Here is a 72089-nt window from a genome sequence, read left to right on the forward strand (position 1 = left end):
TTCAGTGAAAGGCATTACGGACAAGCGACAGTGGGGTTTGATGGCTACGAAGACGATGATCATAGCAAAGACAAAACGCACCGAAAACGTGAATCATATTGTGAGTTTATCAAAGAAACAGAATGCTCATGTAAAAAAGAAGACTTTTTGTCTCGTGACAGAAACAAAGCCGGCATGATTGCGCTGATCAGCACAACTCTGACTAAAATGGAATGCTTTGTTGCTCTGTCTTCAGGGGATGCAGACGTTCAAATTGTTAAATACAGTATAACGATCCCGTCGTTGCACCACAACGTTGGTGGGCGAGGATACAAATTTTCTCATCTTGATCCTGCATTACTCTGAAAGGGACAATAAGACTATCTACTTCCGCTTTTATGTAAATACATAGTCAAGGGAACGCAAAGTGTATAATATTAACCTTTTGAAAGAGCTCGTGCTTATTCAGGGCTGTAATTAATCTTCAATGATTTTCAGCAACGGTAAAAAATCAAGTCTACAAAAGTTAGTAAAACCTGATCCTATCATGAAGTCATGTGCTGATTCATTCTCTCTTCCAAATGTCGTAAATTGGATTTTATGAGGATTCAACTCCTTAGTGATAACCTCAATTCGATTAAAGTGTTGCCTGTCTCCTAAACTATGGCATTTTACATAACAATTATAACGTTTGAGTAACAAGTTATGGACTTGTGGTCCTACGTATTGTGTTGATTGACATTTTGGACGCAGTGTTGGATTTCTGTGTAACATAATAAGCTTACATTTCGTCTGATGATATAAATGTGATATTAATGTGTTGTTTGCTCTCTGAAACCTGGGTATATACACCAAATTCATCAGATACTGATACCTGCGGATGTCAATGGACGTGAAGTGTTTGAGTGAAGTGTTCCAACGGTCGATGGAACAGAACTTTGGTAACATTGACGGGGTAGAAATAATTGTTGACGACATTTTGATTCATGATAGAACACTCGAAGAACATAACAGGCGTTTGGAAACGGTGCTTCAAAAGGCACGTTCAATTAACCTGAAGATGAATAAGAAAAAGTGTAAGTTTGCCAAGCCGGAAATGGACAATGTAGGTCACAAACTGACTGGAGACGGAATTAAACCAACATATCCAAGAGTGAAGGCAATAGCAGACATGAGAGAGCCAGAAAGCTTCAGTGAGCTGGAAACTGTGTTAGGCATGTTATCGTACGTGTCTAAGTTCATCCCGAATCTCAGTGAGTTGAATGCACCACTGCGCGATATAAAAGGCTAGAAACGTGTAGCTGGGGTGACGAAGCGAAGCGCGCGTTCAATAAAATACAAGAGGGCAATAGTCCCTAAGGCGCTAACCTGAGACCCGAAGTAACTAAACTATTCTGGGAAGGTTGAGTTAAAAATAATGAAAGTACTTCATGAAACATGAAATATTACCATATTATTCACAAGAAGAAGTTCGCTCGCCCCTGGAAACCATGCTTTTAAGAGCACCGTAGCAATTTCGAAAGTAAATCAATATATTATAGTAACATATGTTCACAGCATGTTACATTAAGATTGAACTTAAATGTGACCTATAGAAAGTTCAAAATGTTTCACTATAGCAATAAAAAGAAATCTTCTACCCACTTCAGGGCCTTGCTTTTAAAAAAACTGGAACTATTTTCAGACTCACCTTGCAATGATATTTCCAATTAAAACAACAATAAACCCTATGTAAAACACAAATCTTAGATAATCATACCAGTACTACGGAACTCATCCCTAAACTGTGTGCCATAACAAGTTGTGTTCCACTCTTATCAGTCGGAAGTTCTTTGAAGTGTGTTCCAAGCTGGGGCCTATTTGTAGAGACTAACGGCATTTAAGCTTCACGCCTGTTACATCACATCAATTAGTACTACTGTACCAGAACAATTCATACACAGTCGATAGAGAAATAATTAATTGCTGATAAGCAGGTGGATGAATGGGATCATTGGAGAAATAAGAGTGCATTTCTGACAAGCCATGCATTCATGATTGGAGGTCAAACACAATTCAAGTTATATACAGCTGTTTCTCCCCTTAGTTTTTATCTGTGAAATCAATATTACTACTTAAAATTTTGAGAAAATTTAATAAAGGGTTTTCAGATGGCATATATGTGAATATGTTTGTTGCACTTCATCCCCAACCAATCAGCATCATCACAAAAATCCTCTTCAGAAAGAAACAAAACTAAATTAAAAAAAAATGCAATTTAAATGTATATCTTATCGGCAGAATTAATATTCAGATAACGGCATGGAGATCATAAATATCATAATATGCATAAATTTCATTCAACGTGTACATTGGTAATTTCTTAGTAGAGTGTAAACAAGGTTACATTATGAAGCAATTTAAAGCCATGTTTTTCAACAGACCGCAACCATAAAGGAACTCGACCAAGAAATCCATCAAACCAATGTTTTGACAAAGTTTCATGATGAAGGACAAAAAATGGGACTTCTAGCGTGTTCACAAACATTTTTTACTAAAGAAATGTAAGGAAAAAGATCCCCCCCCCCCCTGGCGGACATGTTTTTACCGATTCGAACCATTTTCGAACTCAACCGTAATATCCAGGAAACAAATGTTCTGACCAAATTTCATGAAGATTGGGCTAAAAAAGTGTCGTCTAGAATATTCACATGTTTACACATATGATACATATAGACAAAAACCGCCCCGCTCCCTGGCGGCCATGTTTTTTTTACCGATCATAACCATTTTAGAACTCGTCTGATCTATAAAATCGATGTTTAGACAAAATGTCATGATGATTGGACAAAATTTGTGACTTCGAGAGTGTTCACAAGGATTCTCTATAGCCATATAAGAAATACTGCCCCGCCCCCTGGTGGCCATTTTTTCAATGGACCGAAACCATTTTTGACCTAAACTAACATATCATTAAAATAAACATGTTGACAAAGTTACATGAAGATTTGGCTTCAAATGTGACTTCACCAGTGTTCACAAGGTATTTCTTGTTTTGACCTAGGTCCAGGTATTTTTGGGACAAATATTCTGACTAAGTTAAATGAAGATGGGACAATAAAAAAATATGGCCTCTAGAGTGTTCACAAGGCAAATGTTGACGACGGACGCACAACGCATGACGCACGACGGACAAAAGGCGATCACAAAAGCTCACCATGAGCACGTTGTGGTCAGGTGAGCTTAAAAGAGACTCTTGTGTCAACAAAAGTACTCCAGGACTACGACTTAAAAAAACCTGTCATACTCGCAGTTGACGCATCAATTAGAGGCATCGGAGCCGCGATAATCCAACAGGACCGTGTTGTGGCATATGCGTCGCGTGCGTTTACACCGACAGAGCAACGGCACACGAAGATTCGGCCTTAAATGTGACTTCTACAGTGTTCACAAGGTATTTCTTGTTTTGACCTAGTTCCAGATATTTTGGGACAAATATTCTGACTAAGTTTCATGAAGATGGGACAATAAATATGGCCTCTAGAGTGTTCACAAGGCAAATGTTGACGACGGACGCACAACACATGACGCACGACACACGACGGACAAAAGGCGATCACAAAAGCTCACCATGAGCACGTTGTGCTCGGGTGAGCTAAAAAGAGACTCTTGTGTCAACAAAAGTACTCCAGTACTACGACTTTAAAAAAAACTGTCATACTCACAGTAGACGCATCAATTAGAGACCTCGAAGCCGCGATAATCAAACAGGACCGGGTTGTGGCATATGCGTCGCGTGCGTTTACACCGACAGAGCAACGGTACGCTCAGATCGAAAAATAAATGCTAGCCGTTGTATATGGCTGTGAAAATTCCACAACCTGCTATATGGCCAAGATACTTCCCTAGTGGAATCTGATCACAAACCGTTGGAGTCGATTCTAAAGAAAGAAATACATAAAGCTCCGCTAAGGATTCAACGAATGATTCTGAAGCTTCAATCGTATGACTTCAACCTCGTGCACAAAAGCGGAAAGGACATGGGTCTAGCAGACTTCCTCAGCAGATTACCGTTAGAAAATCAAGATGAGAAAACTATCGATGAAGAGTTGATGGTTTTTAAGCTCGACACGCTGTCGTGTTCAAACCATGACAAAATTGAGAGCGCAACACAAGCTGATGAACAATTCCAAGTACTGGCCAAGGTAATTATTCGAGGATGGCCAGAAATTAAGTGCGAAGTTCCCGTGGATACCATTCCATTTCGGAAAAACTTCAATAAATATCAATCTACAATGGAGTTCTGTACCGAGGCGAACGCGTGTATCCCGGAAGAAATGAGAGCAGAATTGTTGAAAGCGATACATAAGTCGCATTAAGGGGTAGTTAACTGTAAAAAGAGGGCGAAATAGTTAGTATTTTGGACCGGCATGAATAAACAAATTGAAGATCTTGTGGGCAAGTGTAGTGCGTGTTTTATTCATCGCTACACGAGCCAAAAGGAGCTAATGATCATCCAACCAGTGCCTGAGCTACCCTGGAGCAAAGTTGAAATGGACTTATGTGAACTAGAGGGTAACCATTAACTTATCATTGTAGACTACTTCTCCAACTTCATTAAAGTAGCACCATTGCAAAGAAACACTCGAACGAGCACCATCTTAAAACACATCAAGCAAAACGCGGCTCGTTATAGAATCATGGACACAATCATCTCGGACAATGGACCACAGTTCACCAGTGCTGAATTCCGAGAATTCGTTGTAAAATATGGCATCACCCATATTATTTTGTCGCCTTTGCACCAACAGACAAACGGCCTTTCCTAGAAGGCTGTACAAACCGTTAAAATATAATTAAAAAGTGCAGCGAAACAGGGTACGACATCTACTTAGCCCTGTTAGAACTAAGAAACACACCGCGCGATTACATCGGATCACCGATGAAACGTTGGATGGGTCGACGCGCAAAAACACTTATAGCTATAAACAAACATTGCGACAACCCGAAACAACCAGTGAAAATTTCGCACCGAAGTTGTAAAAAACTTAGTGAAAAGCAAAGATTCTACTACGACCAACACGCGGAAAGCAAGGAAAATCTTCAGCCAGGGGACGCGGCAAGAATTAAAACCCAATCTGGCTGGAAACCGGCAGAGTATGTGAAACCGTCCGAGTACCCGCGATCACATATCGTTAAAGCAGGCGAATCGGGGCGCGAATATCGCCGAAACACGGACATCCTAATGAAAACCAAGGAAGAACCACACATAATCACAACAAACAATGACGTGTACATACACACAGCGCCAAAGGAGACGGTAGCAGAACAACCATCAACCACGCCAAATCACGAAAACAGTGCTCGTGTGAGATCAAGCAAAATCAGAGACAAACCGGGGAGAGAGAGTGTACAAGACACTATTAGAAAGAAAACGAGGTCAGGAAGAGAAGTTCGCAAACCGACACGGTTAAATGACTATGTGTTAGATGTGAAGTGCAAAACATGTGTCATAGGACTGCCTTATTGTAGTGCAAAATAAACTTGAATGGGTTGTGTTCATTTCAAACTTGCGATATTAAAAGCTATAACATAAGTTTGAAAACTGAGTTGCTTCTAAGATTATGCAATAGCGACCAACTTCAGTGCCTTCAGCGTTTTGATTTTTCTCCTAACAACAAAATTTTCATGAAATTCCCTTCTCACGAAAATCTAATACTTAATTTTTTTTTAGGTGTATCTACTCTCTAGCTTGTTTACGATTAACACACAGTTTGTTAACATTTCCTAGCTGAAACCCGATATTTAATGTATCTGGCATTTGTCATTTTGTCCTGAACAAGCCTGAATCTTAGATAACAGCGACAGTTTGTGGAAACTTACAAAATATGTATTTATGTGAATAATTTTATCTTACATGTTGTTTTATTGTTAATTTGATTTTATGAATTTCAATTCAATATTAAAGTTAAAAGAAGTTCTTCATTTATTAAAGAGAATTTATGGAATGTTCTATTTTAAAAAAACACTTTAAAAGGTTTAAAAGAAATTCCCACTATGATTTATAAAAAGAGAAGTTGATAATATGTTACGACAGGTTATGTTATTTGCTTTTCTTTCATAAACATATTCGCATATGTAACGATAGAGTAGTTGATGTATCATGTGTTTATTATTTAAAAAAAGAAGGAAAGGGCAATGTCATGTATTGTAATGTTAGGGACACAACTCGTATGGTCTTGTTAAAGCATGCAGTCATGACTTACTTGTATTAAGGCTTATATCTAAGTGAATCTATGAATAAAGTCAGTTGTGAGTTACCCACCGACGAATTCAGAGTTATTAAATCAATAACAGAAATGTCCGTTTAGCGCAGTGGTTGGTGAACGCGCTTCTCACATAGGCGAACCGGGTTTTATCCTTTTCCCGGCACATGTTAGTTTTGTAGGAGGTCACCCTACCGGACAGGTGGGTTTTCCTCCGGGTTCTCCGGTTGTCCCCCCCCCCATTGCACAAGACCACACCAACATTGACTTATTTTTAGTAAAACTACAAAACTGTTGTTTACAGCTATACTTTTCAAAATGCTTCCACTGTAGAGTATAGAAAGTTAATATTAAATTGAAATGATATATGTTTCATAATAATCTTACAACAATTCATCAATAACTAGACACACTTTTTTCGTTTTTATACTGCGTCGCACTGATGTTAGCAAGAAAATATAAATAAAAGTTCACCGTAAAAGTAAATTACCCTCACTCTGAGAAAAGGGAACTTCATGTAAGTGCGTTAAGTTTCGACACGTTCCGCTTTTATAGTATTTTTCATTCAAATGATATATCTAACAAAAATCCAGTTAAGGCGGAACTGGTCGTCTCCAATTAGCCTGTGCTGACTAAATAGGCTCGTCTGGGACGACAATAAACGCACATGTATAAAGACTTGTTTTCACCGAGCACAGCTTACATGGAATCGGTGTATACATATGTTTGCAGCAATGTATATGCATCTTAGTAAATTAAATACTATGACACAATTATATCCAGAAGCTATTTATTGGTATTGTGCAATTGAAATTGAAGTCAACCTTGGGAAAATTGTGTTACCCGTGGGAATGAGAAAAAATAATGTTGAAAACGACACAATTAAGCGATTAAAATGCATATACATAGGTAAAACTCCAGCTGCTGGAGAAGTATTGCATTCTTATGATATACAATTTGTTGGTCCTTTATTTAAGGCAAGTGGCCAATTGCCAGAGCAGTACGAAACAGCACAATACGAAACAGAATACACACATAGAATAATAAAGCTGGTGTCACAGCCTTCGAACAGTCAATGCAAAGCATTTGGGTTTAAGCCGGTTTTAGAGCGCTAAACCTTACACTTGGCCCAGCAATATTAATAATTCATATACGTGTCAATAATACATTGGAATAAAACGCATTCTATGTAATATCCATTTAATTACTCAATGGTAAGAAGGAGACGAGAGCAACAGAGTTTCACAATTTTGAGAAACGATAAAACGAATTTACGAACAAGTGTCAACTTAATCCCTTCCTTTTACAAAAAGACTTTATGATATATAGCGTCATATAGTTTCAGATCATCATCGTGCAAGTACTTGTAGAAGCAGCAATATCGGGTGTAAAAGATCCATATTACATAGCTTGGTTGTTTTTGTGACTGCTAAAAAAATTAAACAAGAAACGCCAGTCAGAGAGAAAATATTAATTAAGTTTAACGAAATAAACCCTACGACCTTTGCATGTAGCCAAATCAGTGAACGTGGATCGGATGATGTAACCAGTAACAAAATCCAATATACTACTGTAAAATAAACAAAAATTAAAGGGGCAACACTGTAAAATCTAATTACCAATAAAACATGCTGTGTTTATTGGATATTTTAGAATCAAACATACAAAATGGTCATTCCATTAATATTTCCAAATTGTAAAAGAAGAAAGATATGGTGAATCGAAAACCAACAAGCATGACTGTGTTTTTAAGTACTACAGCACAATATCCTTTTGATAAAAATGACTTAATTTAATTGAAAAGTTTAAAGGGACTGTCAACCACGACGACGAAGAAAAGAAAAGTTGTAAAATACCGTATTTTTTTTTACAATTATTAGTTTATATTGATTAATATATCACGACTGGTATATTACATTACTTGAAAAAAGATGTTAAGTTTTCATATTTTTAGTATATTTAGTAAGAAATTTTACTGGGTATGTCTACCAGGTAACTACCAGTTAACTATAAATAACGCCAAAAGATGTATCATTATCGTCACGAGATAAACCCAGGAACGCAAATTGTGCATGCGTAGTGAATTGAAAAATATGTTATATATAAAATGATCAATCTTCTTGCGTTATTTATAGTGTGTATATCGTTATGTCACCTTTTTTCGCGATGTACTTTCGATTTCACATCGCGAAATTTAAGTACCGAATATACTGAAAATATGAACTTTTTTTCAAGTAATGTAATATACCAGTTGTGACATTTTAATCAATATAAACTAACAATTGTAAAAAAATTACGGTACTTAAGAACTTTTTTTGTCATTCGTGGTTGACAATCCATTTAATATAAACATTTGATTTAAGATGTTGTCTTTCTCTTGTTTTAAAATGGCAGAAGATATCGAGCCTTACTGAATTTAAATATAAAAATATAATATATTATATGATAAAGTATGTAATTGTAATAACAATATGTGAAATATAAATATTATTTTACTTTTTTAAAGTACATGGTTGGTCTGAACACTCATATCAGCAATGCCCCACATGCTATCATACCGTTTTTAGAATTTCTAACCAGTTTTTTGGAAAGTATTCGTCGTCCATATGAATAATCGACACTCATATTTGTTTATTTTTTGTTTGATTATTGTTCATAAACCTGTTAATTTAGTTGGGTTCACTCCCTTGTGTGATGTTTAAATGACATTTACTTTCTTTCTAATATATATACGACATTTTTTTTAAAGTAAAGGCTTCATGTGTTTATATATAAGTATGATTTGCTTACAGTTTATGATAAAACTAGTATTACCATTTTTGTTTCTTTGACATATTTTGTTATTTTATTATGCATAAATACATATAACATAAACGGTATAAACCTTACATTTACATAGCTTACACCACTAGTCGCCACTTCGTCTTTTTTTTTCCATATTGTATTGATAATTTACTGACACTTGCAAAAGTGGTGTCAATATCTTTATAACCAAATACCTCTTCACATAGCATACAATATGAAATGGAATCGATAATTTCCAAACGGTTCTTCTTCGTTACATATGTCAATAAACAAAGTAGTTAACAAAGTAGACGTAAAACAGCGGGAATGTTTATGTTTTATACGTCGATGTAAAAACAAGGCATTTGACCGGTCTATGCAGATACATATTTTTGAAGAGTTACCTAATTTAGAAATTAAATAAAAGTCATTCGATGTTTAAGAGTCCATACACTCAATTTGACGAGGCTATTTTTAATATAAAAACTCATAATAACCCGCAAACTATTAATCGTATACTATTATGCCAGACAAAGGGACGTTACCAGTACGACTATCTTTAACTCGCATCTAAACGAGTTACTTTTTAGATTATAATGGTGGCCACTAACACTCGAAGGAAAAGTTGATCTTTAATAGGCAGCCGGTTAAGGTTACATAAATATACACATGTATTGGTCTTATAATTTCATCCGAATTATCGTGGTCGAAAGCAAAATTTAAATTAGCAATACGATTCATATTTTGGCTATAGAGTCTTTAGAATTCCTTGGTAATTTTAGTGATTCTGAATGTATTGTAATATTCGACAGTTTGAAAAACTAATACTTATATAGTGATCAGAGATGTGAGTCATAAATCCATTTCCGGAACTTACACAACAAGTTCGATTTCAGTACTGTAAAGAATTTTATCCCGTTAATTATAAAATTATGTTAATGAAAGCTTTACTTTTAGCGAATGTTTGAGCTTGCTTGTTGAATGTGTTCACTTGCATTTATCATGTGTTAAATAGTGTTGTTCGTTATTACATGTGGGTGTTTAAACTTACCCCAAGACAGATTATTTTAATGTTGTAAGGGAATGTGGGCGTTGGTTTCATTCTATATCAGGCAATACATGTACTGAGTACAAGCTTCTGATATGTATATCATTTATATTGTATGTATCATTGTTATATCGATGTAAAATTATGAACTAATTAACAAGTTTCTTCATAAATGCGTAAACCTAGAATCACATTTGTCAAAGTGGTTTTGAATTAATTTCAGATGACCTACTGCACTTTAATAATGTGTGTAATGAATCATGTGAATTCTTTATCTGTGGTGATTTTAATGCTAGAGTTGGTGAGAAACCAGATTTTGTTTTAAATGATTATGTTCATGTTTGCCTAGAAAATTTGTTGCCAGATGATTATAATCAAGATGTTTATTTGCCAAGATGTAATTTAAATAATTTGGTTTTATGTCAAAATCATTGCATTTTAACAATAATTTATTAATTGCCTTAAGGGCCTTTCCAACCAAATGTTCCTGGATTAATTAAAAATTTCCCGTATAATACAAAACCGTTCCGAAATAGTTAAGGTTATCAACCACTTCAATATCATTACCATTGTATGTCCATTTTTCGTTTTGTTTTAATCCCCTCTCTTCCGAAATACCATAATCTTCGTTTTCGCAGTTTTAACGTTTAGCCCCCAAGAATTGCAATATAAATATAAATTGTCTAAGTGTGTTTGAACTTCGGCAGGTGACTTGCCTAAAATAGCCATGTCATCAGCAAATAATAATAACATTACCATGATATCATCTATATTCAAACCAGAGTTAATGTTGTCTTGAAGGTAAAGTTCAAGGTCCTCAACAAATAAAGAAAACAAAATCGAGGACATTACCTCCCCTTGCCTCAGTCCAACAGCATAACTAAAATAATCTAAATAAGATGAACATGATTTAACACGTGACTTAACATTTGTATACATATCCTTCACTATTCTAAGCAATTTAACTTTAATACCAGACATAAACATTTTCAAATATAATATCTACGTATATAACATACAAACGTTTATTTGCATTTGAATAGTTTTTTACAATCGACATCAAAATATAGATAGCATCAACAGTTGAATAGCCTCTCCTAAATCCGAACTGCGCATCCGAAATACCAGTGTTTTCATTGCAAAACGTTTCAATGCGCTTGTTTAATATCGTGGTCAATAATTTTGAAAAACAACTTACTAAAATAATCCCTCTATAATTATTCACATCACTAACAGCACCCTTTTATGCAAAGGGATTATTACCCCTTCTGTCCACTTATCGGGGGAAAATCCCGATACAAAATTACAGTTAAACACATCACACAAATGAGTTGATAAAATATCACTGCATTCAATAAAATATTCGTTCAAAATACAATCACTTCCCGATGATTTATTTCGTCTTAAATGGTGTATTGCACAGTTAACTTCCTCAACAGATATAGGTAGATAAAGTTCTGGAAATACAAAATCATTATTTGAACAGAAATCTACTGCTTCAGTATTGCAACAATCGGACATATTGTTACTTAGGTTTTTCCAAAACTTTGTGAATTCTTCTGAAGATATTTTATTTTTAATTACATTATTTTTTTTATTTGAAAAATCGCCAGAAGACCTTTGGTTTCTGTTTTCTTAAATTTTCAATCTCCAACATTTTTTTCCAATAACAACAGGCTTTCTTTTTACGAATTAAATCCTTATAATGTCTTTTACTTGTACATAAACGTTCTCTTTTTAGATCTGTTTTACAAGAGTTAAAAGTACGTAGAGCTTCGTGATATTAATTTCGTGCAGTATTGCACTCGTCAAACCATTCTGCATTCTTTACACAACTATCTACATTGAAACTAGGGTTTGTTTTATAAACACATGTTTTAGAAAATAACGGATCAGCAATACTGCGAATGGTTTCAGTAAATCTATTCAACATGTTAATTAATTGACGTTCTACATGCATAATCTACATTTTGTACAATGGTGTTAAATACAGGTAACATCGAAATGATTTGTGAGCAAAATTGCCCACGTAGTGCATCGTCCCATTTATACTTTACATCGGTGAATGACTGGTAATCGGACGGGACATTATTACATAATAGTGAAAAATGTAGCGGGTGTAATCGCTAAATTCGTTGAAATAATGCACGATAAAATCAGATATACTTGAAAAGCTGTATTTTTTGCTAGCAAATAATCAATTAAAGACGAACCGTTATTAGAATACAAAGTATGTTCACATCTATTTCTAATTCTACCATTAATAATGCGTAAACATGTGGATTTGCATAGGTCTAATAATTTTACACCGTGGCTATTAAATGAACATTCTACTGAGGCCCTCACAGGGGTGTTATCTGGACAGTAATCAGCGTCATCATGTTCAGTATTAATTCTATCTTGTATAATATAATCACTCTTATAGCCAACTCTGCTATTTAAGTCGCCAGTAACAAATATTTTACCAAATTCAGAATAATAAGTTATATCGTTTTCTAAAATTTCAAAGAGATCTACATTAAATGTATTATAAACTGATGAATCATGTCTCCATATATAAGTGGCACAGATATTAAAATCATATGGTATATTAAAAAATGTGCAGTCAAATTTTAACCAAATTATTGTATCATAATGATTTTTTACAATTGTAATGCCATCAGCTAATTCTTCTTTAATATAGACAACAATACCCCCACTATTTCTTCGGGCTTTTCGATGTTGACATTTTCTAAAATAGTTAAAAGACAAATATCCACTCAAATCGATATTACTAGAACAACTCGCCCAGTATTCAAACAAAAAACATACATCATAAGAACTCAAAATATTTACAAAATTGGAAGATAATTTTGTTCTATCCGTAAGACCGTGAGAGACAGGCTAGTTTATTCCACAGTGTGTTATACCGTCAATGTCGGTATAAAAATGGGATAAAAATAAATGTTATTTTATTTATATAAATATATATAGGTTTTTAAACATATCATCTGCGTAAATGTTTGTTAACATGCATTTTCAACGTTACATATAATGTTGATGTATTTTTACTGACACTGTTAAATTTCCTAACAATGTACGGTTAAAAATATCAAGGAAAGAGTTCATGCGTCGATTAAAACTGCATTAAACATATTTATACCGAGCAATACGTTTCCTCAATGAAGTAATTAAATAAAAGTCATGTAAGGCTTTAATGAGTTCATATACACAACTTAAGGATGATATGTACGGTTATTTGTCATATATGTGTATACCAGACAAGGGGTGTAAGCAGTTCGACTATCTATACTTCGTATACAGACGAGATACTTTAATGTCTTAGTTTTAATTGTTGCCAATTAGGCTAGAAGGAAAAAATGATCTTTCATACCCTCAACGGTTAACGTAACATCAATAACAAATATATGAGTCTCCTTTTTTATCAAAAATATCTTGGTTTAACCCATTTATGCCTAGCGTTTAGAAAAAAGGCCTTGACAAACAGCGTAGACCCAGATGAGACGCCGCATGATGCGGCGTCTCATCAGGGTCTCCGCTGTTTGCTTCAGGGAATGTATGTAAGAACTATTCTAAATATAGAAATAAACATACTAGACATCCCTTATTTTGGAAATAAATTGATCCAATTTAGAAGGATTTAGAAGAATCCCTTAAGCATAAATGAGTTAAAGAAAAGCCTAAAACAGAAGTACAATCGATGAAGGCTCTATAGGGTCTTTTAAAAACCTTGGTTCGAAGTGATTTTGACTATTGTTAATTCTTCGACAGTATGAAAACCTGATAATTAAAAACGGGGCAGATCCATAGCAGGACGTTATGCAAAAGTTCAAAGTCAGTACTGTAAAGAAATAAAACGTGTTTATAAGTATGTAAATAATTGTATTGCTTACGTAGAATGTTGGCACGTGCCTACATGTGTTGATTAGCAAATTTATGCGTTAAATATTGAGGTCAGTTGTAATATATGGACGATTAACGTTTCCCCCAAAAAACGATGCTGAGAAGACATTGCGATACTTGTGGTATTTTATTTTTGGAAATACATGTACTTTGACAAAGTGGATGAGTGGGTAGGCGGGCAGTCGGGCAGTCGGGCAGTCGGGCAGTCGGGCAGGCGGGCAGGCGGGCGGGTAGGTAGGCAGGCAGGCAAGCAGGTATGCAGGTAGGCAGGTAGTCAGGAAGACAGGTAGGCAGGAAGGTAGGAATACAGGAAGGCAGGAAGGCAGGTAGGCAGGTAGGCAGGCAGTCAGGCATGCAGGTAGACAGGTAGGCAGGTAGACAGGTAGGCAGGTAGGCAGGAAGGCAGGTAGGCAGGTAAGCAGGTAAGCAGGCAGGCAGGCAGGCAAGCAGGTAGGCAGGTAGGCAGGTAGGTAGGTAGGTAGGTATGTAGGTAGGTAGGTAGGTAGGTAGGTAGGCAGGCAGGCAGGCAGGCAGGCAGGCAGGCAGGCAGGCAGGCAGGCAGGCAGGCAGGCAGGCAGGCAGGCAGGCAGGCAGGCAGGCAGGCAGGCAGGAAGGCAGGCAGGTAGGCAGGCAGGCAGGCAGGCAGGCAGGCAGGCAGGCAGGTAGGCAGGTAGGTAGGCAGGCAGGCAGGCAGGCAGGCAAGCAGGCAGGCAGGCAGGCAGGCAGGCAGGTAGGCAGGCAGACAGGTATGCAGGTATGCAGGTAGGCAGGTAGGCAGGCAGGCAGGCAGGCAGGCAGGCAGGCAGGTAGGCAGGCAGGAAGGCAGGCAGGCATGCAGGTAGGCAGGTAGACAAGAAGGCTGGCAGGTATGCAGATAGGTAGGCAGGTAGGAAGGTAGGTAAGCAGGTAGGCAGGCAGACAGGCAGGCAGGTAGGCAGGTCAGCTGACAGGCGGGAAGGCGAGCGGGTAGGCAGGTAGGTTGTTGGGAAGAAAGGCAGGAAAGCAGGTAGGCAGGCAGGCAGGCAGGAAGGCAGGCAGGTAGGCAGGTAGACAGGTAGGCAGGTAGGCATGTAGGCAGGTAGGCAGGTAGACAGGTAGGCAGGTTGGAAGGTAGGCAGGTAGGCAGGTAGGCAGGTAGGCAGGTAGACAGGTAGGCAGGTAGGCAGGTAGGCAGGCAGGCAGGCAGGTAGGCAGGTAGGCAGGCAGGCAGGTAGGCAGGGTGGATGGGTGTGTGGGTGTATGAGTGGGTGGGTTGGTGGATTTGGGTGGGTGGGTGGATGGTTGGGTGGGTAGGTTGTAAGGTGGGGAGATGGGTAGGTGGGTTGTTGTGTAGGTAGATGGTGTCAAAAATAATAATTATTGAAAACGATTCTATGCTGTTTATTAAATGTTATATCTTGAAATGGTTGCATTGAATTATGTTGACCTGCCTACGGGAATAGTGGTCTTAATGCATTTGATTAAAGTATCTCCAAGATTAGCCAGCCAAGTCTGCACACAATAATCAGTGACTTTTTTTCCTATTTTGGAATCGTTCATTTAAATGAGTCGCTTGTAACAAGAAGTACCCCAGAGTGAGGTTCGTGTTTAAAACGTGGCGAGGCGAGTCTTCTCTCTAGCTGATGAGTTATAATACATGTCAATATGTTATTAACAAACTGGTCTGCATGCATGAAGTCTAACGATGCCTCCTAGTTGGCGCTAATGTTGGACATTTAACAGCATTAAAGAATGGGAGTTTGTTTTGCTATACTATCAGATTAGCAAACATACTGTTGAAAGCCACACAATATCGCAAATATGTCCGATTAGTGTCGGACGAAACTATGGTAGCCTCCCATTTTCATATAATAAGGGATACACAACATGCATTTTGATTGGATGGTTATGTCGTATCAATGAGTAATATACATATATATTCCCCACGTGTTACTAATTCAATCTTACGAGTTAGCTTTGACGTCTCATGCTAGTTCTTTCTTTATCATTTTCTAATCGGACTGCCTTCATCGGCAATATTCTTGATCGAGATGTTTCGCGCTGCGCTCTGGGGAAAACGGACTAAATACATATGCGTAAATGTCATCAACGATTGGCCTGTGCAATCCGTGCGTTTTCTTTTTTACACGGCATTATCTCGATTGTGCTTTGTGCTTCCGCCTTCGCCGTCGCACGGGCCTTTTCCATGATCATATTCAAAGTATATCCACTATTGTGCCAAACAAAATGGGCTTTTGAATCTGCTCACTAAACCGAACATCGTTTTGTTACGGTACTGTGAAGAAATGTTAATCCGTCCAAGAGAGTAATTTGCGTACATTTAGAACAATAACCTTCAATTAGTCTGCTATTGTATGGAGGCGAAAGTAATGATTTTGAGTAAAACACTCGTATTTTTGATGCAGTTCATACATATATTATGCATTGTACACGCTTTGATACTCAGTCATCTGTCACATAAAAATCAAAACACCAAAATTTAAAAAAAATCTTTAAAATAAAAACAAACTCTGAAACCTCTGTGTTCCACACTATATCGGAATGTTTCATTACATTCCTTTGTCAGATCCCGGGCTCAATGTCATTGTTCGTTACTCCTAATTGTATTGCACATTGTTTTTTATATCTAAACGTTGTCCCTTCTATATTACAACTTTCCTTCTTTTGTTTAAAACGCCTTATAGTAAGTGTACTCATAAATGACTGCGATCAAATGAATTGTAAAGTCTTTCTTATCCATTTTAGGAACATATAAATCAGTTTAAACAATGTATGAATACTTTGTACATAATATGCTAGTTCTTGAAATAAAATATGTTAAATCTTAATTAAATTGTCTGCTACTTTGTATGATCAGGGTAACGTTGTTGCTTAACACTTCTTAAAATACACGTAACGACAGAAATCTTTTGTTATTGTCTTGCACATGTTTATTAATTGTTCTTCTGCTTTATGCAACAATGTATGGAAGGAAATATCCGCCAGTCCATCCAGGTTGCAAAATGACAATTATATATTGCTAAATGACAATTGCATACTGCTAAATGACAATTGCATTGTGCTTTATTTTATTTGTTCCAAAATAAATGCGTCTTCCTTGCGTGTTTATGCTTGTTTCTATCAGTAAGTGAAATATTGCTTGCATACTTCTTTTTAATGTTTACTCGATGTATGTTAATCATGTATTCTTTCGATTAAATGACAAATTAATTATTTCTGTTAAATTGTTCATGTGGCTATCTTCTTATTGCTGAACTATTATCATTTCAATACTTAGTAATGCTAGAAAAATGTATATTTTTTGTAAGTTCTACAAAGCGAAATGAATAAGCACAAGGCAGCAGCTAACATGAAGTAAGCCGAATGCCGAATGCATTAAGACGGGTGCATTAGTAATATTGAATTCATACACGACGGAGAACCAGAGTTTTCTGTACTTTTCGGTAGGTATCGTAAAAGGTTAATATTTAGAACGGTGTTGTCTTATATATCTACCAGATTAATTACTCTTCCGCATCGTTTGGACCGTATTTTCCACTGGTCTTATTCAGGTAGAGGTTACTTGTCTATTGTACTTGTTTATTGTACTTGTTTATTGTACTTGTTTATTAGGTAAATTGCATACGATTGTAATCCCCATTTCGAACGTTGAGTTGTAATTTGGTTTGTGATTAAGGTCTATTTGAAGTTAATGGATGTAATCTTGTTTTCATTTACACGTTAAACGTACCACTGTCAAAACGTCATAGTATCATTGTGGAGAAGGTGAGTTACGATGATTAAAACGTCTAGTTACGGTTGGCTTGTTTCAATTTAACTATTAATTTCATACTGTTTTCATCGCATATCTTCTTAACACTGTCTATATCTAATCAAATCGTACCTAGGTTGGTAAAATCGTATCTTATTTAAATGATTCATTTTAATTGTTTTTAATTTTACTAGTTTATCCTCAATACGCGTAACGGCATAGAAATTCATATATAATTAAAATGGAAAGCAATGTGAGAAAATTAGTATGCAAAGTTACCTCATTAACGAACAAAATAATTAGTATTTTTGGAATTTAATGGTTTCTCTTTTCCATATCAAATGTGTATATTTCTGATACTGTTTATACTATTTATCAATATATCATGTGTTGACCATCTCACACCTATTTCTGTATATTGGGTACGAGATGAATTTGGATAGGTACCAGTTGACCAAAAAACAAGTATAAGTTGACCAAACTGGGTTTGAGTTTACCACAGTACGGGTTGAACAGTTACCTAACAGGTGTTTTCAAACAGACACATATAATGAAGATTTTTCTTTTATAGACTTAAATGGTAGATCGATCTTGTTGTTCTATGCATCTTTAATGTGTATCTCAGTGACCCAGTTCATGTTTACGGTTTGTAACTCAGGATCCTGGGTTCGATCCTCACATGCGGTGCTGATTTTTTTATGGTAGTTTCCTTTGGCGAGACTGCAGAGCCCTAGCCTCTTAATGGTGAAACCCAGGAAGCATAATTAAGTGAATCTTTGCCTTAATGTAAGTTAAATACACGGGCATAAACACCATACAAACAAACACATCAAGATGTTAATACATGTAGGATATTGGGGGGGGGGGGGTAAAGATTTCCCATAAAGATGGTACTTAGATGATCAAAGCAGATAAGATCATATATCTGTGAAAAAAGTATAGAAACTTAGATCAGCAAGTGTAATATGACTACGTAACAGTTATTATCTCTCGATAACTCATTAAACTACATAATGGTGACTTTTATAAATAAAAAATAATGAACATGAATACATTTGCAGATATGAGCCAACAGCAAAGAGCAGCTGCTCTTTTAAGGCAGGCAGCAGATTTGTTGAATGTCAACACAAGTGACAGGAGTACACAATACCAGCACCTGCACCAGTAACCTCTGTCAGTAGAACTAGTGCTGCAAAGGCAATTACATCAAAATATTATTTTATCTTAAGAACTTCTGGTTGAACAAAATCTTGTTATAACAAAAACATATTCCACCAGGTAAATATCAACAATACTATTTTAAGTTATATCTAAGAAAAGGTTGTTGTTGTGTTTTACAAAATCATTACCTCACAGTGTAAAAAATCTTGTATAATCTATATAAAAATCATTTTAAAATCATTTTTAAAATTTCTTGAATCATTAACAATAGTTTTCTAATAAACGTTCATTCACATATTTACATGATTGTTAGTATATATACATTTAGGAAACAATAATAGTACATTATAATGTTATTTATCATGTCTTTTGCTTGTTCTAATCCTGCAATAATTTAAAAGCAGATGAGAAGTCTTTTCCAACAAACCCGTGATAAGTCATGATGCTGTAAATCTGATGAGAAAGAGACCCATTTGGTGTCGGTGACTGCACTGCCGGCACTGCGCAAGACCCAGGTCCTACAATGTTGAACATTAATGTTTATGAGCCTTGTCGTGCGAAATGGGTCTTAGCATCGAACTTCAACAGATGCGACCAGAAAAACTGCAGACCAGTGTGCGCATCTGCCTACCTGTCTGCCATAACGTCACGCAAGGTTTTGTGGTCTCGTAAGCGGAAAATATGACTCCTTATCAGAGTGTATGGATGGCAGAGGCATATCTGCAGCACTGCGCTGATATATCTTAAGACCCATTTTTGCATGAGCTCATTTAGTAAATTTCTCCTTTAGACATTTTTTGTGATGAAGATCTCAAAGATACCATGCTGTTATATATTGTTTATAACTTGTTTGAAATGTGGTAATATAAGAAGCTCCTGTGGATTCTTCGCCATAATAAAACTATTAAAGGGAAAATAAACAAAACAAACTTCAAGAAAATTCAAAATCAGATGCACTAATAGTAGAGGAATCGTTCGTAAAATGATTAAGGGCTAGTCTATAGATACATTTTAACATTATTGTTTTCACAATAATAGCTGGATGCGGATGTTCTGCTATTGAAGTGTTATATTGAATAAGGTGACCAGATATCTTCACACAATGCCGCATTGGTCGTGACAAAACATCATAAACTTTAAAAACAAACACACAAACAATATATGCACTCACCTTGGTCATAAAGGGTGTCCCGAATCCATCATTAAAGTGATTGCTGGATGGAGCCCCCTAAACGACACCAGTGCCTTGGTTTAACATTTCAGAAGATCAGTATCGCCCTGAACGCATGTTTAGAACCTTGAAAAGCAACATTGGACACAGCCGGGACCTACAATTACACAGAAGACATGTTTTTTTATGGCATTCACACTTACGCAAGAACTTGACTAATTTACCTATCTCTTCAAAGTCTTAAAGGCATGTTAAAGTGACAAAGAAACAATACTTGACTGATTAACTCACTTTATGCACTTGTTCAAATTTAAACATGTGGCATAGTTCCTCATTTTTATGCCCCCCGATCGAATGATTGGGGGCATATTGTTTTTTGTCTGTCTGTCTGTCTGTCATTATGTGTGTCCGTCCACAAACTTGGTCATAACTTTTGCAATATTGAAGATAGCAACTTGATATTTGGCATGCGTACACGTAAAGATAGAATGTTACTAAAAACATTATACAGCTACAATTATATACTTGTAATATGTATGCAGATTTTATGTTATTTTGTCATGATCCCTGAATTGCAAACCACTACAACGCTGGGGAAGTGTTTCTTGCCCAGGAACATTCCCTAATAACCACAATTATATGCAATACAAAATATGGTAACTCAAAACATTCCATTCATGGAAACAAAGCGAATTGAGAATCAATAAATTAATCAATAAATTAGCCTCATTCTGAGAAAACACAGTTTAAAGCATGTGCGTTATGTCTTCACAGATTAGAATGTGCAGTCTGCACAGGGTTTTTAGGATGACATTTTCCGCGTTAATGGTATTGTCGTTTAAAGGAAGTCTTTTCTTACTAAAATCCATTTGGCGGAAAGTGTCGTTCCTGATAAGCCTCATTAATCTGGGACAGCACTTTCCTAAGTTGAGCCTGTTTTCCCATAACAATGTAAATGTTTGGTCATAATAAAGTGATATGTTACTGCATGATCATAATTTGAATATTGCATTTATAGATTTACTTTTTGACTATTTACTCTGGCAAATATTATAATTAATTAATATACATTGGTGTGTACTCCGAAAACAAATGATTAATGAGAAATGATAAATGATAAAGGATATCATTTATTAAATAGTGTCCAATTGTGAAATAAATTTTCTAATTTATACTATCACTCTCTAGTCTGGCTACCTAACCAGTAGGCCTGATGTTGATTGATGTTTTGTGGTTCAGTGATGTTACGCTTGACCACCAATCCAAAAGTCTAAGAATCAAATTCCGGGCTGGGCAGTGGATTTTTTCCGAGACAATTTCCATGTTTTCAAGCCAACTAGGGGTGAACTTGTATGAAACCCAGAGGGTAGCCCAAGTATCTGTGCTTTACACAGAGCACGATAAAGAAACAAGAAAGTTCATAGACATTTCATAGAAAGAGCTAGGGTATCGCATTCTGATATCCATTTGTGACTCTAATCTATGTATGCCATTTTATGTTGATCTTAATATATCTCTGTGCTACATACCGGTATCTGTATGTAATAATTGAATCAAAGTACTGAAAGTACTGGTTTGACGATGCTTTTGAAGAGGATGGATATATAGAGGATATTTGTTGGATTCGGTGGCATATCGATTTACCCAGAAAAAATGCGAAAAATATCGATATTTTCACTGTTATTTTTCACTGTTTAAAAAAGTGAAATACCAGTTTATTTCACTGATATTTCTGTATAAATCACCGGAAAGCATAACATAAATAAGCATCCATTTAAGTTAATCTACATCACTGCAATTGTGTAATTTTTATTGTTTGTCATTTATCCGCAGGTCAATAGTTAATGGTTGTGGTGCAATCGTTTTCGTTCTTGGACACTGCATCCCTTCAATCAAGTTCAATGAAATTTATTTATCTAAATATCTCATATTTGAACTTAAAATTCTTTTGGGAGAAATGGTCCAGAAAACTTGATAAAACAGCAACAATATGCTAACCCATTATTTTTCGAGGAACATAATTGAGAATTCCTGTGCAAGCCCCCAATAACAGTATGTTGGGGTATAATAATAATCAAACTTTGTTTTTCTTCTCAAAAAATTGTCGTAGATAACAAGTTAATGAATATATCATCCAAGACTACAAGTTTTAGAAAGCCATTTTTTAAATTTATTTTTATTGATAAACAAGGTTTTGTAACAATCTATACTATACATAGATAGCTTTAACAGCACAATGTGGCTCACCTGAAACTGATTGTTTCCTAGTGGTGTTAACTAATTTTTCATGAAGATCTATAAAAAAAGGCATTGTGAGTATGAACAAACTATTTGCGTCTATCCGATCTTGTTGAGTCTTGTTACCGAGATCCTACTTTTATTTATTTGAACATTCTGATCAACTGCCATGAAGATCAGGTAAAAAATGTAAGTTTTAACATGGATTTTAATGATTTTAGTGATTAACTGCTTGGAAGCACATGACCCACTTTGGAACGTGACCTGTTAATCACTGAGACTAGACCTTGTGACCTAAATGTAAAATATGCTACTTTCATGCTTGACTTTGAAATCATTTAAAATAATGTTCTTACCAATTTACAAGTGGATCAGAGAGAGAATGTGACCACTAAAGTATTAACAGACCTTTTCTTATATTTGACCTAGTTCCCTAATTTTTGATAGAATATGAAACCAAAAATGACATAGAGGTGACTAGTGTCATAAGAATCTGGCAAAGAGGTGACACCCAAATTTAAACATTGTAAAATGATATCTTATGTGTTCACAATAAACTTTGGATAAAATACAACAAAGAGTGATAACAAAAGCTCACCTTGTCACATCATAACAAGTGAGCAAAATTATTAAATAACCAAAACTATGACATCATATAATTGCTCAGTTACTTCCAATAACAATAAAAGTTACTTTTGAAACAAATACAATACCTTCCCTTTCTCACTACAGGCTGTTCTAAAACAAGATAGCCCTGTATCGCTCACTCAAAACTCCTTCTATAGTGTCAAAAACTTGTGTATGATTTGACTAAGTTGTAACCTAGCTTTAACCTGCCAGGACCAACTTGCAAATTCAGCTTTTGATTTGATTAAGATGGACATTGTAAGCAATTTTCATGAAAGTCAGGAAGATAATGTGACCTGTAGAAAGGTAAAGGAAGTTTTCTATATTTTAACCTTATGACCTAGTTTTTGACAAACTACCAACTTTCGAACTGAAACTTTATTTCATCGAGATAACATTTAATTCTGTCCAATTTTCATGAAGATCTGGAAGAAATTGTGACCTCTGGAGTGTTCACTAACCTTTTATGTGATTTGGTTTGTTGACCTAGTTTGGACCACATATGACCTACTTTCAAACTTAACCTAGAATTGACAGAGATGAACATTTACCAACATTAGACAAACAAGGGCTGTTTGTAAAACATACATGCCCCCCATATTGGCTGTCAGTTGTAGTGGTAACCATTGTGTGAATACATTTTTTGTAACTGTGACCTTGACATTTGACCTAGTGACCTGAAAATCAATAGAGATTATCTGCCAGTAATGATCAATTTACCTATGAAGTTTCATGATCCTAGGCCTTGCTTTTCCTGAGTTATCATCAGGAAACCTTTTTACTGTTATGAGTCACTGTGACCTTGACCTTTGACCAAGTGAAATGAAAATCAATATTAAAGGGTTATATACCAGTCATGATCAATGTACCTATAAAGTTTAATGGTCCTAGGCGTCAGCATGTTGGAGATATCATCTGGATACTATTTTACTGCTTTGAGTCACTTTGACCTTGACCTTTGACCTAGTGACCTAAACATCAATAGGGGTAATCTGCAAGTCATGATCAATGTACCTATGAAGTTTCATGATCCTAGAAGTAAGCATTCTTGAGTTATCATTCGGAAATCATTAAACTGTTTTGACTCACTGTGACCTTGACCTTTGATCTAATGACCTGAACATCAATAGGGGTCATCTGTGAGTCATGATCAATGTACCTATTAAGTTTCATGATCCTAGGCGTAAGCTTTCTTGTGTTATCATCAGGAAACCATTTTACTGAGTCAAGTCACCGTGACCTTGACCTTTGACCTAGTGACCTGAAAGTCAATAGGGGTCATCTGCGAGTCATGATCAATGTACCTAAGAAGTTTCATAATCATAGGCGTAAGCATTCTTGACCTATCATTTGGAAACCATTTTTCAAAGTTGAGTAACTGTGACCTTGACCTTTGACCAAGTGACCTGATAATCATTAGGGGTCATCTGCAAGTCATGATCAATGTACCTATATAGTTTCATGATTCTAGGCATAAACGTTCTTGAGTTATCATCCTGAAACCATTTTACTATTTCGGGTCACCGTGACCTTGACCTTTGACATAGTGACCTGAAATTAAATAGGGATCATCTGCGAGTCATGATTAGTGTATTTATGAAGTTTCATGATCCTAGGCATAAGCGTTCTTGAGTTATCATCCGGAAACCATTTAACTATTTCGGGTCACCGTGACCTTGACTTTTGACCTAGTGACCTCAAATGGGGTCATATGCGAGTCATGATCAATGTTTCTATGAAATTTCATCATGCTAGGCATAAGCGTTCTGAGTTATCATCCGGAAACCATTTTACTATTTCGGGTCACCGTGAACTTGACCTTTGACCTAGTGAACTGAAAATCAATAGGGTTCATCTGCGAGTCATGATCAATGAACCTATGAAGTTTCATGATCCTAGGCATAAGTGGTCTTAAGTTATCATCCGGAAACCATTTTACTATTTCGGGTCACCGTGACCGTGACCTTGACCTTGACCTAGTGACCTCAAAATCAATAGTTGTCATGTGCGAGTCGTGATCAATGTACACATGAAGTTTCATGATCCTAGGCATAAGTGTTCTTGAGTTTTTAACAGGACACCATTTTACTATTTCAGGTCACCGTGACCTTGACCTTTGATATAGTGACCTGAAAATCAATAGTGGTCAACTGCGAGTCAAGATCAATCTACCTATCAAGTTTCATGGTCCTAGGCATAAGCGTTCTTGAGTTATCATCCGGAAACCATTTTACTATTTCGGGTCACGGTGACCTTGACCTTTGACCTAGTGACCTGAAAATCAATAGGGGTCATCTTCGAGTAATAATCAATGTACCTATGAAGTTTCATGATCCTAGGCATAAGCGTTCTTGAGTTATCATCCGGAAACCATTTTACTATTTCTTTTTTTTGTTAAACGTCGTCAATTATTAATTGTATATAGATTTCTCTACAGTTTGAAAAACATTTAGGCAAATATTTCTTATGTAAGATAAAATGCAAATAATTAATAAAATATTCCCTTTTAATCAGTTTGTTGGTTTATCGGTCAATAACAATATCACTTTGAAAATTGAATTATTAAAAAGTTATAACAAAAATTAAATGTTCTCCGAACAAATGACTCATAACACAGATAACAGATTGAACGGAAGATATGAACAAATCAAGGTTGCTAGGTTGCCCGCCTAGAATGGTCCTGTTAGTATGGAAGTACTTGATATATAAATTTATTAGCATGTCGGTGTTGTAAAGACATAAAATATTTTATGAATGTCTCAAAGTGTAGAATTATTTTGCATTTAGTAACAGAAAGGCAACATATAACCCATAAGTGGCTGACAAGAACTTGTGGCTAAATACAACTAAAAAGAGGCATTATGATTCTTGAAAATAAAAGTAAACATCACTATATATGAATTTTCTGATCAAAAGTGTTATTTTAAGTGCATAGGGGAAATGCATTTTCAAGAAAATACAATATAATTATAAATGTTTTGGCGAAGTGCATTATAGTAGTATCATAGTACAGTTTGGTCTAAAATTCCCGTAACATTTTTTAAATTTCATAACACCTTGTTGCAAAAAAAATCATGAAAAATAGAATTTTCAGAGTAACCTATTAAAATAAAATAAACAAGGGCTGTTTGTAAAACATGCATGCCCCCCATATGGGCTCTTCGTTGTAGTGACAGCCATTGTGTGAATATGTTTTTTGTCAATGTGACCTTGACCTTTGACCTAGTGACCAGAAAATCAATAGGGGTCATCTGCGAGTCATGATCAATGTAACTATGAAGTTTCATGATCCTAGGCCCAAGCGATCTTGAGTTATCATCCGGAAAACCACCTGGTGGACGGAGCGACAGACCGACAGAGGGAACGACATGTGCAAAGCAATAAACCCCCTCTTCTTCGAAGGGGGCATAAAAATGCTTTATATGACCTTAGATATTATTTTTGCAATCATTTTTCATCAACTACAAACGTTTAAAAAAATTATTGTTTCATGCCTCTCATGGTACCAGTTTTTTGTCAGAAAATTAATCACATTTTTTAAAAATGCATTACCCCTTGTTGCCACAAAAATCATGTAAAATATAATTTTCAAAGATATCCTTTAAAACAAAAAGAAAATGCCTTCTTAAACGTTAAATATTATTCCTTCAAGCATTTTACATCAATAATTTATGTTTGAAAAAATCATTGGTTCATGCTAAATACTGTTTGATATACTGTAGATAATGTAACTACACATCCAAGTAGTGAGTCCATCAAACTATTGCAACCGAAACACATGGTGTGCCAAGGCACCAGCCGAAGTCAAATGCCTTCTGACTTAGTGCATTTTACTATTTATATTTGTATGCATTTGTATGTGTTTGAAAAAATGTATAATCTTTAATGACATCTTCTGACCATGCATGTCCTAGATTTCAAAATCCAGGCCCTGGTCTGACACATTGGTAACATTAACGTTAAACGCTTACCAGGCTTCTGAATTTAATTAGCCATTTCACAGGAAAAGGGCAGTCTAATATGTATCCAATTAAACTATTTGTCATTGTCAGAAAACCGCTCTTTAGCAAACAGCTTTCAAGCAACTGCAGACTGAACTGGATCTAAACTGGCCACAATCGCCTCAATGTCTCTTTTACTGGGATATGGTTCATTTAACTTTAAAGGGATCTTTTCACGTTTTGGTAAATTGACAAAAATTGAAAAAAGTTAAATCGGATTTGCAAATTTTCGTTTTAGTTATGTTATTTTTAGGAAACAGTATTACTGAACATTTACCATGGTCTAATATAGCCATTATATGCATCTTTTAAAGATTTAAAAATTATAAAGCGTTGCAACGCGAAACGATTGAATAATTTGGAGAGTTATGTTGTTGTTGTTTAATTGTGTGACACTACGAAGATTGCTTATACTGGGTATAAAATACGTCAACCATTTATATTTGGCAGAATAGTCGAGCAGGCTAATGCGTTTTTACTCCAAGACTAAGGGGCTCACTGGTTCGAGCCCTGCTGCGGACTACTTTTTTTTAAAGTATTTTTTTCTGGATTTTTAATTAGAGCTTTCAATATCCAATGTTTACATTTATCAATATAAAGCATTTAATGACTTACTTCAAAACATGTCAAAATCTGTGAAAAGGCCCCTTTAAACATAATATCTACTCCTATAAATATGAGGTCAATATACATGGACTAAACGGTAAATTACGTCTAATTATTTGGACTGTAATGACATCAACTACTTAAATAGAAAGAAGAAAGAATTCATACTTACCAGTAATTTGAGTAAAGAGTTTGAATTCAATGTTGTATTTCAGGACAGCTTGGTGATATGCAAATCCCATATGACATGTTGATATCGGGTATCATAGCCATTCAATAAGTCGCAAAATGCTTAAACAAAATTTATAAAGCAAAATGTGACTTAAATTGATAACTAAAAATACCAGTATCATCAGTGTGCCAGTTTTGCCTTGTCAAACTGTCGAGATCCAGAAAGTGCTTCATTCACATTGAATATATCCTTCGAATTCCATTAATTGTTGCATTACTAAATAGCGAAACAAGCCGATTTAATCTGTAAGAAAGTTTTGACACGAGTGTAATCAAGTCTCTCATGGGCGAAGCCATAGAAAGTGATCCATTCACATTGAATATATCCTTCGAATTCCATCCTTTGTTGTCATTAGCGGAGATTTAGTTAATAAATAATTCATATATCATAAATGACAGCTTCTAAATAGCGAAACAAGCCAATTTATGCAGTAAGACAGTTTTGACTCGAGACTCTCATAGGGGCGGCCATTGTTGAATGTTTAAACACGAACGACAACTCTGCTAGGAGAATGTAATCAATGACGAGCAATCTCCTACGCAGTGGCGAATGCAAATTGGAAGTAACTTAAAAATCGAGTTATCTCAATCGGACGGGCTCGGTCTTTTACATAGGTCGCCATTGTGAGAATTTTTTCTATGGTTATGAAACCTTGGACGATGCTGTTCGCATCGTCAAAAAGGTGTTGGTAGTGCTGACCCCGCTCTTCACGGGACTCGAACTAATAACTTTCGTTTCCCGAGGCTATATCCCTGGACCACCGTCCTACCCAAGTAATTGATTTAGTTGTTAAGGCTTGGGGCCTTCCTCTTTCACTAATGAGCCATACATTGCAATATAAACATGATAAATGAACTACTGCTGACGCGATGTAAAAGTCAAACAAAATCAAATCCCATGCGATACATGTTACAACGGAGACACGTTAAGCTTTTAAGTTCTTGTTATAGCGTAAATAAATCACAAAAAGTAGAACTTACCTAGGCATAATTTTTTTCAGTGGGATTTTGAACATTCCAAGCAAAACAATAGGCATTATGTAGACGGGTAAGTTTTTTACTCTATCACCGCTTTTTACGAAGGATTCCAGAGATAGTCGCAATCTCCACGCAGAATTGTCGTTCCTTGCTATCACATACAACTCTGCGTAAGGCTCAGCATGCCATTTTGTCTACCAAATAGGTAAAACCGAACAAACGCATTCAATGTATATTTGAGTGGATATTTAAGATCGCATGTATTAAATTAAGAAATATGACTTTTAAATGTACGATAATTCGTGCAAAAACTTGCGAGTTTTAATGCAACTCTTTGGAACTATTTTATCGCCCATTTACGCAGATGGAATCATTCCCTGCACTTCACAAATGTAAACAATTGAACATACTTTTTCATTGAGTGACGTAAGGACGTGTGTATGTATGTTGGTTTCTAAACATAAAGAACATATCAATTTTATATAATAATGAATTAAGACTGATATAAGATATCATGGTATGAAATGTGTTTTTTTAATGCAGTTAATGCAATGTAACCGTCGTGCAAGAGATTGTTTAGTATACTGTAACCTCAATAATGAACGCTTGGAATGATCATGACATGAATTAGACGCTTTTATAACAATAGTCCGTTCTGAGCTCAACACAAAGGGGAATGTAATGTGACTGTCGTGCAAGAGATTGAGATAGTCGATGCATCACGGTTGATACCGGAGATTTTGATTTTGATGTTTAGAGTGATCTCCCGGCAATCGTAATTTACGCTGCAATTTGCGCTGGAATTAGGTTTTTAAATACTGGTTTCCCGTTTCACATTGGGAACTATTTATAATGGCGGTGTATGCAAAACCGAAGACTAATTCCTAATCAGAGACGCACTAGCAATCGACTTAAAAAGTAGTATAGATCCACAAAGATAATAACAACTTGTTAAATTCAGTAGCAACATAGCCAAATGCACATAGTAAAACAAAGAACGCCGTTAGAATTAGCATAAATACAAATTCTAAAAGTTTAACTGCAGTTGTCAATACTACACACGAAGTAAAGATATATATGAAGTAATTATAAACTTATCAATATGTGACAAGGAGATGAAATGTTTGCATAGCAAATGTACATAGGCAAAATGAAACTACCATGTATCAGAAAGCATATGACAGTAATTAAAATGAGAATGTCATTTAACATCATGCATGGACTGGCGGATATTCCCTGCCATAACAATGATGTTCAAGTGCAAATATTGTAGAAACACTGATTATCAATGGTTTTAATTTTACTTTCAATGCACAACAAAGCCAGTATCAGCCAAATACAAAAGAAAAAAATCTAGGTATTACAAAACTTTTATTTAAACAGCAGCATTCTTTATTAAATATATCTACCTAGCTTAAATGACTACTTGTGCGTCAGTTGAGTTTACTCCCTTGCACATTATTTGAATTGCATTCTTTTACTATGTTTTATTAAACACGTAAGATTTATGTTAAAATGAAAAGTTCATATTTTTTATGTTTATTAATGCGAAAACCTAACAGCATGTGTGTCACTTTTGCGAAAAAAATATTTATCCGCTTTTATTGTTTCCTTTATGACACGCATTAATAAGGTCCCTTTATATTATGTTATTAATTTGCTTGCGGTTATAATAAGCATTCTATACCAATTAATGTAATTTTGTACTTAAATATTATATTGTACTTATTGTTCTAAGTATATAAAATAAATATATTAATTAAGCAATCAATATGGTATAAGCTCAAGTAAGCTATATCTTTCGGCAACAATGAAAGAGACTTTTAGACTCCATAATTGGCATTTCACAAACCTGTTCAATTCCAGGTCGTTCTATATTTGATAATGTTCATTTAATTAGAAATATTATATATTATGTTGATAAAAAATAATAGTGCTTGTTTTATTTGTCTAGACCAGGAGAAGTCATTCGATAGGGTCTCATGGTCTTACTTATATACTACACTTATTGCATTTGGGTTTTCTGATACTTTTATTAAATGGATTCAAGTTCTATATACAGATATCAAGTCATGCGTCATTGTAAATGGTCATATTTCTGACCCATTTTCCTTATTTAGATCTGTTCGTCAAGGCTGTTCTTTATCGCCTCTTCTATATGTTATATGTTTAGAACCATTTGCTAAAATAATACAAGATGATCATAATATAAATGGTATACAAACACCCGGAAATAAATTTCATGTTAAAATGTCTTTATATGCCGATGATAATACATCGGTATTAACAGATGACAAATCTATGTTTCATTTTTCGTCATGTTTCTGATTTTCAAAAAGTTTCAGGTTAAAAAATAAATTATAATAAAAGTTGCGGAAATTTTTTAGGTAAATGGAAAAACAGATCTGACCATCCATTTGGCATATCATGGGTGAAAACTGTTAAATTACTTGGATATAAATTTGGCCATGATTTAAATGATGATGATATGTTCAATGACTCGTATATTAATTTCTCAAATACATTAAATTTGTGGTCTAATAAATGTAAATCTTTTAAAGGTAAAAGTTCTGTTTTAAATACATATGTAGTATCAAAAGTTCTGTATTTTGTTCAATGTCAAATAATTCCGAGTCACTATATTAATATGATACAAAAAAGTTGTTTTAAGTTTATATGGGGCAGTGTTTTTGAACCAATAGCTCGAAAAACGTTATTTTTAGACTTCACTTTAGGTGGCCTTCGAGTACCTAATGTTCAACAAAGAATTAATGCATTTTATTTATCACACTTATTTAAACTGTTAAATGATTATAATTCTCCTTGGGTATATTTTACAAGGTATTGGATAGGTATGCAACTTAGAAAATTTAATCCTTCATTACATAGTAACAGTGAACCCCACAGTGAATTTATTCCTTCTTTTTATGTTGGATGTTTAAAAATATTTCGTAAATTTATTAAGGATGTTCAAACTGAAAATTTTAAACAGTGGTCTGTAAAAGAAATATATGCATTTTTAATAAATCCAAATAATGAATACATTCCAAAATGTAATAAGGAATTTCCATCAATTGATTTTAAAAATACATTTAGAAATATATTTTCCATTGAAGTTGATCCTGTGTGTAGAAATACTTGCTTAACATTAGCGCATTCTGTTGTATATGTTAATAAATATTTATATGATAACAAGTTTAACCAGGCGAAAAAGAAATGTACTTTTTGTAGTTGTGATGAAACTGTCCAACATTTATTTATAAAATGTTTGTTTACCTCCCCTTTAAATAAAACTGTATTATATTTAATGGATATACTTACGATTGAAAACATTAATATTGATCCTAAATGGTTCCAGTTTTTTTATGTTAAAAATGTTGGAAGTACTGAATTAAAATATGTATATTTAGTATTTTTGTCAGAATCAAGACATATTATTTGGACATGTAGGAATTCTGTTAAACATGAAAAAGTAGTATTATCTCCCTTAGACTTAATTATTAAATTCATAAATAGAAAAAAATTCATAATTACATTAGATTTTCATCGATTAAAAAATGATTTCTTTTATTTATATTGGGGTGGATTATGCCATACAACTGATGAAACAGTAGTATTCCATGCAGATTTTGATTACAAAAATTACGTAAAATTTCTATAAATGCAATTATTTAATATTGTATATTTCATTTTCGTTCTGCTGTTTGCGTTTTCTCTCTGATTTCAGGATGGCGGCTGCGGGGCCGTTATTGGCTGTTACTCGGGTTGCCATCCTAGATCAGAGAGGCAACGCGACAGTGGTTATCTTGTGTTTAGAAGTTGTTGTGAATTGTTACTTGTATATTGTTAATTGTATTCTTGTATCATCTCTTTTATCATCAGTATTCCTATGAGTCATTTCAATCATTTTTCCATATATTATGTAACCCAGTATTGGGCGCATCCCATTTCACTCATTGAATTTCATTATCACTCATTTTTCATCACTATGTATTTCGACATACCATTAACACATTTTCAATCATGTAGGACATAGGATACTTGACTAATCTTTCCTTAAGTAAAGATGGTTTTTTCAAAAATATGTATTAATGTACACTTTTTGTGTTTCACACTTATTTCAGGCTTAGCTAGATGGTGGGGCTGGGGCGGGTGAGGAGTGGTACCGAAGGCTCTCACGTGCTTCAGCTCCATCATCTGGTGCAGCTGTAGACTGTCTAATATGTTCCTGGCGGACCATCACGGGAAGTGCCCGGGCATGACTTGGGATAGTTCGCTGGGAACACCTTTTTCTTTTTCTTTGTAATGTACTTAATTATTCTGTTTATTGTTCATGATGGTTTTTAAGGAAGTGTGAATTGTTATTATTTATATTAATTGAATAGTACCTCTTTATTATTAACTAATTAAGATCCGCTTCATTTAGGTTGGTGACTGTCTATTTGTTAAAACTGATTTATATTTCTCAAGTTATATCTAATTATTTTATTACAAACGTGCAGACGTGTAAAGACTGTAACAACTTAAACATCTATAAATTAAACGTGAAGACGGTGGAAAGACTGTGTAATTAATTATTATAAAATAATTCCTTTTCTTAATTCATTATTTATGTTAAACTATTTACTAAAGTCACCTTGTTCTGTACATATTCATTTAATTCTTTTTAGCGGATACTTGGGGCGTTATACACCCCAAATATGTGATTAATAAATTTTATAAAAAAGAAAAAAAAATGAAAGAGACTTTTTAACTGACATAACAATGTCACACAACGAAATATGGCAACTTTTATGATAGATATATATCATTACTTTGTAATGGAATCTTAAGAATCAAAACGGTTTTAGTTTTTTTACACAGTATGTTTACAAAATGTACACTAGGGGAACGATTTTATACGTCGACTGTAAAAAAGGCATTTAACTGATTTGTACAAAAACATGCATTGAAACATCTTCTAAAAAAAGGATTTGAAGGAAAGTCGTTCAATGTTTTAAGGTGCATTAACTAAACAATTCAACACTTTTTTTACCATATTGCCAGTATTATCGAATGCGTTTAAATAATAAATGAAAGTACATTTTACCAATTTTTTTTTTTCTATCCACAAGTTCAAGTTCAGAGCCAGAGCCAGCCAAATACAATTGTTTTATCAAATTATATGTTCAACATAATTTTCATTTAAACTGCAGCATACGTCTTAACATTGATCTACCTGGCTCAAATGCCCATTTGTTCATCAGTTGGGTTCACCCTTTTTTATTTTGTTTGAATGACATTCATTTTTAATATGTTTTATTAAACATGTACGATTTATGTAAACATATATGTTTCATGTTTTGAGTTCATCAATCCGAAAACCTTACATCGCGTTTGTCACTTGCATGCATCGTATGTATCCTCTTTTATTATATATCTCTTATGAATCGCATGAACAATAACTTTTAATATCATGTTATTTTTTTGTTTGCGTTCACAATCAGCATTCTTCACAAATAAATGTAAATTTGTACTTAAACAAATATATTGCTAGTATATTATTATTAATAAATATAAGTGACTCACAGTTTATAAATCAAATTTATAAAATAAGCGATGATTATATGTGGTTTGTTCTTAGATTTTTGGTATAAATGGGGTACATGGACGACATTGATTTATTCACATTTTCAGAAGCCTCCATATATGTGGAAAGATGTTTGCACTATTTCTCAATTTAAGGCGAAATCGGCACATTTCGAAATGCCAAAAGAAAAACAAAAATAAACATTTCTCCATTTATTTTCATGTAAATAAAATCAGTAAATAAAAGTTTTACAAATTTTCAAGTGCTGTATTAGATCAATAATACATATTTTTATAATATGGTATAATTAATACTACTAAAGAATAAGAAAATATCATCAACATGATACAATTTCTATTGGTTACCTTGGAAACACCATAAGTAATTCAAATAATTAGAATTCTCTTTATACAACAAAAACTATAATTGTTTTTGTTTAAAAACTGATAAAAGAAAAATATCCATACCTAATGCAGATTCGAAGTCTAAGTGTCTATATGGATTCTCGTGAGAATTGGCACGAAATTAATTAGCAGTACAATCTATTAAGATACCCTAACTAACAATTACATTTTTTTTAGTAATTTAATGACATTGCAAAAAATGTCTTAAAAATTACCAATATATCACATGGTCAGCATCTACTTTTTTCCCAAAAATTATCAATGATTGCTTACAAATTATATCAAGGTTTAAGCTGTACTGTAGCCATGGAAACCAATGTCCAGATCCCATAATTTAGTACCTACATAGACAAACATACTTTTCTCTGTTGTGTTCAATTTTCAAATAATCGTTCAATTAATTTTACAAATTGTTATCATAAAACTTATACAACAACAATACATTCATGATTCATAAATGTTATAGAGTTAGCTGCATCGCAATTATTAAAACGTTTTGGAAAACATGGTAACCATTTTAAAATTAAACAACATCATGCAGTAATTTTAAGCCGCTATTCTGGAATGGAATATAAATTTTTAAAAGTGCATAATAAAGTGAGTATAGGTAAAATGTCTTCCGCATTCTAACATATTATATCACCATGAGCAAGGTAGTGGTGCTATAGTTACTCTATCATGGTCATTGCACAATATCAAAGAGTGCTCGTGATTGTAAATTTGTTACAGAAACTAGCTGTAATATGAGCTTTTATTAGTCCAATATCTACGGTGGCACTAAGCTGACATCACCGCTAAAAAAGAAGTCGGGAAAACACAAGTTCTGTTTTACCCTCTCCAAAAAAAAACAATTTACTCGGGAAAACACAAAATACGTCTGTTTTCAGGAGTAAATTTTTTTGGACTCGAGAAAACAGATACTCTATTTTCCCGAGTTAATTTTGTTGATTGAGACAGGAAAACAGAACTTGTGTTTACCCGACTTCTTTGTTGGTGTTTTTTGGGACTCGGGGAAACACAATCTGCGCAATCTAATGACATGTAAGGACAAGGCAATACCTAGCGAACATGGTAAGTATGTTAGAAATTTCGCGAAATAACTGGTGGAAGAAAATTTGCTAAATTTCAAGGTTGCCGAAATACAGAAACAAAGTATAACCACAGTTGAATTATTATATCCTATTTCCCCTCCGAATAGACTATCTAGATCTAGTTTTATTTCAATGTAAAGAGAAAGAAAATGCAAAGGACAATTGCAAAATATGCAAAAACAATTCAACCCTCCTAAAAAATGCAGTTATTGCACTTTAACCAATTATGCCCCGTTGACGATGTCCTCTTTTGCAAATAATGTATAACTGGCTCAGAAAGCTCCTACAGAATACTTGTTTTACTTTTGCATTACAGATGGCCCATGAAGAAAAGTTTCCCTTTGTACTTACGTATTTGTTTTTCATGATTTATTTCATCATGTTATCTCTGAAAACATTCTTACTTAGATTCTTCTTATGAATGGTAAGGGCTTAATGAACTAAAAGTTGTAACTCAACACAATCTCTTACATTATTTGCCGCACGGAGGAGACATTTGTTTGTTTTCGAGTACACAACAGAAACTTTCAGTTAACGCACCGACTGTATCTTTATCTTCAGAACTGAACGAGCAATGGGCATACGAATTTCTTTCATTGAGGAAAGTTCGTCCAGCCGTAGTACAGAGAACGCAAAATGATAAGGTACGTGGTCCAATTACAGTTTTTACGACACAGTCATCTTTCTAAGTCAAGGTGTTCATGATCCATTTCAAGAAAAGACGAATTATAATCAAATACTTGTTATGGCCTACTATTGCAATATTATATCATTTATTCTAATGTAGAATACACAAGACGTTTGTTAAATTCATTTATTGCAAAGATGAATTTATATGTAAGTAAATCTTATCGGTTTTACTCATTCATCAAGGACCATCGTATCTTATGAATTTAGAATAACCTAAATGGTGTCAGGGTGTAGTCGTCTGAATTTGGTTGTTCGTTTGGTTAAGTTGCTATTTTTCTGGATATTTAAATTGATTTACTTAAACTAGTATTTAACCATATTAAAAGGAATCCACATCTGCAATGCTTTAAACAAATCCCGTTTAAAAAATACAAAAAAAAACACACACCAAAAAACACAAACAAACAATGGAACAAAAATCAACAACTGAAGGATAGTCTAGGTCAAGCTTCATAAATAAATTTTTGGGCGAATTTAGCCAGTACAAGAACAATGTTCAAAGTCTCGTAATCGCACTCATTTTTGGCCTGGGGCGAAGCCCCTAGGCCATAGTACTGATACCGATTTCTGAGACAAGCTGACTGCCAAAACCAAATTTGTATAACTCCGATTTACCACTTATAATAAGTGCGTGCGCAATAAAAGTATCTTTGCAGATCTCAATAACCCGGCTTGTAAATACAGAACATCACTATATAACATGACAGTGTCATACAAAGTGTAAAAAAATATTATTGAATCAAAATTGTTAAGCATTGGCTACGACATAGTCTTTATTGTTTACATATTAATGCGAGAATAAGTTCCTCACTGTACGGTCTCTAACTACTGTTTCGCGGAGTTTGTCAAAACAAGAGCAACTTGTTTGCCATTAATAATAGTTTTACTTTGAACTTTAATACATGTAAAAAATATTATTGAATCAAAATTGTTAAGCATTGGCTACGACATAGTTTTTACTGTTTACATATTCATGCGAGAATAAGTTACTCACTTGACGGTCTCTAACTATCGTTTCGCGGACTTTGTCAAAACAAAAACAACTTGTTTGCCATTAACTTTGAACTATAATCTAAACCAATAAAAATAAGTCAGTGGAACTTTAATTTTCCGTATTTTCTCTTGATTTTTACATGGTTTAAATTAGCCTCAGCTTTAATAACAATGAATACAGTAGGGCACAGTCGACAGTGACAATTTTCATAGGTAAATTAAAATAAGTTTTTCATTTGTTTTTCTCATTAAAAGAAAATCAAAGTTGGTCATAAAGGATGGAATTTCATGTTAAATGAATCTATTACACCAATGATGATGTTTGTATGAGCCGTTTTTGCGGTCATAACGACGATTTTAGACGCTGTTTATGTGTCTGTTTGCTTAGGTAGTTGTCAAAATCTTAAACACTTCTCAATTTATCATTTCTTGTTGAACTTTTCTATAATGACAATATTAACATTTCGTTGAACAATTTACGGGCATATAATCCCTAAGACGTATTCTACTTTCATTTTACGTCCTTAAAATTAATGTATTACATTTAACAGACTGTGAACTGAGCAAGGTTGTGTTAAAAAGTAATATCAAATTTATGTTGCAAATCTTTGTGCAATCCCACAATGACAGGTTAGCGATGACAATTCCATGCGAAATGATCGCATTAATGCATTTGTCAGGAATGTGTTAAATTACAATGTATATTTGATTATTTTTATTGGTACATATTTAAATGTTTCTATTTTGTCAAAATTTATAGTTTTGGATGTCAATATTAATGGTTGTGTTCATGATCAAGTTTAACATGAAAGCAATGACGATCTAAGATTCATAACAACAAATAAAGAAAGTAAAAAGAAAAAATTTCTTTCTCATAAAGCACGACCAACTACACAAATATGTGGTCATGCTTTGAAACTTCATATTTTCAATGAATTGTCAGACATGACCAAGAGGTTGCAGCTTAAGAAAACTGATTAAATGTTCTCAGTAAATATGTTTCTGGACTATCGGAATATCATAAAGATTGTATTGAGATTCAATACTTCAGCATTCCTTTGTTTTCATTGTCATATATTATTTTCAACTATAACACAATCATACATAAATATTTTGCTATATTTCATTTATTCAGGGGCGGAACCTACTACCTGGTAGTTTCAATGATGAACTTTCATGATATAGGGCTAAAAGATGGATGTGCCAAATCCACCTCATGAAAAACAGATTGGGCAAAAGTGGAGTGCGAACACTAAATGATGTGATGCTAAATAGCAGGTTTAATATGATTTACACCTTACATTGTTTACACTGCACCTTCGTGTATACCATGTGACTTGAAGATCTGTGTTTGGAGAATAAGGCGCGACCCAGATATCATTTTTAAGGATGTCTTTTTAAATTATTTCACCATTTGTAATGGGATAAGGTCGAGAGCTCGCTCATTCGCGAGAGTGTTCTATTGATATTATGATTTTTTCAACAAATAAGTAATTTTCAGTAAAGTGCAATCGCGCGTTTGTAATAAGAAGTCCCAACACTGATCCGACAATTTTCTAACCGTTCAAACGAGTCATTGCACATTACTGAAAAAATACTGATTTGTTTAAAAAAATCATGATTTCTATAGAAAACTCTCACGAATCAGCCGGCTTTCGACTTTATCCAATTTAAAATAGTGAAATATTTAAAAAGAAATCCGTGCAAATGTTAACTGGGGTGCGCTTTATTCTCCAAACACAGATGGTTTACCTTTATGGTGTTAAGTATGGATTCTATTTTTTAATATTAAACATTGACAATATACTATTCACTATGCATATCTTGAGGGTTCAGATTGTATAATGTACCAAGCAATAATCTTTTTTTCGTCTTGATTATATAATTTTAATAATATTTCTTGTGTTATTTTCACATAGAGTAAGTTCAAAAAGCATTAAGGTAAAACTAAAACATGACATGGTTTTCAATTTCAATAAATTGTTGAAAAGCCTATGGTACCTTCTTGTGATATGTATTTTTATGTGTTTGTTTAAGGTTTCTAATCAGTCATTTTTATTTTAATTATTGCAGATCTTTACAAGTGAATTTGGCGAATCCTGATGCAACCTGAGCTTACCAAGTTTACTGATTTTTTTCAAAGAATAAATACCATACCTTTTTTATTGATGTGCATGAATTTGAGTACAAAATATCAACAATGTGTATCTTGTGTTGTTTTTTCAATCAGTCTGTCATCCATAGGTAATACATTAAGTATGAGAAGGGAATATTTTTTTTACATTTTTGTTGTTTCTGCACACCATGTCAGATACATGAACATATATTGTATGCCCCCAACGGGCGGCATATAGTTTTCGCACTGTCCGTCTGTCAGTCTGTCTGTCCTCCGTAACACTTTTCGTGTTCACTCTCTAATTCAAGTAGTTCTAATCCGATCTTCAAACTTGGTCAGAAGTTGCATCCGGATAAGGTCTAGGTCAAGATGAAGATGGGTCATGCCGGGCCAAAAACTATGTCATAGGGTAACTTAGTGCGTTTCAAACATTCAGCATGGTGTCCGCTCTCTAATTCAAGTAGTTTTCATCCGATCTTTTCCAAACTTTGTCAGAAGTTGTATCAACATTATGTCTACGCCAAGTGTGAACATGGGGCATGCCGGGCAAAAAAACTTGTTCACTGTGTCACTTAGTGCGTTTTAAACATTCAGCTTGGTGTCCGCTCTCTAATTCAAGTAGTTTTTATCTGATCTTCACCAAACTTGTTTACAGTTTTATCTAGATGGTCTCTAGGCCAAGTTCGAACATGCATGCAAAGAATTAGCAGGAAAAAAACATCTACAAACTGCAGCAGATGACATATGTAACAAACAAAATTTAAATATTGAACACCTGTTATGTAGCAAACTAATAGTTAAATAAAATAAAGGCGATGTATATCTCAAAAACATTTACACACTTATGCTTTTATGTAGTGACAAAGTTACAGTTGGGGGCATCCGTGTCGTGTGGACACATTTATTTGATTAATGATAAACAACTCATTCATAGTGATCTAACTATAAAATATTCTTTACACGATAAGAAATACATTGTATTGTATGCCTGTTAATATTGTGGCCTTATAATAATATCACTAATACTGGTGTAGTTCATTTAAACATCAAGATATGTGATGTTAACGTATGTGTTCATTTTATGCTTGTATTTGATTTATTTTTACATGTAAATGAATATTTTGGTGTTTAAAGTTCAATCTATAGTGAGTTAATTAGTGACGTGTGCCATTAAATATGTAGTGCTTGTTGCTTTAATTTTGTTTTAGTTGAAAATCATGTTTTTGAATCTCTACGTATGAAATGCACTAGTGAATTTGGTTTGACACTTATGCGAAGATTAATAATATATTAACTTCAAATACATTGTTGATCACAAACAGCATGTATATGCAATCCACAAATTACTGTTTCCATAGCAACTGTTAACTTAATGTATTTTGTCTACTTAATTTTATCAATCATGGAACAAAACTGAATTGCTAAATAAACTAAATAATGTCTTGCAGTACAGACACACAACACAAATTGTATCATGAGGAGTTATTCGTTTTAGTTTTAAGTTCATAGCTGTACAAAATTGTCAATTTCTGAATACACACCTTTTACCAGAAAATGTGCATATATTTATGTATATAATAAACATGTTAATGATGTTCCATATCTGTCCAGAACATATTTTGTTGATTTTCTGTGCTTTTTTTGGCTTAAATTCTTTAAAATAGTAATAAATATGAAAAAAGAACATGTTTTGTTCCCATGGCAACTATGAGTATTTACGGATTAATATAAGTACAATTAATTCCGTACTTTGGAATTAATTATGTTCATCCAGATACGCGATCAATGGAGATATTATCAACACAAACTGATCAGCATAACATGTACCGATACTGGTTGAATAAGGACGTCATTTCATCCAAAACGGGCATTCAGCATTTATGACACACAAAAAGTGACAGACCCAGATGGGTCATAATCTCGTTTCCAGCCACATATCTTCACCGCCTATGTAAGATTGCCATGACTTAATGATCGACTATTCATTGTGACTTTTTGAAAAATGCAGCTGCAGCCTTGACTTTTATAAACCTGTTTATAATAATGCATACACATACTAAATCAATAAAAAAAACTTGCGACAAAACGTCTTCTTAAAAAAAGATAGTTTGACTATGTATAAATATATTGACATATATACATAGTCGAACTATATTTTTTTTAAGAACTAAACTTCTTCCCAAGCACACTAAATCTAGCCCCAGGCCTTCAGCGCCTACGGCGCTTTGATTATGAACGCTCCCTGGAGAGACGTTATAACGTATCTCACGCCATTAAACTCCCATAACTTTTTACCATTATCTCATGTTTAGCTATTGTAAAAGCCTGGTGGTCCCAAAAGCCTTTGGTTTAAAATCGTAGAAAATATAGCTTCTTTCGAAAATCTCTCCTTATATATGTGTCCGTTATATTTCTATTTTTGAATCTTCCAATAGGTGTAAACTAAAAGTTCATCGCATCGCTTTAGTATCCACTCGAGTTAATAGTAAAAAGTCTACTTTGATGCCTTAAATGTTAAAACCAGCAAGCAAATGATCGAGATTACTTTTATAAACTTTTTCACTAGAAATTGACTGTGAAGCGGTGGTGGTCATGACCGATGACCACCTGAAAAGGTACTTGCCGGCATACGGGGACCGAGTAGCGTTGATGGCCTATTCTCTGGTGACCTCTAGGAACCAGACCTAAACCCTGGTAACTGTTGATTATTAAGTTAATAGATTATTTAGCTTAATACACGTATTTGCTTCCATATAATTTAAAACACACTCTTGGAATTATTTTATTTATGCCTTTTAAAAAAACAATATATATAAAAAAATGTATAAATCAAACTGTACTGTAAGACCGAATAATGACATGGCTTAACACTATGCTTACGGCCTGATAAATGTCGCATACTCCGCTGTTACTCATTAACAGACTCAAAGAAAACGAGTCTGCAATTATTTATATTTTTGGTGATATCGGCTGTATTACAGCCCATTTATCCCCGTCATTGGTGTCAAGGGGGCGTGGAACCATCCGCCCTCTCCTTTTAATTAATTCATAATGCAACGTCGTATAAGCAATTCAAAGAAACAACATCTTAATGTTTTGCTGAAAGTTTTCATATGTGTTTTTTTTTTGGTTAGCCCATTACCTCATAGTTCTTTTGCAAGATTAAAGTTCATTCTAGCCTTGATACTTATTTGGGCCTATACTCTTACTTGCCAGAAATCCCTGACCCATCCTATTCAAGCTTGTGAATTCATTATCTGATGAAGCCTAGACTAGCATTGAATCAAAAAACAACTATAAGATATGATTAATAGACTTATGTGGGAATGGGAAATTTTATAAACACCATATCTATGTAGAGTGAATGTCAGTTTAAACCTTGGAGTTATGGATGCATCTGGCTATAAAACAGTTTCAAAAGTAAATTGGGCCACTTCTGAAGGTTAAATATATAGTTCGAATTCGAAACATAGTTTTAAGGCGTCCTACAGAAAATTCCACACTATTGGTTTATAATCTTCTAATTGACATACTGAACTTAAAAGACAACAAAGGGGAATAACCGACTACCGGGTGGTAAACTTGACCTCATTGGTTACTTCCCCTTGTGATACTTATCAAGTTTGCATAGAGTTGCCTTCCATACTAGCCTGTCACATAAATGTTAGCCCTTCTTCAGATCATATTGTGAGGCACCAAGGAGACAAGCCATCATCTTAGACAATGGTTTACAAAGTATCCTACAACAACGCCAGCACATAATGCCCCAACTGTTGTGAGTTTTTGAAACATCATTTTCAAATTTTAAGGAACGTTTCTGATCAGAAAATACCTGATTTTACAAAATCTAACCAAAGAATAAATCTTTTTCCTTTAAGCCTACACAAAAAATATACAAATATCGAGACCTGCAATTATTTTTATTTGGGATGTACTTTTGCTCTCGGGGATCAAATTTATGCAGAAGATATAATATATTAACCCTTAAAGTTTGTTTTTTTGTGGCGGCCATAAAACGTCGCCTTGTTCTATATCCATAGTGTTGTTATTAATATTCTGACGCTTCGAGATCATGGGTTTCAGCACTCGTTGTGTTTAAATTTAATACCGCTTAAGCCAGTGCTAGCGGGTGTGAGTATTTATTGTATGTTCCACTTCTTGTCAGGAACAGACTCAATTAAACCGAGTCGGCAAATATCTTTATTTATGCTGAAAATGATTAATGTTAGATTTGATTGAGGCTATTCGTAAAAATCGAAGAAGTTTTGTCAGCAAGTTGTTCCAAATTCTGGAAGCCTGTTATGAATTTGTTTGCGTATTTAATTCTTTGATTTGAAGTGTTTACTTGTATATAAACTGAACCGTGTTCCAATATATTTTCTCGTGTTTTGTTTCTCTTTCCAAAGCGACATCTGTCATGCCGCCCAGAAGAGAGGGTGAGTCAACAAAATGAACAAATTATTTAGAGACGTGTTGACTGTGCATGGCCCTGACCTTGACATTTGAGCTGTATTTGTTTAAATACCTTATACTATGTAAACTTTAACAAAAAGCACTCGAAATAAATACCGAGCGCTTATTTCGTATTGAATCAAATGAATTGAATGGTTGAATGCCAAATTTAAGGTCAGCCTTAAAAATAACGATAAAAAACGAAGCTGTTTAACAAACGAGCCGCAACGAAAGGAGCACCCAGCTATACAAGCAAGTGCGCCTAATCAATGGTGGTGGGACACGGCACGTGTCTGTTCCAAAGTGTTATACCCTCCAAAAGTGTAGAGAGACGGCGTTGTCGTTGTTTTTACCCGATGATGGGAGGCCAACATAGTTCATCATGTCCCTGCGTGACTTTAAGGGGGAGATGCTTGAACAACACCTGACTGTAGAGGATGTGTATCACACGCGCAAACCAAAACTCTACGTCCTTCTCTGTACACGAGCCATAAGGCCTTCACTCCTGAGGTATAACTTTAACGTGCAACACAAATATTTATTTTAAATTTCCCTCTATTGACACCTAAGAAGTTTGTGGACAGCGTTGTCTATCAATTACTAATACCTATGGTCTTCAAACTTCACCAGAATATTACCATTTTTGAGTGGTTGTGCGCCGCTTCTACAGTTTGAATTGCAACCCTTGATTGCTTTGACAAATTGAGTAAAGCCTGGGAAGCGTATGCTATCAAGCAGCTATCCTGGGCTTTAATTCATTAATGGATATGCTGTCGACGAAGCCAAAACATACATACATAAAAAATTGGTTAGTGGCAAAAAAAATCCATAGTGAGTTTGAAAAGAATGTTTTAGGAATATTCGCTTTAAATGTTATTTATTAAAATTTCCTCTGTGAATTAATACAAAAGAGTAAGTAAATTAAACAGCCATTGGATTGATTTATGCAAAATTCGCATGTCTTTTTACCTTAAACCTTATAGGTGCGTTTTCTGGAGGGTCAATAAAAGATTTTGTTCAAGGGGTCAAAAATAGGGCCTGTCGGTTACAAGTAACTCAATCTTTTTTTTTGTCTTATATTAACATATTTTCCTTCATTTCCGCTGATCCCTAAACCCCAAGCCACGCTTCGTGTAAGTACATGTTTAAATAATGTTGATGCAGTATTGTGATCTATGATATTGTTTTTCAAACAAATAGACAAAATGAAGGAGGTCTGTAGTATTTTTACATTAAACAGTTTGCAGGTTACCTTATATAGGGTATACGCTGCTAGAAATCCATATTATACAACTTGTTTACATGCGGCACGTGAAAGTTTGTACGCGAATGCGCCTTATCTGTGATTTATTGTAGAATTAAACACAAAACCTCTCCTTCTTTGCCTATATTCCGGAGTTGTGTAAGAAGTAACGTTACTACATGAAAATTCAAGTATGCATGCCTCATGCTTGTGATTAGAGGAGTGCGAGCGCGTTCGTTTGGACACATACTCGATGGATAGATCCAGGTATTTAACCGGCATGCAAAGGCTTTGTTTCTGAACACGAGGAATACGAAAAAGGAATTTATACTAGCATCGATAAAGAGTTTCCTAACCCACTCCATAACATTGTATTAACTGTAAACTGTAAATGTTTTTTGTGTGTGAGTTTTTTGCTCTGGCCATGGTTATTACGCCCCTTTTTGGCCGGAGCACATTGCCTGTAAATTAACAGAGGAGTTTGAAATTCTATCCATAAAGCTAATATAGTGGCTAAGTAATAAAAAATAGACCCCTACATAGTATATAGAGAACAGGAAGGAAACGCAGCAGACCCCGGCCCCGCCCATTTTCCAGTAAACAAGGGAAATTACTGGAAAGACAGGGTACCCTTCATCGACCCATGGTCGTATAATTAGGAGGCCGGTGTGAGAAACTAGGAACACTGCTAACCGTGAACTACTTTCCTCTTATTAAAATTATTCAACACTTTCCGCTAATCGTCGAATCCATCGTGTGCTGTTGTTGTTTATAAGGTTAGATTGAACTTTACCGGTACGCGGTTGTTGACCAACATCGACAAAGCGGGGGTTTGAGGGCGGTAGCCCCCGATACTAAGGAAATATATAGGATAAAAAGGATTATTAGGTGTTACGCTAGGTGTTAGGTGTTAGGTGTTGCGCGCTAAGCAACGATAAAATTATACGATTTCTCATTTTTGTTTAAGTACCGGTAAAGTGCAATTGCCCCTGTCCTACATTCCTTTTAATAACGGAAATAATGAGCATGATCGTCGTTATAGTCATCGATATAATGCAAATAAATTAAAATTTCTGGCTAGATTGCACTTTACCGTACGCAGTTTTTTACCACTATCGACAAAGCGGGCGTTTGGGGTGGTAGCCCCCAACACTTTTTTAAGGAAATATATAGTAAAAAAAAGGATTATTAGATGTTACGCTAGGTGTTAGGTGTTGCGCGCTTAGCAACGATACAATTGTACGCTTTTTCATTCTTATTTACGTCCCGGTAAAGTGCAATTGCACCTTAAAAGTTCTAAACGTAGTAAAAAAACATTTACTTCACTTCACTGTTTGAAGTATTTTCGTTAAAGTCGCGATACACTGTAGCGGGCCGATACTATGAGAATGGGGGATACTTAGATCCTTGGATTTAATTTGATTGTTTTTTAAAAGTAAAATGAACACTTTGCCAATGAAATGTAACTTGATTAGAGGAAAACTGAGTAAATAGATTTGTCTTCATATACACTTCTCGTATGGCACGCCTTCTGTCTGATATTCCAGATAATACACACACATGGGTTCGGTTTACAGTCTTTTAGACGGTAAGATTGACGTAAAGAAAATTCAAAAGACATGTCGTTTGGAAGATTGTCTGAAATTTTACAGACGCAAATCGGATGCCTCTTCTATATGGCGTGTCGAATGTTGCAAAATTCAATGTTTCCATACTTATATGGTATATTTCAATAAATATATTGATAATATTCTATATTTCCATTTTGGTGGGGTAAAGTTGAACATATATGTTGTATAAACTCATATATATATATATATATATATGGTAAAATCCTATTTATGTATTGCATAACCAATATATGTTGTATAATTTCATATATGTGTTCGATATTTTCAAATATTTGTTCTAAAAGTTCATATAAGTATGCAATATTTTGATATATATGGTATAATTCTGATATTTGTGCTGTATATTTTAAAAATATGTGTGTGTTCTAAACTTTCACATGTGTGTACAATAATTATTTATGTTTGTTGTAAAAGTAACATATATATATATATATATATATATATATATATATATATATATATATATATATATATATATATGTTACTTTTACAACAAACATAAATAATTATTGTACACACATATATATCATATAATTTGCATCATGGGAAATATTTTTTACGAGTATGACTAAAAAGCGGATATGGCTACTTCAAGCGTAAAGCGCGTCTATGTGTCTTCTTCACGAGTGAACCGTCACGATGAGTTCTATTTTTTTACTTTAGGTATCCATTATCCCAGTAGCAGGCTTATTCGGCCTCGACCTTATACCTGGGTCTATTTGGCTTCCGCCCTATTTTCTCCATCTTGAAGGCGCTCACATGATAACGCTTTTGTTTACGAAATTCTACCAACTACTGATAAACTGATCGCACAAATTCACATCGATTCTCGTAACGTTTACTAAACCATATACCGCAATAAGATAGGTTAAAATCGTCCAAAAATTGTTAATAACTTTACTATTCATTTAATTGTATCTGTTAAGTTTCCCGTAAAAACCTTCACCTCCGAGGTTACATTCCAAAAGGATGATTGTGATTCCGTTAAATGAAATCCTTCGTTTCAAATCTGTATGACTGAATAGCGGGAAGTGCCCCTTTCCTTGGACATGGCTTTCAGTAAACAAAAAGGGTCTCATATGTTTTATTTTGAAAATTTACAGTATATATTTACATCAATACCAAACTAAAATGGAAATATGGAACATATATATACAAATATGGAAACATTGAATTAATAAACGTTTGACACGCCATACTTCTATAAATCGTTCATCAAATCGTTAATAAATAGGTTCGTTTGATTTTTACATGTATCGTATATACAAATCGACAATTTTAAGAATTACTCTCATGATACTGTTTCCCTTGCAAAAGAAATATTCACGGACAATACAATTCAATGTTTTATAAGAGTCTCATTCGCAATACATATACAATTAAAATACATTTAAAAGCACAGTTACATGTATGCGACCAATCATAATATGATTTATAAGAGACTATATAATTACATACTTATATACATTAACAATTATTGACTAACAAATGAATTCCACATCGTTAAATCTACTTCTATTTGAATAAGTTATTGTAGCTAAGACTATGTGGTTTTATTTACACTTGTCAATATTGTTCATACAAATTTAAAATACCATTTGTTTTTTAAAACCTAGACTAGTCTATAAACTATTTTACAAATGTACAGCATAAAACTTAAGTATATACAATTCATTTTGAATATGAAATATTCCTTCTTTCTTTGAGAATACAAAAGCAGGATTTGGCTGATATATAAAGCAACCTTTCATCTGTAAATATGTATTTAAGTTTCTCAGTATCTGACATAATGTGACAATTTGGAGTTTCAATTAAAATGTCCATTATATTTTTCCTGATATTCACATATAAAGGACAATGAAAAAGTACATGAATCTCATCCTCCACTATGAGGATACTAATGGACATGTGTCTTTAGTTGGTGATAAATACGGAATATTACGCTAGTCAATTGTTCCAAGAGTTTGTATTCAGACGAGTGGCTTGTGTAATGACGTATCATACGAGAGGCGGGGCCTCGAGTGTGATGCGAAATAACACAAGCCACGAGACTGAATACATAGTCTTGGAACAATTGAATAGCGTAATATTCCTTTTATTATATACACAACTAACGAAACAGTTAAGAATTGTATTTTTGCTTTAACAAACTGACAAAACAATGACATAAATGGTACGCCATAGTTTATTTAAGACGCGTATGGATAAATTACCGTGTAAACATTTGAACCGGAAAAACACAGGATTCCGACACGCTTTCCTTAATGACATCGTTAATCCAATGTTTATAACAATTAAGTTGACAATTTTGATTCGATGTTTATAACAAAAGCGTTGAAACGATATGCACTTCCACTTCTATTCTTCCATGTCTTTATCGAAACTTATTTTAAACCACACTATCTTATTGTATTCCTATCGAAATTTATATTGATGCATGATAAACACACACTCTGAAAAAAACGTTCTGCATTCGTTCGTTTAAAACAAATAGTTTACTGTTAAAAACACCACGTCCGACTGTCCTTAAATTCCGGAGAGATTAAATAAAACTATTGTATTTCGTCACAGAAATGACGTCACATGATGTACTACGTAATATATTGCGTAATTTGGGGTTTCCTATTTTCGGTGCGCGTAATGTGACGTCATTAAATGGATCGAAGAAAGTAGTCCGGCTAGTATGGTAACACGGAATTGGAAACAGCGAGTAGCGTAATACGGGATTTTTTCTTTCAACGATTGATACAACCGGTATTTTGTTAAAAGCATTATACAGGTATATAGTAAATAAATGTATTTTGTCTTTGCCATTATTTACTACTTAGTTATAAAATTAATAACACTTCTGAAAGTGTCAGACAAAAACTGAATAATTTTCATATATATGTTCTATATTATCTTGGATTAAGGTTAGCAATTATGAATACATAATGTATTTATCTTTAATTAAGGTATACTTACATATTTTATACCATTTAGAAATGTTTTAAAAGGTTATTGATTGTTTTAAACATAATAAAACATTTTGACTTAACATTGGGTAAAAACAAAAAATAGGGGAGGTAATCACTTCTCTCTACTTTTAATTCCGTATCTAAAAGTTGTCAGTTCTATTTTTTGATCGTTCACAACGATTGTTACATTTAGTTCTACGACCATGACAATTAAAGGCGATTTTTAGACACTCATTATATAGAAGTCGTGAATGCGTGGGTATAAAACCATGTTCACGTCTATTATCAGTTATAGAGCTGTATTTCGTTAAGCGCAGGGGTTTGTGACCGCGCTTCTCTCATGAGCGAACCGGGTTCGATCTACATGGGCGAACCGGGTTCGATCCACATGGGCGAAGCGAAGTCGATCCTTTTTCCTGGTACATGTGAGTTTTGTAGGTCACCCTACCGGACAGGTGGGTTTTCGGGTTCTCCGTTTCCCCCCTCTCTCCATATCACAAAGACCACACCAACATTTACTAACTTTCAGTAAATCTACAAACTGTTGCGTACAGCTATACTTTTCGAAATGCTTCCACACTTGTGTGCATAGTAAGTTAATGTTAAATTGAACTGATATATTTTTCATAATTATTCTTAAAACGATTCATCAATTATTAGACACAATTTTTTTTCATTTTTATAATAACTGCAACATGATTGCGTCGCACTTATGTGAGCAAGGAAAACTTAAAAAAGGTTCACCGTGAAAGTAAATCACCCTCGCTCTAGGAAAAAGGAACTTAATGCAAGTGCGTAAAGTTTTGACACGTACCGCTTTTATAGTATTTTTTTCGTTCAATGCCAAGGATATCTCTAACGAAAATGCAGTTAAGCCGGAACTGGTCGTCCTTAATTAGCCCGTGCTGACTCAATAGGCTCATCTGGGACGACAATAAACGCACATGTATAAAGACTTGTTTTCACCGAGCACAGCTTACATGGAATCGGTGTATACATATGTTTGCAGTGATTTATATGCATCTTAGTAAATTAAATAATATGACACAATTATATCCAGAAGCTATTTAATGGTATTGAGCAATTTAAACAGAAATTGATGTCAACCTTGGGAAATTTTCGTTACTCGTGGGAATGAGTACAAAGTAATCTTGATAACGACATAATCAAGTGATTAAAATGCATATAAATAAGTGAAACTCCAGCTGCTGGAGAAGTATGGCATTCTTATAATATACAATTTGTCGGTCCTCTATTTAAGGCAAGAGACCATTTGCCTAAATAGTACGAAACAGCATAATACGAAACAACATACACACATAGAATAATAAAAATGGGGTCACAGCTTTCGAACAGTCAATGCAAAGCATTTGGGTTTAAGCCGGGTTTAGAGCGCTAAACCTAACACTTTGCCCAGCAATATTCATGATACATATAAGTTAATAATAAATTGGAATTAAAACGCATTCAATTTAATTACTATTAATTACTCAATGGTAGGAAGGAGACCAGAGCAACAGAGTAACAAACTTTAGAGAAACGATTAAATGTATTTACGAACAAGTGTCAACTACATCCCTTCTTTTTACAAAAAGACTAAATAATATATAGCATCATATACTTAATATTTTAGATCATCATCGTGCAATACAGGAAGAAGCAGCAATAATGGGTGTAAACGATCCATATTACATAGCTTGGTTGTTTATGTGACTGATGAAACATAAATCAAACAAGAAACGCCCGTCAGAGAAAATATTAATAAAGCCGACGACCTTTGCATGTAGCCATATCGGATAACGTAACCAGTAACAAAATCAAATATACTACTGTAAAATAATCAAAAATTGAAAGGGCGGTACTTTAAAATCGAATTACCAAAAAAACATGCTGTGTTTATTGAATATTTTAGAATCAAACATACAAAATGGTCATTCCATTAATATTTCCAAATTTTAAAAGAAGAAAGATATGGTGAATCGAAAGCCAACAAGCATGTGTTTATAAAAACGTCAGCACCATATCCTTTTGATAACAAATGAGTTAATTTAATTGAAAAGTTTATTATAAACATTTGATTTAAGATATTAAAATTTGCGAACACGCTTCAAAACATCTCCATAGAATGATGGGTGGGAAATTAAATAAGTTAAATGCCATTTTAAAGAAACATTATCATGATTATATTTTGAAATTAAATCACAAAATCCTTTAAGTGAAATTTAGCGAATTTACGAAGTAGGTTTTGATAAAAAAAATAAATAAAAAAAATCATATTGTCTTTCTCTTGTTATAAAATGGCGAAAGAAATCGAGTCTTACTGAATTTAAACATAAAAATATAATATAATTTATGATAAAATATGTAATTTTATGAACAGTATGTAAAATATAAATATAATTTAACTTTTTTTTTAAGAACATGGTTGGTCTGAACACTTATATCAGCAATGCCCCACGTGCTATCATACCGTTTTTAGCAATTCTCAACATTTCTGTGGGTAATATTCATCGTCCATATGAATAATCGACACATTTGTTTACTAAATGTTTTATTATTGTTCATCAACTTGTTAATTTAGTTGGGTTCAGTCCCTTGTGTCATGTTTAAATGACATTTACTTCCTTTGAAATATATATACGATATTCTGTGAAAGTAAAGGCTCCGTGTTTTTATATATAATAATAATTTGCTTGCAGTTTATCATAAAAATAGTGTAACCATTTTTGTTACTTTTACAGATTTTGTTATTTTATTATGCATAAATAAAAATAACAAAACTGGTATAAACCTTACATTTAGATAGCTTACGCCAACAGTCGCCACTAAGTTTTCTTTTAACATTTTTCACCATAAATGTATTTATAATTTACTGACACTTTCAAAAGAGGTGTCAATGTCTTTATAACCAAATACCTCTTAACATACCATATGAAATGGAATCATTAATTTCCAAACGGTTCTACCTCGTTACAGTATATCTCAGTATGGTTAAAAAGTAGACGTAAACCAGGTGGAATGTTTATGTTTTATACGTCTATGTAAAAACAAGGCACTTGACCGGTTTATGCAGATACAATTTTTTTTTAAGAGTTACTTAATTTAGGAGTTAAATAAATGCAATGTTTTAGAGTCCATACGCTGAATTTGACGAGGTTATTTTTAATATGTAAACTCATTCTATCTCGCAAACTATTAATCATATACGATTTTGCCGGACAAAGGGACGTACCCAGTACCCAGTATAATGGTGGCCACTAACGCTCGAAGGAAAAATTTATCTTTAATAGGCACCCGATTAAGGTTACTTTAATATACAAATGTATGGGTCGTATTATTCCATCCGAACTATCGTGGTCGAAAGCAAAATTTAAGTTAGCAATACAATCCATATTTTGGTTATATGGTCTTAAAAACTCCTTGGTAATTTTAGTGATTCTGAATTTTGTTTAATTATTCGACAGTTTGAAAAACTAATACTTATATAGTGATCAGAGATGTGAGCAATAGCTCCATTTCCGGAAGTAACACAACAAGTTCAAATTCAGTATTGTAAAGAATTTTATCCCGCTAATAACTATGTAATTATGTTAATGATAGCTTTACTTTTGGCGAATATTGGAGCTTGCTGGAATGTACTAATTTGCATTTAACATGTGTTAAATATTGGTGTTCATTATTTGCTGTGGATGTTTAACCTTACCCAGAGAAAGATGTTGTTAATGTTGTAAGGGCATGTGGCATGTGGGCGTTGGTTACATTCTATAGCAGGCAATACATGTACTGTGTACATCACATGTATACATATCACTTATATTGTACGTTCCATTGTTATATCGATGTACAATTATGAACTAATTAACAAGTTTGTTCATGAATGCGTAAACCTAGCAACACTTTTGTCACGTGTGCGCACTTGACTTACAATACAAGCCTTTATTGTATCACTTATTAATTGAATAAATTATGTCCCTTAATATAACGTTTATTTTTTCTGCGGTAAATTAAAAGCTTGTGTTAATCATTGTACTTTTTTACTAAAAAAAGTATTTATATGCATAAACTAAAGTAAATCTAAACATATAAATCAAATAGAGGTCTACATAAATTTAAAAAAAAAATTTACGGTATAGTCGCGTTTTCAATCTTCTATATCTAGAGTCTATATGATTTTTATCTGACACTGTGATGTCAATGCACCTACGGCGATATAAAAAGAATAATGACAAACCATGAACAAACATTTTCCTCAAATCATGTTTATATACGCAAGTTAGATTTATTAAAGGTATTGTAACATAAATGTTTAAAAACAATAATCTAACCTTAATATAAATAAAGCGCTTGTACAAAAAATGTGAACGAAAATCACCTTAAATAGACCTACCTTGCATAAAGACTACATGTGATACTTTGTTGGGTTCTCTCCCATGTAAATAGTGTGACTTGCATTGATTTTCATTTTGCGTACATGTTAAGTACATCAATACGTAAACCTAGCATCATTTTGCCTTCACTTGTGCGCTCTATGCAAATCCGCTTGTATTATATATTTTATACATAGCCTGAACTACTTCCCTTGATATTGTTTTTATTATCTTGTTTTGTGTTAGGCGTCTTACGATGTACAAATAACTTTCTGTAGGTACTTTGAAAATCATTAATTTGCATTATGCATAAATACACTTGTAAATGTTATTTTTTATTATCTTAATTAAAAATATATATAATAAACATGCTATGAGCAATTTGTTTGAAAACATGCATATTTCAAAGTTATCTATAACGTTGATGAGCTTTTTTTATTAAAAAAGAAAAAAAATGTTGATGAGTTGTTAACTGCCACTGAGATGTCAATATCCAACCGACAACACTTATAAAACTGAATATTCAAAATTGATAAATTTCTAAAACTGTATGGTTAAAAAATATCAGGGAAATAGTTTATGTGTCTATTTTAAAACTGCATTAAACATATTTATACCGAGCAATGAAGGAGTTAAAAGATAGTCATGTTAGGCTTTAGTCAATATACACAACTCTACGATGATATATATGGTTATTTGTTTACCAGACATGTCCACGGGCGTAAGCAGTACGACTATCAAGTTACCATTACCGGATCAGTAGCGTAATAAAGTTGTTCTGGTGAGAAGCAATACTTGTTTTGAGACTTATTTTACTTCAATTTGATTAAATATTACCTTTGCTTACTGTTTTAGAGCAAAGTCTTATTCATAAGCGCAGGCAAAATGTATTTGTATTTGCGATACTTTTTTTCGCAGAATTCATGCATTAACGGATCAGTTGTAGCCATAACGGATCACGTGATCGAAACCATTCAGGAGGGCATCTGACACGCTATTTAAACTGTTAAAACATGAGCTGTGTTGTTTACAATGACCAAGTACAATTGCCAGTTATAAATAATATTCATTTGTTTCGTTAATAATTGTGTTCTATATGTTATCTTTTATCTACACTTTTCAATGCATGACGTTCTTGTGTGAATTATCTGTTGAAAATCCTAAATAGATCGAAAAGGTTTTGGCATCTAATAAACCATGTTTATTGTTTGAGTCATATCTAATCATCGATATTGAACATAGAACACAGGGCAGGTCCATACCCGGAAGTTATAAACGAGTTCAAAGTCAGTTTTGTAAAGAATTTATACGTGTTCATAATTATGTAAATATTTTTACTGCTTACGTAGAATGTTGGCACTTGCCTACATGTATTGATTAGCATATTAATGCGTTAAATATTGATGTCTGTTGTAACATATGTACGCTTAGCGTTTCCCCAAGAAAATGATACTGAGAGGGCAAGTATATTTAAATATATATATATATATATATATATATATATATATATATATATATATATATATATATATATATATATATATATATATATATATATATATATATATATATAATATTATATATACCCTAGCGCTTTCGACTATACGTCCTTGCTTTGTGCTTCCGATTTCGCCGTCGCACGGGCCTTTTCCATGATCACATTCAAAGTATGTCCATAATTGTGCCAACCAAATGGGCCTTTCCATCTACTCACTAGACCGAACATCGTTTTGTTACGGTACTGTGAAGAAATGTTAATCCGTCCAAGAGAGTAGATTGCGTACATTTCGAACAATTACATTGAATTAGTCTGTTATTGTATGGAGACGAAAGTATTGATTTTGAGTAAAACACTCGTATTTTTGAAGCAGTTCATACATTATGCATAATACACGCTTTGATACCTTGTAATCTGTCACATAAAAATCAAAACACCAAAATAAAAAACAATCTTAAAAATAAAAAAGCAACCTTTGAAGCCTCTGTGTTTCACACTATATCGGAATGTTTCATTAGCTTCCTTCGTCCGATCCCGGTCTCACTGTCATTGTTTGTTACTTCTAATTGTATTGCAGATTAGTTTTTATATCAAAACTGTGTTCCTTATTTATAACAACTTTCCTTCTTTTGTTTAAAATGCCTTATAGTATGTTCACTCAAAAATGACTACAAACAAATGGATTGTAAAGTGACAATCCTGCAAAAACCCTGTACGGAGAAGAATCATACAATACTTGGTCATTCCTATCTGCTTTTTTGTATGATCATGGTAACGTTATTGTCTAATACTTCTTAAAAATACACGCAACGACAGAAATCTTTGTTATTGCCTTGCACATGTTTGTTAATTGTCCTTCTGCAAACCAAGGCTTAATGTTACAAAGATGTCCACATGCGAATTATGTAGAAACACTCATTTTCAATGGTTTTTATTTTATTTTTCAATCCACAACAGAAAAAAGCCTGTATATAGATTTGGTCCCAAAAGCCTTTGGTTTAAAATCGTAAAAAATATAGCTTCTTTACAAAATCTCTCCTTATATAGGTGTCCGTGATATTTCTTTTTTTGAATATTTCAATAGGTGTAAACTAGAAGTGCATCACATCGCATTAGTATCAACTCGGGTAAATAGAAAGATGTCTACTTTGATGCCTTAAATGTTAAAACCAACAAGCAAATGATCGAGTTTACTTCTATAAACCTTTTCACTACAGATTGGCTGTGAAGCGGTGGTGGTCATGACCAATGACCACCTGAAAAAGTACTTGCCGGCATACGGGGACCGAGTAGGCTTGATTGCCTTTGCCCTGGTGACCTCTAGGAACCAGAACCTTAACCCTGGTAACTGTGTATTAGTTAGTTATTAGATTATTTAGTTTAATACATGTATTTGCTTCCATAAAATTGAAACACACACTCTTGGTATGTATTTATTTATTTATGCCATTTTTAAAAACAATTTATATCAAAGAAATGTATAAATCAAACAGTACTGACCGAATAATGACATTGCTAAACATAGTGCGTAGGGCCGCATACTCCGTTGCTACATATGAACAGACTCCAAGAAAACGAGTCTGCAATTATTTATTTTATGGTCAAATCGGCTGTGTTTCAGTCCTTTATTATCCCCGTAATTGGTGTAAGGGGGTCGCAGATCCACCCCCCCCCCATCCCCCACCTTACAATTAATTCATAATGCAACGTCGTAATAGCCATTCAAAGAACCAACATCTTGTGACATAACGGTATGTGCATATTGTTTATTCTTATGATGGAAATTAAAAAGAAGATATTTTAATAATATGTATATGCAATGTTAGGATGAAGTTTGAAAAATTGATTATGGAAGTATGGTTTCATTTCTCCAGTGTAGGTCAATTATCGGGATCATCTGTTGATTTGTCTTAGTTCTTGATTAACAATTTGGCTTGTAGGTCAACATTACTTCAAACCAATACATAATTCAGATATGATAATTATATAAGTGTAATTCCAATTTCCCAAGGTACATACGGATACAAGTTCGTATTGAATGTGTATCGAATGTGTATAAGGGTTTGCATTATCGATTATGTTTAAGTGTTAGGTTTCATATTACCAATGTGGGTTGTCCATAAAGAACACATGTTTGTATGATCAAGTATGCTAATGAAATGAGGTCTCCTGTTCCCAAAGTGATAATTGTGTATTGCACTCTTCTGCTGATTCATGTGGTAGATGCATGAGCGACCTATCCAATCAACACGGGTTATTCGAAGGGGTGGGTTTAGTAAATCGGGGGAAGAGAATCAGTTAACCAACCAGGAATAGGATAAGACATATCTAAACTTTATGTTTATTTTCTTCAGAGTAAAATGCTGTGAGGTTGTTGTAAGATTGATTCTGCGGTTGGATTTGAAAATCTGTTGTGAGAGTTGTCACGTTTTGTTGACGGGGCGGCCATGTTGGCCGCCGCGCTGTAAAATTGTACTTCATGAACATTAGAAGCGTTGTATATGAGAATATTCAACAGAAATAAATCGCGATGAAAACAGAAATGAACTTTGTTCGTTACCGTGTGTTCTCCACGAACAATGTGCAATTACGTCACAATATTAATGTTTGACTGAAAGTTCTCATACTTATGTTTTTTTTGTGGTAAGCGCATTACTTCGTCGTTCTTTTGCACGATATAAGTTCAATCTAGCCTACATTATTTGAGGCTGTGGCGTTGTGGATATGGTGTCCGCCTAGCGATCAGCAGGTCACGGGTTCGATCCCCACTGCTATTTAAATCATAGCACCCTGGAGTAACCATGTCCTACATTCCAATTGATACCGAAAATAATAAGCATGATCGTCGTTATAGTCATCGATAAAAAGCAAATTGTCTTCATATGAGCCGCGTTCTGAGAAAACTGGGCTTAATGCATGTGCGTAAAGTGTCGTCCCAGATTAGCATGTGCAGTCTGTACAGGCCTTTTAGGGACGACACTTTCCTCTTAAATTAGATTTTTGCTAAGAATAGACTTCATTTAAACGCACAATGTCATAAAAGAGGAAAGTGTCGTCCCTGATTAGCCTGTGCGGACTGCACAGGCTTATCTGGGACGACACTTTACGCACATACATTATGCCCAGTTTTCTCAGAACGCGGCTCATATACACTTCTCGTCTGGAACGCCTTCTGTCTGATATTCCAGATGATACACACACATGACACACACGGGTTCGGTTTACAGTCTTTAAGACGGTAAGATTGACGTAAAGAAAATTCAAAAGAAATGTCGTTTGGAAGATTGTCTGAAATTTTACAGACACGAATCGGATGCCTTTTCTATAAATCGATCAAATCGTTAATAAATAGGTTCGTTTGATTTTTACATGTATCGTGTAGGCAAATCGCACGTGGTCGGTTGCACTCATCTGCGTATCAAGGTTCACATCGAGGCTGGATATGTCATCGTGGTTTCTGTTGTTTTTGTCGCTGAACCAGCCGTCATCACGTCGTTGTTTCTGTTGTTGAATCCATCGTGATGTTGTCTCTGGATATGGTGTTGATGCGTACCGCGTTGCTAATCAATTGTGACGTCTGTTAAAACCTTTGTGATCGCATTGTTGTTTCTGTTGTTGTTGATTGTACTTTTGTTCTTGGTTCCAGCGTCTTCATTTCTCTTGGGACATTAAGATCTTCTATTGGCCATAATGCTCACGAGGTATTAACTATAGCAGTGTTCTCATTGATGTCTTAGGCCTCGGAAGTATCATTCCAAATGCGTTATCTACGCACGTCAAACAGTTGAACGGCTGCATCTACGCTATAGTGTTTAACGTCACAAGTATTGTGTCCAGTGTTGCGTCACTTGTTGTCCTTCGAAATCTTCTGGCGTTGGTCTTCTTTTAGCGATAGAACCAGGTATTCACTTTGAGAGTTAACGCCGTGATGTTCCATTCTAATTATGTTGTTCGTTTCTTCTATTCGTTGTGGAAGGCGTTGTCTCGCGAAGTCGCTCTTCTTCGGCGTTGTCTTCAAATCTCGATATTTTTATCTGCGTCGTGGTGATACAAGTATCAGTTGTTCAAAATCATGGCAAACATTTATAAATATCCCCTTAGTTATTGTTAAATATCGTCATGACAACTTACTGTGATATCTTATTAAAAAAAAAAATTCTTTACAACGAAAAAATATTAGTCAATTCCTCAAAACATACTTCGGATAAGTACATGACAGTTTGACATCTGACAAGCCATTTACTTAATATGACCTGTGTACCGCCTTATGCATCATATGATAACTATTTCGACTACTTGGTATTTTGTCATTTTACGCACGTGCAGCCGGTAAATTTTTGACAGGTGCGCGCCACTTTATTGCCCTAGAGTAATGGGTAATGATAGACGTAACTGTTCATACCATGATTTCATAAACCTCATCTTTACTACTAAAGTTTTGCCGTTGGGTATAGATTTATTGACATGTGTGACCTGTGCACTTGTAAAAATGCGCAAATATGACAAGGCAGACTTTTATGTATATGCATTTATAATAAAAGAACATGTATCGGTATACTTCAAAATTCAGGTCTTTGCTCCTAATCGAACTACTCAAATAATTCTTATGCGACATCGCATCGTCTGTCCATAGCGTAATTTGCTTCGATGGCACAGGGATAAATTCTCTTACTCATGAGGACGCTAAGGTTATCAGAACCTCGGGCTCGGTATGTCCGAACGCTGATCAGTCAGCCGTGCTCATAAAATATAATTGTAACCCTTAAACAATTATATTAGAAATTTAATGCGTACATATCGTTATATTTTAACTGCGCTATACGCGTCAGATCGCATTAAATTCTTACTTAAAATTACTCAAGACCTTCAATATTACCGATATCCTACATATATTTGCATCAAAACAATGACGTATATACATATTTACATAAATTTTTTTTTAAGTGTCTGCCCTATTCATATTCGCAATTACCATTACTGTTCTTATTTCCTATTTTCTTTCTTTTACAATTCTGAAACTATTTTTAAATTTTCCAATAATTTTATTTATTCGTCCTCTTTAATTTTCTTTATCATTCTAATAAACATAACCCGCCTTATTTTCTTTATTAAAATAATAAACAAAACTGTCTTAAATAATCTAAATTCCTAAATTCTTAATTCTGCCAATGTAAAATACAAGGTAAATTCTTTGAATATTTTTTATATTTGTTCCTTCTTCGAGTTTTTCTATTATATTAATAAAAAAAATCATCCACAAATTTTCTTAATTAAAATAATAAACAAAAATGTTTTGAATACTCTTATTTTTCTCGTACATTTCAATTTAATGAAAATTTACAAACATTCTAACAATTTAAAATGTATTGGTATGCAAAAAAACCATAAGTCCGTACATAATCCTTTATTCTAACAATACCAAAAATATATAAAAATTCTTTAAATACTCTCTGTGTGTACACCTTTAATTTAATGATTTCCATAACTCATAAAAATAATGTAAAACTCAAATATCTCTTTTTAATCTCAATTCGCCGCTATTTATAAAAATGTACCGATAACTGCAAAATTGGCATGATTTTGATATTTGCAAAATTTGTTCGTACATAATTGATTATCATCATTATTATTTTTAACATCTGACTACGTAAAATTCTTTAAAACAATTTTTAAACATTTCGTTGTCATGACGCCTTTTACTTTTTATTTCTTACTTGATAAAATTTGAAATAAACCCCTGTTTGCCATAATTTATGAAAACACTGACCGTTTTTTCCATCTGCGTTTTTTCTCCGTTGGCCCGTGAAAGAAGTGGCACTTCCGTTGATCCTGGGTTGATCCTGTCACTGCGCACCATTAAATGTACTGTGTCACGTAATTACACATTGTTCCTTGATCATACACAGTAACAACTAAAGTTCATTTCTGTTTTTATCGAGATTTATTTCTGTTAAATAATTTCTAACACAACGCTTCCAATGTTCATGAAGTACAATTTTACATCGCGGTGGCCGACATGGCCACCACGTCAAGAAAGCGTGACTACTCTACTCGATTGTCAAACTTAGGACTCCACTTCATACAACGCAGATGCCAATTTATACCATAATGGGCAAATAAATTGGGTGACGGCTGTCTGGATGATTGACTTTAACATGAGTTGAATTACCTGATACGGGATGGCTTTATGTGTGACTTACATATCTTGTGCATATATATGCCAATAATTAAGCGAGACCACGTTTGTTTAACTGCATATATGAAAGTTCACCTGTCATTTAACATGAAACTATACACAAATTAACAGTGCTGCATGTGCTTACCATAGACATAACTAATTAGTGAACCCAGCCATGGGCAATAACTTGGTGCATTTTTCTCGTCTAATTTGACGATGACATATGATGCCCATTTATGCATTTCTTCATGAAGACAGATATTATGTATTCAGTTACACCGAACAAGGAATATACATGAAATACACCAATTATGCGACAATGGGACAGTCACCTGTTTTTCTGTTTATCATACCACAATTTTCTAAAAATCGGCAAATCAATCCATTTTTTTATATTTAATTTTTTTTTAAATGTACGGATCCCCGCTGATTTTGCTGATCCGTCGTTTACACGTTGACATACATGTAGCAACGGCGTTCGAAAAGACGACACGAATAATCGATTATTTTAAACATCGTATAGAGATTAAAAGTTGTTTGCACTACGAATGGGAAGAGTACACCCGCTTTAATAATACACGTCTTGAATTGGAGCTCAGGAGTGGACTGCAGCGACAAATTTAATCGAAGAACACACTTCATCGAATAGTTTGGAGACGCCATTTTGGAGATGTGTACTGAACTTGACATTTTGATGATGGTGTCAATATTGACATCAGCGTGTTAAATCGTTTGTTTAAATAGTTGAGGATTAGCATACAGTAATCTTGACTTTCTGTGCAAAACTTGCGAGTGCAATGACTATATCGATATTTAAGATTTATTGTCCCATTGATGACGTCATTTAACTTCTGTAGTGCGGGCGGTGGTGATTTAAAAAAAACGTTTTTGTGATTTATGAATTTAAACTAGAATTAAATATGTACGTTCTTGGTATTAAATTGTTTGTTTTGTTGACCTTATTCATGTTGATAGAAATTGTTGACTTTATTGCAAATCCCACCTTACTCCAAACATTGACTGATATAAAAAAATATATCAGGCAACGTTATATCAGGCAGATATCAATGCGGTGGTATGATAAATAAATGTATTTTGTCTATTCCATTACTTTCTACTATGTTATGAATTATGTAACACTTTTGTTTGAAAGTGTCGGACAAAAACTGCCAATTAGAACTCTTTTATATATTGGTTAGATTTAGGTGATAACACGTGTGATGTATTCAAATCTTATTTATTATATTTATATTTAATTATGGTATACTTAAATATTTTATATCATTTTAAAAATATTTTAGAAGGTTATTGATTGTTTAAAGCATAATTATACATTTTGGCTTAACAATTGTTGGTAAAAAATAATAATAGGGGAGGTAATCACTTCTCTCTAAATACTTTTAATTCCGTATCTAAAACTTGTCAGTTCTATTTTTTTATCGTTAACAACAATTGTTACATTTAGTTCTACGACCATTCAAGACGATTTTTAGACACTCAGTAGGCGTGAATGCGTGGGTATAAAACCATGTTCACGTCTATTATCAGTTATAGAGCTGTTCGTCTAAAGCGCAGTGGTTGGTGAACGCGCTTCTCTCATGGGCGAACCGGGTCTCGATCCACATGGGCGAACCGAGGTCGATCCCTTTTCAGGCACATGTGAATTTTGTAGGAGGTCACCCTACCGGACAGGTGGGTTTTCCTTCGGTTTCTCAGCCCCCCCCCCCCCCCCCCCTATCTCCATAGCACAAAGACCACACTAGCATTGACTAACTTTCAGTAAAAAAAACTACAAACTGTTGTTTACAGCTATCCTTTTCAAAATGCTTTCACACTTGTGTGCATAGTACGATAATATTAAATTGAACTGATCATTTTTTCATTATTATTCTTAAAATGATTTATCAATTGTTAGTCACACATTTTTTCATTTTTATAATAACTGCACCATAATTGCGTCGCACTAATGTGAGCAAGGAAATCTAAAATAATACGTTCACGGTAAAAGTAAATTATCCTCGCTCTGAGAAAAGGGAACTTAATGCAAGTGAGTAAAGTTTCGACACGAATACTTTTATAGTATTTTTCGTTCAAATGAAATCTCTAACGAAAATCCAGTTAAGGCGGAACTGGTCGTCTCTAATTAGCCTGTGCTGACTAAATAGGCTCGTCTGAAACGACAATAAACGCACATGTATAAAGACTTGTTTCCACCGAGCACAGCTTACATGGAATTGTTGTATACATATGTTTGCAGCAATGTATATGCATCTTAGTAAATTAAATACTATGACACAATTATAACCAGAAGCTATTTAATGGTATTGAGCAATTTAAACAAGAATTGAAGTCAACCTTGGGAAGATTTAGTTACTCGTGGGAATGAGAAAAAATTATATTGATAACGCCAAAATCAAGCGATTAAAATGCATATAAATACGTGAAACTCCAGCTGCTGGAGAAGTATGGCATTCTTATTATATACAATTAGTTGGTCCTCTATTTAAGGCAAGAGACCAATTGCCTAAAAAGTACGAAACAGCACAATACGAAACAGCATACACACATAAAATAATAAAGCTGGGGTCACAGCCTTCGAACAGTCAATATAAAGCATTTGGGTTTAAGCCGGTTTTAGAGCGCTCAACCTCAAACTTGGCCCAGCAATATTCATGATACATATAAGTGTCAAAAATAAATTGGAATTAAAACGCATTCAATTTAATTACCATTAATTACTCAATGGTAGGAAGGAGACCAGAGCAGCAGAGTTTAAACTTTTGAGAAACGATAAAATGAATTTACGAACAAGTGTCAACTACATCCCTTCTTTTTTCAAATGACTTAAGAATATATAGCATCATATTGTTAATATTTCAGATCATTATCGTGCAAATACAGGTAGAAGCAGCAATATCGGGCGTAAAAGATTCATATTACATAGCTTGGTTGTTTATGTGACTGCTAAAACATAAAACAAATAAGCAACGCCCGTAAGAGAGAAAATATTTATAAAGTTTAACGGTTTAAACCCGACGACCTTTGCAATTAGCCAAATCAGTGAACGTGGATCGGATGACGCAACCAGTAACAAAATCCAATATACTACTGTAAAATAAAAATAAAATTAAAAGGGGAATACTTAAATCGAATTAGCAATAAAACATGCTGTGTTTATTGAATATTTAGAATCAAACATACAAAATGGTCATTCCATAAACGTTTCCAAATTTTAAAAGAACAAAGATATAGTGAATCGAAAGCCAACAAGCATGTGTTTTAAAGTACGTCAGCACCATATCCTTTTGATAAAAATGAGTTAATTTTAATTGAAAAGTTTAATATAAACATTTGATTTAAGATATTAAATATTGCGAACACGCTTCAAAACTTGTCCATAAAATGATGTGTGGGAAATTCCATAAGTTAAATGCCATTTTAAAAAAAAACAGCATTATATTTTGAAATTAAATCACAATACTTTGGGTGAAATTTAGCGAATTTACGAAGTAGGTTATGATACAAGAAAACGAAAAAAAAACATGTACATAGTGTGACTTGTATTGATTTTCATTTTGTGTACATGTTCGATACCGTACGATATTGTGAGAGTGGAAAACCAGTGTTTAAAGTACGTATATACGTAAACCTAGCATCGTTTTTGCCTTCACTTGTGTGCTCTAGACCTATCCGCTTTAATTATTTTACGGTGAAGCGTAAACGTGCGACGTCGCGGTAAAATATTTTATCCAATTTTTATACTGACATTAACACAATTAAATGTATGGAATAAACTAGCCTGTCTCCCTCCTTGTTGAATATACCTGTCGCGTGCACGGACTACTTTTTATTCTACCACTGAATGATTTTTCATAAAAAATCTCTAGAGTCGAGAAAACTTTAGCTTTAAAATTATACGACCTTCAACCTTTAGATCTAGTCTAAGGACATAATTTTCGCCATCCGTATAATGAATTAGCTGAATGATGGCGTAATGAAATGTGTGATGTCATCTTTTGGTGTACACGAAACTAATACTAGTAGTATGCGATGTCTGGGAATAAAACGTTGAAGACGCGCATTTTTTTCGTGTTAATGTATCGTGGATGTTATTATGAAAAGGTGCATGTTCTATGGACTACTTACCTCGGATGGAACCGGTGGGACGAAGGATTTATATCTACGTGTAAATCTAGCTTATTCGTGTTATTAATGTTTTATAATGTGCGTGCCTATTTGGATGTAAAATTGTGTGTGTAGAGCATACTGATGGGTGTGTATTTTGGTTCAGTAGTCTAATCGAATTGTTTTGCTTATGGATGTAAGTAAACGTAGATCTAAGGTTTTTTTCTTTGATTAATAAACTTTGTCTTTGTTATTTTATCAAAGAAAGTCTATTCAGTAAGAATTATCCGTTTGCAACAAGTGTTTCAAAGCTTGATATAATTATTACGGATTATCTTGTGTTTGGGTCACAAACTACAGGATGCGAAGGCTAAAACTAAACGCCATCAAAATCTGCAGGGTCCATGAACAAAATAGGCGAGTATAGTTTTTTTGACAATTTATGTTAAGAACGACTCTGTGTGTAAATCTACATGTACGTGTATGTTGACATCGACATCATTTTGTTAGGAGCTATCGCCGCCATATTGGATTATGATCATTTTCTTTCGAAAATAAAATGAATAAAATCTTCTTTTCGTGGTCGTAATGTGTTACAATTTGCATGCTACGTAAAATTGAATCGAGGCATGATGATGTTTTTTCTCGTTTTACATTTTTTGTGTGAAATTTTTAAAGACTATTTTGCGTACCAGAACAAATACATTCTACATGCATATCACTACGCATGGTTGCATTCGTTAAATTTTAAGCACTTTTAAGAATGAATTAAAATTATTGTTAAGGTTATTAGATCTATTTATTTGAAATGTCACGTTGAAAAAATGGGATAAATAAAATACTAGGTTAGCGTTGAATACAGAGAAGTTTATGTTGCTCGGCTCGAACAATGAAAGCGCTCGCCAAGGCTCACGCTCCCGGCGTTCTCAGCTTCGCAACATAAACTAATACACGGCTTAGCCGGACCAGGCAGTGATAATCGGCCCGAAGGGAGCATAACGGCACGAGGGCTTTAGCTCCTCATCATAAACATCTTCCCAAGTCATTCCTCTGCTGGTCTGTGAACAGGCTGAAACATAGAAGACAATTTGATCAGTTAGACTTATTATTGAGATTATGTTTCAACTAGTTCAAGCTTAACCCAGTAACAATCATTTGAGTACAGTCATATTCACCTTTTTGCTAACAATTCGACCCTCTGCCACTGTTTTAAAACATCATCCTGCTTGAAGGTAGGGTCAACTGTCAATAGTCTCTTGTAGTATTGCCAGCCAGAAACTGAATCTCGCTATTTCCATAATATGAACATGGATTAATAACCGATAAGACCGTGCATAATTCATCAGGTATACTTAAAATTTGTTTGGAGAAAATGTTAAAGTGTGTAGCATTTTGTAATTACATAAACACTTATGTTAGTGATGACAAGCAGACATACACTATTATATATTTCATAATAAATATTGTTTTGATCGCAAAAATTGTTTATGTTTTAAAGGGATGAGATGCAACGATTAACACATATGCATTTTAACCAGATATAAATTATTAAAAGGCCATTTCAAGTAGATTCCTCTAAGGTATTAAAGATCAGAACAGAAACATGAGTAGACACAACACAATATCAACAATAAAATATTCCCTGGAACATAAAACGATTAAAATTTAACACAACTGAACCACGTTAACAGGTCATAACCTGCAAGCTTCTCTTTCTCATTTCTCAGCATGTGCCATTTACTAAAGTTCAACACTTTCGTTGCCTGCACTATAGGTGATGTAACATCATCCAATTTGAACCTGGTCTGCATGGCTTTGACTATATTATCTATCTGGGTCTCCTTGTAAGCCATTACAGGTGTTTTTCCTCGGAGTTCAACCACAGACAAAGCCTAAGTTGCCAAGACTTCATCAACTTTTCGCACTTTCTTGTTGTTGTTTTTTTTCATACAAAATTTTGTAATCATATGAGTTAATTAAGATATGGCCTATGTGCAAATCACTATCAATGATAGCCAGTAGTCAACAGTATGGGGTAGAAAATGACACTAGATAAAATTTTAATCAATACTTTCTAGTTTTTTTTATAAATAAAATGTTACAAAATATGTTACCTAGCTTTCAAATTGTCAATAATTACAGATGCTGTTTGAATCCACACCATGCTGTCAGCTAAGGTTATATCCTTCCTTTGCAGTTTCTTGGACAACGGCATTAATGGAGCTATCACCTCTTGTTCGAATATTATTTTGTTTTATTTACTAATGATCTATACATGTACATACATAATAATGTAAAAACTAAGTACACTTCCTGATCTTTATGACTGACATGGTTTACAGTTTTTAATCTTATAAAAAACAGATGCTGATGGTTATTACAATATAGTATACTGTATAACAGAGACATGCGAGTCTCGCGTCAATTTCAATTAGTTCACATATTCACCTTTAGAAAAAGAGCATATGTTACAATATTAATGTCTCTGAGAATCCATAGCAAGCCCTCTGCCTTGGCATTTGTGTGGCTAGCTTTTGCAAGGTGTGCCTGTCACTCAGCGAGTTGACGAGGGGGGGGGGGGGGGGGGCGCTTATCCTCGTATATTTTCCACTTGCTCACGGGCGTTTGCAAGTCGTCGTCTGCAGCCCGTTTTAGATTTTCAGGCTTTGAGACATTATAAACTTCCACATTATTGACTTATTTACTTCAAATTTACTTAATTCAAAAGAAGGAAAATGAAAACGATATCACCTGGTTATAAATCTCCGTTAAACTTCGTGCGTTCTCCTCGTTATCGTTGATAACTGCTGTTGTTTTGTTTCACTTTTGTTTACACTAAAAGTTAATCGACTGAAGGTCAAATGTACCAATCCCGGCTTGAAGCATACACTTATTTACTCGTCGACAATATGCAGGAACCAAATGTATTTCTAGAACATTTGTCGCCGAACGCGGACAGTTTTCTTCCGGTTTTTGACAAGAAGACTTTGGACCAATCAAAAGCGGGTTAACTGACCGGCGAATACACTCGTATTTCACAAAATCGGCAAAGTGCGTATTCCGCCGTATTTTGACAATGTTCTATAAATACTTTTGATTTCATGGGGAAAACCCGAAAATGTTTTAGTCGGACATTTTGGGGCGACGAGTTTAGAATTTCGATCGGCCATTAACAGTTTGTGTCGGACATGTCCGTAGGTCCGACTGAGTTTCGCGAAGTCTGAATACTATCAACGTCTATAATATAAATCTTACTTTGTTTTGTTTATCTTTGTTTTGTTCTTCCTGTAAAATGTATTACAGAACCAGCTTTCCGTACTTTTATTTTCATTCAATTGATTACGCAATTTATGACGTATTTATGTGACGAAAAACACCAGTTTTAGCTATTCTGAGGTGAAAGGTTTATAATAAATATTTTTGAAGCATTGAACGAAAACGAAAACGTATTTCGGATTGTGCATTTGTCGTGCAAAATTCTTGTAATAGCTCCGACAAGTCATTTAATTTTGTAAATCATGTTTTGGTGACAGTGGTTAGCATTCGCTACAATCGTTTAAAAAAAGTGTGATTCAAAATAAATATAATTACACGGATAGAATAACAAAAAAAGGATTACACATCGTTGCTTTATTATTATTATAAGCATCGGATTCAAGTTTTCATATAGGTAAGTGTGTCTTTTACTTTTTAAATTGTGCTGTTTGGTGAATCCTGTTAAAGCTAAAATAGAGGCATCAATCTAATGTGACGCAGAGTTTCAGTTTCAATCGATATTTGTATTATCTAAATTGCATGCTACCCGTCATTAAATAATCAAATAATGATCGATTATTTTGTTGATTTGTGGCTAAGATATTGGCATGAAAAACTGTACAAATTTGTTACTATATTAAAAGCTATACATCGCCTGAATTACGTCCCCGGATACTGTTTTATTCTATTGTTTTGTGTTAGGCGTTTTACGGTGTACCGGTAAATTTCTATATGTACTTTGAAAAAAGTTATTATATATTATGCATAGTTTATGTTATTTTAAAGTAAAAATATATTTTTTTTAAACATATTTTTTGCGTATTTTTCTATAAATATGCGTTTTTCAACGTTATCTATAATGTTGATGTATCTTTGACTGACATTAAGATGTCACATCCAACCAACAACACTGATTTCCTACCATACACTTAAGTATGTATGTCTTTTATGACATAGAAATGAAACTGAATATTCAAAACTGTTAAATTTCTTAACAATGTATGGTTAAAAAATATCAGGGGGAAGAGTATATGCGTCGATTTTAAAACTGCATTAAACATATTTTTACCGAGCAATACATTTTCTTAATGAAGGAGTTAAAGAAAAATCATTTATGGCTTTCGTGAGTCGATATACACAACTTTAGGATGATTTGTATGATTATGTGTCATATATGTTTATACCAGACAATGGGGTGTAAGCAGTAGATCTACGACTATATTTACTTCGTATACAGACGATATACTTTAATTGCTTATATTATAATTGTTGCCGATTAGGCTAGAAGGAAAAAGAGGATATTTGTTCATGTCAGTGTAAGATCGTTTGTTATTTCACGAGTCATCATAGAAAAGGGTATTGTTATATGATTACGAGTGAAATAACAAACGATCTTACACTGACATGAACAAATTTTATGTTTCTTTTATGCCCCTTTTTCAAGAAAATAATTAACAGCTGTTTCCCTTTCGCTGAAAAGTTACCCTTCATCCGTGGTGTGCCATAATACATACGGAATTTTACGCTAGTCAATTGTTCCAAGAGTTTGTATCACTCGAGTGGCTTGTGTGATGACGTATCACACGAGAGGCGGAGCCTCGAGTGTGATGCGAAATTGCACAAGCCACGAGAGTGATACAAACTCTTGGAACAATTGACTAGCGTAATATTCCTTTTATTGCATACAATAACTAACGAAAACAGTTAACAAATTTATTTTTTACTTTAACAAAACTGACAAAACAATGACCTAAACGGTACGCCATAGTTTATTTAAGATGCGTATGAATACAGTTTATGTAAATTAACGTGTAAACATTCGAACCGGGAAAACACAGGTTTCCGACACGCTTACCTTAATGCCATCGTTAATCCAATTTTCATAACAATTAAGTTGACAACTTTAATCCGATGTTTATAACAAAAAACGTGTAAACGATATGCACTTCCACTTCTATCTTCCTTGTCTTTATCGAAACTTAGTTTAAACCACACTATTTTATTGTATTCCTATCGAAATATACATTAATGCATGATAAACACACACACCAAAATACGTTTTTAACACATAGTTTACTGTTAAAAAACACCACGTCCGACATATCCTTACAGAGTTTAGATAAAACTTTGGATTTTGTCACAGAAATGACGTCACACGATGTACGACGTAATATATTTCGTAATATAAAATATTTCTATTTTCGGTGCGTGTAATGTGACGTCATTAAATGGGTTGAAGTAGTCCGGCTAGTATGGTAATACGGAATTGGAAACAGCAAGTAGCGTAATACGGGATTTTTTATTTCAACGATTGATACAACCTGTACTTTGTTAAAAGCATTTAACAGGTATATAATAAATTTCAATACACACAATGCCGGCATTGCTTCGACGAAATGACGTCACTATTCCAGAAACCTTTTATCCTTATGAGTGTATGCTATTATATTATACTTTGAATAGCATATCGGTATCAAGTACTATAATCTTATTATTATTATTTTTTATTATTATTTTCATTTATAATAGAGACTCGTCAATGTTAGTCGTCATTGTCGTCATATTCGTCATTGTCGTCATGATAGATCAAGAAATAAAAGTACGAAACAAATTGAGACGCATTCTTGATTATTACAACGGCGTCCTCGGAACAGTATTGCTAACGTATAACTTTGGCACGTGCCTGCATGTGTTACCTAGCATATTAATGTGTTTAATATTGGTGACTGTTGTAACATATGGACGATTAGCAGTTCTCCAAGAAAACGATGCTGAGAGAACTTTACGATACTGGTGG

At 34.1% G+C, this 72089-nt stretch overlaps 2 long non-coding RNA genes across 2 annotated transcripts; both read right to left on the bottom strand.

The window, feature by feature from the left end:
• Positions 1-19264: 19264 nt before the first annotated feature.
• On the bottom strand, positions 19265-54395 carry LOC127870283 (uncharacterized). Its single transcript, XR_008044738.1, has 3 exons — positions 54257-54395; positions 20043-20199; positions 19265-19389 (listed from the first exon to the last, which is right to left on the bottom strand). It is a non-coding gene; the product is annotated as an uncharacterized LOC127870283 (long non-coding RNA).
• Positions 54396-66856: 12461 nt separating this feature from the next.
• Positions 66857-68262, bottom strand: LOC127865539 (uncharacterized). Its single transcript, XR_008042647.1, has 3 exons — positions 67737-68262; positions 67213-67325; positions 66857-67106 (listed from the first exon to the last, which is right to left on the bottom strand). It is a non-coding gene; the product is annotated as an uncharacterized LOC127865539 (long non-coding RNA).
• Positions 68263-72089: the final 3827 nt, after the last annotated feature.

Source organism: Dreissena polymorpha, chromosome 2, assembly GCF_020536995.1.
Source record: "Dreissena polymorpha isolate Duluth1 chromosome 2, UMN_Dpol_1.0, whole genome shotgun sequence".
In the NCBI taxonomy this organism is placed as follows: domain Eukaryota; kingdom Metazoa; phylum Mollusca; class Bivalvia; order Myida; family Dreissenidae; genus Dreissena; species Dreissena polymorpha.